General features: G+C 31.2%; 12 protein-coding genes across 12 annotated transcripts; 4 read left to right on the plus strand and 8 right to left on the minus strand.

Moving 5' to 3' along the window:
* Positions 1 to 624: 624 nt before the first annotated feature.
* On the minus strand, positions 625 to 1,858 carry HELRODRAFT_178112 (hypothetical protein; the record flags this gene model as incomplete). Its single annotated transcript, XM_009026255.1, has 3 exons — positions 625 to 767; positions 1,140 to 1,270; positions 1,806 to 1,858. 3 exons carry the CDS (start codon positions 1,856 to 1,858, stop codon positions 625 to 627), a joined length of 327 nt encoding a protein of 108 aa, XP_009024503.1.
* A 2,159-nt stretch (positions 1,859 to 4,017) lies between these two features.
* HELRODRAFT_124437 (hypothetical protein) lies at positions 4,018 to 4,725 on the minus strand (the record flags this gene model as incomplete). The annotated part of the gene is made up of 1 exon (XM_009026256.1): positions 4,018 to 4,725. A coding segment is annotated over one exon (708 nt), but the record flags the coding sequence as incomplete, so codon positions are not given.
* A 2,425-nt stretch (positions 4,726 to 7,150) lies between these two features.
* On the minus strand, positions 7,151 to 13,312 carry HELRODRAFT_193264 (hypothetical protein). Its single transcript, XM_009026257.1, has 8 exons — positions 13,029 to 13,312; positions 12,617 to 12,667; positions 12,094 to 12,264; positions 11,581 to 11,841; positions 11,349 to 11,468; positions 9,779 to 9,976; positions 9,341 to 9,549; positions 7,151 to 9,312 (listed from the first exon to the last, which is right to left on the minus strand). The coding sequence occupies exons 1-7, from the start codon at positions 13,279 to 13,281 to the stop codon at positions 9,398 to 9,400; spliced, it is 1,206 nt and encodes a 401-aa protein (XP_009024505.1). The 5' UTR covers positions 13,282 to 13,312; the 3' UTR covers positions 7,151 to 9,312; positions 9,341 to 9,397.
* A 6,253-nt stretch (positions 13,313 to 19,565) lies between these two features.
* On the minus strand, positions 19,566 to 22,885 carry HELRODRAFT_178116 (hypothetical protein; the record flags this gene model as incomplete). The annotated part of the gene is made up of 8 exons (XM_009026258.1): positions 19,566 to 19,616; positions 19,917 to 19,999; positions 20,442 to 20,490; positions 20,663 to 20,767; positions 21,408 to 21,446; positions 21,931 to 22,097; positions 22,748 to 22,788; positions 22,863 to 22,885. The coding sequence occupies 8 exons, from the start codon at positions 22,883 to 22,885 to the stop codon at positions 19,566 to 19,568; spliced, it is 558 nt and encodes a 185-aa protein (XP_009024506.1).
* A 342-nt stretch (positions 22,886 to 23,227) lies between these two features.
* Positions 23,228 to 24,103, plus strand: HELRODRAFT_178117 (hypothetical protein; the record flags this gene model as incomplete). Its single annotated transcript, XM_009026259.1, has 2 exons — positions 23,228 to 23,279; positions 23,802 to 24,103. The coding sequence occupies 2 exons, from the start codon at positions 23,228 to 23,230 to the stop codon at positions 24,101 to 24,103; spliced, it is 354 nt and encodes a 117-aa protein (XP_009024507.1).
* A 1,219-nt stretch (positions 24,104 to 25,322) lies between these two features.
* HELRODRAFT_178118 (hypothetical protein) lies at positions 25,323 to 26,643 on the plus strand (the record flags this gene model as incomplete). Its single annotated transcript, XM_009026260.1, has 3 exons — positions 25,323 to 25,537; positions 25,967 to 26,196; positions 26,342 to 26,643. 3 exons carry the CDS (start codon positions 25,323 to 25,325, stop codon positions 26,641 to 26,643), a joined length of 747 nt encoding a protein of 248 aa, XP_009024508.1.
* A 2,843-nt stretch (positions 26,644 to 29,486) lies between these two features.
* On the plus strand, positions 29,487 to 31,080 carry HELRODRAFT_178119 (hypothetical protein; the record flags this gene model as incomplete). The annotated part of the gene is made up of 5 exons (XM_009026261.1): positions 29,487 to 29,720; positions 30,158 to 30,290; positions 30,346 to 30,465; positions 30,627 to 30,710; positions 30,902 to 31,080. The coding sequence occupies 5 exons, from the start codon at positions 29,487 to 29,489 to the stop codon at positions 31,078 to 31,080; spliced, it is 750 nt and encodes a 249-aa protein (XP_009024509.1).
* An 8,311-nt stretch (positions 31,081 to 39,391) lies between these two features.
* Positions 39,392 to 41,761, minus strand: HELRODRAFT_178120 (hypothetical protein; the record flags this gene model as incomplete). Its single annotated transcript, XM_009026262.1, has 5 exons — positions 39,392 to 39,550; positions 39,910 to 39,986; positions 41,051 to 41,159; positions 41,296 to 41,375; positions 41,704 to 41,761. The coding sequence occupies 5 exons, from the start codon at positions 41,759 to 41,761 to the stop codon at positions 39,392 to 39,394; spliced, it is 483 nt and encodes a 160-aa protein (XP_009024510.1).
* Positions 41,762 to 43,661: 1,900 nt separating this feature from the next.
* Positions 43,662 to 45,110, minus strand: HELRODRAFT_178121 (hypothetical protein; the record flags this gene model as incomplete). The annotated part of the gene is made up of 2 exons (XM_009026263.1): positions 43,662 to 43,927; positions 45,053 to 45,110. 2 exons carry the CDS (start codon positions 45,108 to 45,110, stop codon positions 43,662 to 43,664), a joined length of 324 nt encoding a protein of 107 aa, XP_009024511.1.
* A 2,334-nt stretch (positions 45,111 to 47,444) lies between these two features.
* Positions 47,445 to 49,525, minus strand: HELRODRAFT_178122 (hypothetical protein; the record flags this gene model as incomplete). Its single annotated transcript, XM_009026264.1, has 4 exons — positions 47,445 to 47,603; positions 48,314 to 48,371; positions 49,135 to 49,204; positions 49,468 to 49,525. 4 exons carry the CDS (start codon positions 49,523 to 49,525, stop codon positions 47,445 to 47,447), a joined length of 345 nt encoding a protein of 114 aa, XP_009024512.1.
* An 8,057-nt stretch (positions 49,526 to 57,582) lies between these two features.
* HELRODRAFT_178123 (hypothetical protein) lies at positions 57,583 to 59,276 on the minus strand (the record flags this gene model as incomplete). Its single annotated transcript, XM_009026265.1, has 4 exons — positions 57,583 to 57,782; positions 57,868 to 58,339; positions 58,603 to 58,999; positions 59,188 to 59,276. The coding sequence occupies 4 exons, from the start codon at positions 59,274 to 59,276 to the stop codon at positions 57,583 to 57,585; spliced, it is 1,158 nt and encodes a 385-aa protein (XP_009024513.1).
* A 2,260-nt stretch (positions 59,277 to 61,536) lies between these two features.
* HELRODRAFT_85543 (hypothetical protein) lies at positions 61,537 to 61,779 on the plus strand (the record flags this gene model as incomplete). Its single annotated transcript, XM_009026221.1, has 1 exon — positions 61,537 to 61,779. A coding segment is annotated over one exon (243 nt), but the record flags the coding sequence as incomplete, so codon positions are not given.
* Between the last annotated feature and the right edge of the window lie 2,404 nt (positions 61,780 to 64,183).

The raw sequence follows: 64,183 nt of genomic DNA on the forward strand, positions 1-64,183 counted from the left end.
TCAGCATATAAACTTGCCCTCTCGAACAAAATATAAAAAGTTCTCTGTCGAATGAAATATAAAAAATAAATTAATTTGACCATTTGTACAATTGCTCGGAATTAACCACTTTGTCATACAGAGCTACACACACCTACGTACACATCCACACGCACGCACACACACACAGACAAATACGTATTATATACGAAAGTGTATCGATGCTGAATTCTACGATGTGGTCACCTGAGTAAGCACGTGATCAGAATACGTCACAGTTCGAGACATGAGCAACAACAACAACAACAATATTTTGCTCATTTAATGTAATTTTATTTTTTGCTCTATGTTTTTTGTTATCTCAACTAACATCAGTATCGTATCTAAATTTTGTAATTTTTTCATAACGTGCTTCTGAGAAAAATTTAATTTTTATAATTAGCGCTATATGAATCGCCGAAGATAATAATAATAATAGTAATAACAACAACAATGATATTAATAACAATAATAATAACATACATTGCATACACATTGATTCATTCTACTGTTTCCAACCTGTACTAAATTAAAACAGCTTCGGTTTTTTATTTGACTTATTCACTTAAAATTTCTGATACAAGAGAAACGAACCTTGTCAAACCCTTAAAGACCTCCATGCAGACAGGCTTGCTCCTGGTTGAGGGAAGCCCTGTAGGTGACCCCATCAATGTCAAACTCCCCTCTAAAAATTCTGTTTGCCACTCTCCCAATTATGGCTCCAAAGTAAGCGGGATTGACCTCGTAATCTTGTAAATTCATTTGCCTTCTTTTCAATAAATTAAGGTTAAAATAATTGCAAAAGTGAAAAAAAAAAAGTAAAATAAAAATTGATCAAGTTAACTAGTAAAAGAGGACCTATCATACTAGAGTATATTTAATAAAAAACAATGAAACAAAATCATGGTTATATAAAAATAGATTGCTCTATAATTTCGTTTATTCATCAAGTTATTTAAAAATTGTCTAGGCACTTAAACATTATGTCTTATGTGAGCAGTATTTAGATCACTTTTAAATTGTGAGATTGAAATGTGATATAAATATTTTCAAGAAGCATAGATATTTTTAAAATATGAATTATTCAAAGAAATTAAAAACATTTCCTTTTAAGAAGTTACCTGCCACATTATCAAATCCTGTCGTCACATCATCAAACTTTCCATTTTTATCAGGAACCTTTATGGATTGTATGATGCCACCTAAGGTCAGAATTGTAATGGAAGTGCCATTCTCATTCTTTAACTCATACCTTCAACATAAAAGAAATAAAATTTTTAAATTGAATTATTAGGTTAAACTGAAATTACAATCAGCAAAATATGTAATTAAATAAAAATGGAAATGTATTTAAATTATTGATGTTAGTGTGCTCTAATACAGTTACTTCATGTAAGGAAATAAAGTTTGGTGATTTGAAAATGCACTAATTAGGTAATCTAGTTTTTAACTAAAATAAGAAAATTAGAAAATGTACCATTTTTTATTATTAATTAATGCCACTACCAAGTTTAATTATTGTTACATTTTATAAAAATAAACAAATATTAATTATAAATGTATTATATTAAATATTATTTATAAATATATATTATAGCATATTTGTTATAAATAAATTTTATAATATAGTATAAGTATATAAATGTATTGTATATTTAATTATTTATATATTATAAAAATAAACTAAAACTAAACTAAAACTAAAGTAAATAGTAAAGTAAAGTAAATGAATCTTGATATCATGTCAAAATAAAAAAAAAATTAAAACATGACATTCAAAATCTAACGCATGGACATCTTGATCATCTTTCGTTTTACCAAATAATGACTTTGTGATCATTTCTTTCCTAATATTTGGTCTCGATATTTAATTCTAACAATTCGATCATCTGATCTGTCAAAATATTATCTCGACCTGACACACATGCAACCTGCAACTTTTACATCTTCCTAACTGAACTTACCTTCAACAATCGACATGCAAAATTGTAAATTAGCAAAAAAGAGACAGTGAATAAAAGAGAGAGGTCCAATAAATGTTTAACATAAGACTTGCGATCCTTACATACATCTGAACATCATATAGCTCTGTAAGATTTTTTTAATGTAATATATACAAACAAAACTATTAAACAAATACATCGATAACTGTATTGTATAGTTTAAACGGGGCGGATTAAGCCTCTACCTACCTACCTATTTCCGCGATGTTCAACAGCGCTCCTCAATGAATTTTGCAAACAGATGGGTTTTGAGATCCGCTCTAAACTTATGGAGAAGTAGTCAGAAAAGTAGGTAGAAAGTTCCAGAAAAAAGGGCCAGAAAAAGCAAGTGCAGATTTAGCAAATGAGTGTTTAACACGAGTTAAGAAGTGGGAACAAGACAACAATCCTAAACCGGGGCGTTTAGGTTCAATTAATATATTTGATAAGTACATAGTAAATAATTTAGATTGACACTTACACATAAATGTGCAAATTTTAAAAATTCTTTCATAATTTATAGGTAGCCAGTGCAAGAGAACAAGAAATGGAGATATATGGGAAAAGAAAGGGGCGCGAGCAACTAGACGAATAGCAGAGTTAAAAGCTTTACTTAAAGAATAGAGTGTAAAATCAAAAAGACAATAGAAGAGCGAGTTACATTAATCAATCCTCGATAAGACTAAGAAAGTAACAAGAAGGAGAAGAGTAGACCGTCAAGAAAAGGCAAAATTTTTTTTTATTCTACATAGATGAAAATATGAACTTCTAGAAACACTATTAATCTGAGAAAAGACATGCTAGAATGAATCAAAGATAAAGCCTAGACTACAAAACTTATGAGAAACATTAAGAGTTTTTGAATCAGGTAAGATAATAAAAAGAATAGTAAAAATCCGCTACTTCATATGCTCTTAAGTGACAGTTAAGTGACAGTTCAGAGAGAAAGAATGAAAGAATGCATCCCTAAAGCCCCCTAACCAGCTATGAAAAGTAATAAAAATAGATTGTACGGAATATTTAGGAATTTTTTCAAAAATGTTAAGACCGCTTTTCCGTCAAAAGTACTTTCCACAGGTCATCAAATTGGTTAATCATTTATTGCTACCACTATAATGTATAAAAAATATTATTGGTTCTTCGTAATGGTATTCAACAAAATGGACGTTGGACAAAATTTGAAGTGCTTTGTGTGAATCAAAAACATTCCATTCAACGCAGAATGATTTTCAATAAAACTTTTCAATTTGAAATAATAATAACATTTTAAAATTATTATTTATGTAGCGCTTAAAATTTGTCAAAAGTGTTGACAAAAAAGTTGAATGTTGATTGTTTTTCACAATAATAAATATTATTCAAAATATATGTAATGTATGTCTCATTAATAAAACATTGTTAAAAAGCATAAATAATAAACTTTGTGATATGTTGATAATTAAGGTTACTAACATTGGTGAGTATAATGAATAAAAATTAATTAAACTTAAAAAAGTATTCGTTAGAAAATTTTCAAAAAATTTTAATTCCTATTGGCCAAGTTAAATTTTTCTTTCACCTCCCTTTCTCCCTTTCATTTAAATGTCCTTCGTTGTTCATCGCGTCATCTTTCGTCATCGACCTGTGATAGAAAATGTAAACTAAAATAAAATTATTGCTACGTTTATATATTTTTTGTTTAATTAATGTCACACTGGTTGTTGACTGATGCAAGTCTACCATCGCTAGCAGGGGGGGTTGGAATGAACTCAGCATATGCTGAATCTTACAAACCTGCAATTACCGCAACCTTATAGTACCTGTTCAGTTTATACTTGAACAGAATGAACAGAATATACCGTTGGAGTATAAGGATCAAGTTGTTTTGAGTTAAAAAAATTATAAATTACTGAAATAAAATTTTATTGAGCAATAATACCTGATCAATTTCGACTTGGCTCAATGTGCAATCATTTTTATCTATGCCTGTCGAACAGTTGAAAGAACCAAATGTTCTGACTAACAAACCAATTAAAAGAATTAAAATAAAATCGATAGCTATATGCCAGGCAAATATTATTGTTGCTAGCATTATTTCGTTATGATCACCGTTTTTCCACCGAACGGCATTTGGATTTGGATACAGTATAAAACCAATCTGCCAAAACCATGTCCCCTGTAGAAGTACAAAAAAACATCTGGACAGTGTAACAATCACATTGTTTTTATAACGGGCTTCAACGAGAACACAAACAACGCAAGCATGTATGATGTACACAAGGAGTGTGTGCACGGCAACATCCAGCTCAGTTCTTCCATGCAGGTGGAACGTGAAAAGTACATCTTCAGCTACAAAAGACAAACAACCCACTGCGTAATCTGTATTTTCTGGCATTGAGAAGCCATGATGCATCAGGGTATCAACCACACCTGAGAGACCGAAGAAGAAATACATTGTGGCGTGTTGTCCATTGTCTGAATATGTAAAATGGCCGTTTTTAAATCCAGATTTAGCCTCTAGCACAAGACCCAGTGACGTAAAAACTACTTTTAATATTCCTTCAATCATAACATTATTGCATTTTTTACACGGTAAGCAGTCTGGTGCAAATGCGACAGTAGATCTGTAAGGCGTGCATCCATTCTTTAAAGACTTGTAGTATCTTCGAAATGTTTGCACTGTCCACCATAATGAAAATAAAATAAAAAATGATCCTGGCAGCGCATGTCCTCCAAATGTTCCCATGCCTACTCAATGGTTACAAACCAAACAAATCTTCTCTTTCTTTTTAATATTTTGTGAGTAATTCGATCTTCATTACTATATTAATATTTTATGTAACTTAATTTTTACGTGTTTAAAATAACAAATCTATAAACTTAATACATCCTAGTACGCTAAAGCTAATTTATTGAGAGCTAACCAACTTGAGGCACTACAAGTGTGATTGCGTGCACGAATTGATAAATTTTGAGTTCTATCATTTCATTAGCTTTCGTGTGCACGATACTTAACTAAACATATGCGTGCACGGTTATTATTACTCGTCAATTTCATGTTCGTACGGCTGAGTTTAATTTTTAAGTAAGTAGATTCAAATTTGATATAAATATAAACTAATATTTTTAACGACACTTTTTCAGACTGTCGGATTGCAAATCCTAACGATTAAATCTAACAATCCTCAATAATAAATAAAACACCACGAGCTAACGATTAAATCTAACAATCCTCAATAGTAAATAAAACACCACGAGCTAACGAAGTGATTTGTGCGGGCTATATAAGAGACTGCAATAACTATTCTGATAGGTATTCGGCCTGCTGATGAGTCCCCGGTAGGGACGAAACACGTGTCCAGCCTATCCAAACGAACACTATTCTTTTCTTCTCCCGCTCACTGCTCTTCCGGGTTCGGTGTTCTCTTACATAAGCGCAATCTCAACAAGACAAAGCTTCGAAAAATGAGACACCTAGGCAAAAAGGGCACAAAAAAGACAATTGAATGTTTAGTAGATTTAAAAATAAGAAATTTATAGCTAATATTTATATTATTATAAGCCATTTAAAAATGTGTGCAAAAATATTTCAACGTTTCGACAAGCTATTGTAAGTATGAAAATATAATCACCCAGAACAAATCTAGTTTTAACAGAAATGATGAAGACAAGTGGCGAAGCTGAAGTAAAAATTATGAATGTATTATGCAAAAGAATGTGGCAAAGAGGTTTTATACCAGATGACTGGTAAAAACTAAAACAGGTGTCCATAAAAAAAACTGTGTTGGGCTAATATAAAAAAGTTTGCCTGTTAAGTCATCCAGGTAGATAAATGTAAATGTGGTTGCCTGTTACACACTGAATTGACGAACTTCGTGTTTTTTAATATATATATATATTATACATATAATATATATATATGTATAATATATATATATATATATATATATAGTAATTTATGAAATATATACATATATATATATATACAATAATTTATGAAATCTACCGAAGTTCCAACGCTAGAAATTCAGTAGATTATATTGTTATAACCGACCTCTTGAACTTGTAGGGTACAGTTATTTCTCTCTACTTGGATTCTTGACTCCTGAATAGACTTATTTCAGATGAACTTTATCAGAAAGAAAACAGTGCCGGCAATCACTTGTGTATTGATGTGATCAATCACTCGTTAAAATCGTTAGAATGCAGCACAATAACTAATCGACAGGCAAATCACGGAATAAAACTAATCATCAATAATTAAGCTTCTCTCTTCCGATGTTTCTTGGTCGTAAAACCTCAGTATTCGCTTCTCGGAAGATTATCGTAACTCAGTGGCAGATGGCGTGTAGTCATAATACGATCTAAATTTACGGACACGGCAGTTGACTATTGACAATGATTTTTTCATTAGATTACATGAACATTTGAGTGAGTAGACTATATAAATTTAAGTGAAGTTTGTAAATCTGGATGGAAATATTGTGGATGGAAATATAGATATGTGTCAATATTTCTAAACTTTTGCTATCAAGGTTTCTATCTCTAAATATTGTTTAATAATTGCCACGTTCTCATGTATAACTATATTTCCTTCCAAATCAACTCAAATGTCTCTTCGTGTTTCTTAAATTGATTTAATTATAATAGCATTATGTCTACCAATAAAATTGAATAATTGCAACTAATGCGTTCGTTCATTTAGACAAAATTTCTGAGGAAAAAGTTGAAGTCTTGTTATAGTGCTTAAACAGTCTGAAAGTAAACACGGCGATCTCGCGAATGTGATAAAGCAGAAAGAAGATCTGAATTAAAATTACCGATTTTATTTCTGTTGAAATGAAAAATAAAATATTAAAACATTATCTTGTTGCATGTTAAAACCGGCCAGTAAAAGTTTCGTGTCGCTTCATGCGTCGCTATCATGTGCGGTGTATGAAGCGACGATCTTCTTTGTGCGTCGTGTGATGCAGATGTTGGTAAAACACAGGGTGTCGGGTGAAAAACCTCAGACTCCAACACTCTGGTAGAACCTTTGCTCGTGGCACAAAAATTTGAATGCAAGCAAGGGACTCTATGTTTGTCGGAACTAGGCAACAGATTGCAAACCAAATAGTTATAGATAACGGCACATTTTAAACACAATTACAAAATTAAAAAAGACAAACCCGTAATGAACCGCCGTATTTTTTGCCAATTTATTTTAATTGCATTTTATGAAATATACATTCAAATAACATTAAATGATAACAGTCAGTCGATACAGAAAAAATGTTAGTACACGCTGTTCAACTCAGACACACAGATATTATTTACTTGAATACTGCACGCACATATTATATATACACATATTTCACCACACCACACACGCACCCACATGTCGTTTTGCTTGGTCAAGAAATAAACAAATTGGAAATATATATAAAAAGACTATACACACACACATATTTAATTATAATTTTTTTTAAATAAATACATGTAATTAATAAATATTTAAAAAGATTATTTTTAATTTATTATTTATATCGTTACAACAACGTAAATACACAAAGTATTTAACTTTCAATTAGAAAAAGTGACTGCGGACGAGTGTAAGAATGGAGGAATGAATATACGTAGATACGAGAACAGCAAACACTTATTTGCAATTTACATATCCACCGACGCATGTTTAAAAAGAAATATCTGAAGAACGTTTTACACAGGCATCTTTCACATGAAGCAAGACACCGTCAGCCTGACATTAAAATTCATTCGAGACTTAAATTTCAACATCTCCACTTAACGATATTGACTTGGACGTTGTAACAGATTACACGGCCATTCTTTTCTGATTCAGTACATGGAACACATCGCACGCAAGCTGTAGAGTCAGATTAAAATAAAATAGAACAAGTTGATGAGATGCAAAAAAAAGGAAAGTTGAAAAAGGTGAAAATTACCAGGGGCAAGCTACCATCCTCCCAATTATTAAATTTTTGTCAAATTCGTGAATTTATAACCATCAGAGTTTTAAATAAAGGAACTATAAAAATTAATGCAAACATACACAAATTATTCACGAAAATAACTATGTATCACACACACGCACATACACACGCACGCACATAACTTTAAACAATTTTTTAAAATCCTTACATCCATTCCTCTTTCTCTTAAATAATCTCGTCCGCTTCTCAGAGATTGAAAAAATTTTGAGAAAATGGAAATAAATAAATAATTAAAACGATAATACGAGTGATGAAAAATGATAAGAATAAAACAATTGTAAACAAGGGATTTCGCACGATCGTTGAAAAATAACAATAAAAAAAATAAATAATAAAAAAATGGATAGCTAACTGAATCCAAGCGGTCCTCTGTCAATTGTCTCATTATGCCAGACATAATATTATTTTGGATATTAGCTTGGATACTAAAATTGGATACAACAATTCATTTCATTTCTAAGAATAACCAACAACAGACACGAAGCATATGCAAATATCCATGAAACCACGCCACACAAACGCATGCATGCGACAGTCGGGGATCACTTTCCATTCGAACCTGGTAACTGCAAAAGCAGCAACAGGCGCCTTAACCATTACACCAGCCCGCCACCCAATGTAGAGGTTAGAAATCAGGTGCCTAACAATTACAACAATCTGTACAAATTCTATATAATAATATAATTAAATTATAATTTAAATAAATATTAATAAAATTAATATTCGTCCTTTATTAATTTTCTTACAAAAAACCAAAACACCAAGGGACATGATAATGCATGAATAAATTGAAATAAGTATTGAAACAAAATACAGACAGATGATAAATTAATTGATATATTAAAAATCCCGGAAACACATGTACTCACTGATCCGTGTGGAAGGAAGATAGACACAGGAATTTTTACACACACACACACACACACACACACACACACACACACACACACACACACACACACTCACACGAGTTATTCATTAGAAATAAACAGAAAATAACATGATATTTAACATAACAAACTATATATTATTCCTGATCTAAATTGTGTCATCATCATCATGACTCTCATCGACATCATCATCATCACCAACACACACATCATCAACACTCCTTCGCCATCACCACATTATCGCCCGCTTCATCATCATCATCATCATTCCCTCCGTAACCATGACCATGGTCACCATCACCACAACTAAAAGTGGGTGACTACATAAAAGTGGTCTGGCCCAGAAAAAATATCCATAAGAAGGAACGATGACGACGACGATTGCTATCTGCATTGTTCAGATATTAGATACATATGACATTTGTACATGGAAACATGAAAATACTAACGTGTACACACACACACACACACACACACACACACACACACACACACACACACACACACACAGCAAATATGGACAGATGAATGAGAGAATTTATCGCCTATAGGGGTGGTATCCCTGGGCAATGGATGCGTGGTTGGAGGCAACTCTGCCGTAAGGGGTGAGGGAAGGGGCTGCGATGATGGTCGCTTGGTTGGGGTCTGTGGCCGCAAAGATTGGCGAGCCGTACTGAGTCCCCGTGTAGCCTGGTCATGAATGTGTTTGTATGTGGAGATGTATCTGGAGATAGTGTTATAGGTGGACGATGAACTTACTCACACAAATTAAAGATATCAATCATCAAAATATATTTTGTTCCTCCGTTATTGCAATAAGGCAAATCATACGTTAATAAATAAACGAAATATCTAATTATTTTCATTTAAACAAAAAATATGCGAAACACCGAATAAATTTGAAACTCAAAGGACGAACCAGAGAGTCCAACGCCACCAGCCCCACCGACCATTCCAGCGCTGGGCACGATGTAGTAGCCCACCTTAGGGGTGGCCTGTGCGGTCGAGGTGGACGGTGTGGAGGAATCCTGCTGATTACTGGAGGTAAGTCTGAGGGGAGGTTCGTCCAACTGTTGGCTATCTTGTACAGAGGCTGACGACGCTCCGCCAACAATGCCTATGGTGATGATGATGATAGGATGATCGTCACGATTATGCGCTGAAGATGATGGTGATGTGAAGGTGTTCGTCATTGTCGACCCGAATGTGAAGGTCTTTTTAAATTATCGTAAATTAATGATGCCACCTGAAAATTGAAACAGAACCAAAATTTTGTCACGGTAATGTAAACATGCGATTTAAATATTTCTTAATAAAAATTTATTGAAATAAGACGTATTTGACGCTGATGAATATTAATTTTCTTCTCGTAGTTATCATTCGCGAGTATTAACTATATTAATATTCAAATAACTTTTTTTTCTAAAGTACGAAGAATGCGAACTAGTTGGTTGATAACGAAGTTTCGTTTTATTCACTCAACAAACATGAAGAGAAGAAAAATATAAAAAAGTTTCTAAAGTGAATTAATTGTTGATTTCTATAATAGGTGCCGGTGTTGGTAGGGCTAGAGGATTGTTCGTCAGAGGCATAACCTGCACTGAACTTACGGAATCTTGTGAAAAATGGAAGTAAAAAACCGTTAAATTTCTATCGGATGCCGAAGAATTACAGCCGAACATCAAAATCTTCCTTGATAAAAATCTCCTCCAACTTATGTAACAACTAGATACGACTTTTCTTCTGAAGGGTCCGGCATGAATGGTGAACTGACGGAACATGGGCGTCAGTGTGAGTGGCAGTCTGGGGAAATAAGGCTTCTTGAATACAAAAGCCTAATTATATGGTAAATTTTGGTTCATTATTGGATTCATTGAATAAAAAATTGGTAATCTGTGACTGAAGTTCTAAAAATTAACTGTTTGCCCATGTCTATGTTGACCAAGAGTCACTAACGATGTTGAGATTTGGCAGCTAACGATGTTTCAAATATTTCTGTATTTTCACAAACAGACAATTGAAGAGAATGAAAGTGCTGAAAATGATAGTTCGAAGCAAACAGACACTTCCTGGAATTTCCTAGAACCACTGAAACTAACTCAAAATAACAACCAACGACAACTTCAAATACTCTTCATTAACCAATAGCGACCAGGAGTCTGCACAAAACTTTCATTTTCATTTTTATGGTTGGGGTCGCTGCCAACAAAAAAATTTTCCCCCCAAAAAATGACACACCAATAAAAGAAATGGTACTTTTTTTTATTTTCATTTCAAATATTAAAAATTGCATTGTAACAGAAACAATAAAAAGTGTTTTTGGAATAAATTGTTCTGAAAAAAAAGCTGGTGTGATGATAAAAGTCAACTGATTAGTTTACTGAAAAACCAAATAGTAAAGAAACTAATCAATCAACCAACTAATCAATCAATCAACCAACTAATCAACCAATTAATCAATCATTAAACGACCTAAAGAAACATCTCACCGATAGCAGCTCCAGTGTAAGGATTGATGACGGAATATGACGGGGCGGCGATGATGTTACTCGATTTCTCACCATCACTCAACTGGCCACTGTTCTTAGAGAATGCTGAAATCTTATTGGCTGCATGGAAGTAAATTATTTGCTGCATCAGATAGATCAGGCAAGTTACAAATGCGAATATTTAAGAAATTCACGTCCAAATATTGCCGGTAAAGTAATTAAAAAATCTAACAATGAATAGCTTGTTGTAGGCCAACGCCACCACCAAAATCATATGCTTGATTGGCAGCTTGCACCAAAGAAGCCCCGCCTCCAGGATACTGCATCAGATACTGCTGCCCTCCTGCTCCGCCCTGAACCAGAATTCCTCCACCGGTGCCTGCTCCTCCCGTCAGTATGTAACCCCCACTACCCCCATTGGCAACTGCAGGGAGTGAAGAGTTGCAGTGGACGAAGTAGCTGCCTCCACCAGGAGCTGCCACCAGCACACCACCTGCTCAACAGGGGAGTGTAGTTTAAGTTGAGTAAATTATTAAAAGAATAAATGAGGGAATGCATGGGGTGGTGGATAAATGGCATCGTTATTGTTAACGAATGAAATGATGAATCATAAAATCAGATGAGCTACAAAATTATTTATTTATTATTATTCATTATTTCATTGCATTTCTTGTGAGTTCATCTTTTCTTTTACTGACAACATACGTAGAAAAAGGCAAATCACAAAAAAAAAAAACAAACTGACCAGTCTGACCAGGAGCAGCACCTGCCATGACCAAACCACCGACCCCATTAACCCCAGCACCGGCACCACCGTGCACTAGCAATCCACCTGCTCCCCCAGCAGACCCCCCTTGAACTATGTAGCCACCGGCTCCGCCAAGTGTCCCGGTGGCAGGTGAGGGTGAGGCGCCACCTTACCAAATTAAAGTGGTCGAAAATTAAATATTCATGTATAGATTATTAATTTGTATGGGGTTCATAATTAAAACAGCATTAAAATATTAATTATTAATTATATACGTATTAATTATTCACGCAATAATTATTCATGCATCAATTATTTACGTATTAAATTAATTTTTTTAGCCAGTTTTAAATAATTAAGTATATTCTCATTATGTATTATCAAATATAACATGTTTGTAATATGATTCAAATTGCATTTGATATTTGAAATTCTGGTCATTTGTCTGAGAGACTGGATAATTAGATGATCAAGGCAAATGAGATGAATGAATGTAAAAGATACGACAGCAGCAACCAACCAAGCATGATGTATTGTTGTGATCCAACTGGCTGGGATATATACTTTAAGCCTATAAATAAATTTAAAAGAAGGTAAGATGTTATAATGTTATTATAAGGAATAAAATTATTTCATTGTTTGAAAATCATGTAACCCTTGTCAGAAAATATAAAAATAATGATCATCAACGGTCGCCATCATCATCAAAATATGGTTATCATATCTAGAATAACATTTACATATTTTTTCTCTTTCAACTTATAGACAGAAGCACATGCATGAAAGAGTTGTACACACACAACACATAAAATACATATACACACAAGACACAGACACATATACACACGAATAAGACACATACACATACATCACAGACAAATAATACATGCACACATTCATGTATATAACAGCGCACAGACGGTAACGCTAACCTGACAAACCGGCGGACCCCGGCAATCCAACTTCGGAGGGCATACCGACACTTGCCATGTTGGCATGACCAGGAATCAGTCCCCTGTAAGCACTTGCAAGTTCAGTGGGAGTGACCAAACCACCTGCAGAATTATAAACGAGACCCGGATGCTGTGTGGCAGCAGGGACCAGCCCTATCACTCCATCGGGACCCTGGGCGAGCATCATAAGACCCTGAGTACCATCAATAGTGTTCATCAGTTGAGGGGGCATTTGGGTCTCGCGAGCCTCAGCTCTTTTGCATTCAACCTGGTCATTAGGTAGCGCGGTTATTTCAAGTTGAATAGGTTGAATAGGTTTGTGTGATGGTCGACAGATTACGTTAATTTGAGCTGTATAATTGTTACGAGCTACTGATAACAATCGATTAGCAGATTGGATGGCACGTCGTCTCAAATGATTGAATGCGTGTTTAAATTTGAAAAGATGATGAAACTTTTGTGAAGATAATATCAAATTGCCATCAGGTGAAAGTTTGAACGCATGTACACGTATTCACACACACACGCACACACACACACATCCGCAAGCACACCTCGATATAAAAGGAAGATCAAATGAATGAAGGTATCATGAATACAAGTATGTATGTATGTATGTACACGTAAAGATACGTGTGTGTGTGTGCATGCAAGTATGATGTACATCATCTAAGCCTTTAATTTGTGAAAAATAAATAAATTCTTGTGTGGCTGGTATGGTTATGACAATATCAAAAAGATTATACTAACAGCAACGATGATGATAATGATTGTAGCGGTGATGATAATGATGGCAGCAGCGGTGATGATGATTACAGTGGTGACGATGATGATGGCATAAATTATTATAATGATGGTGACGTCGATGATGTTAGTGCCTATCATTATGATGAAAAAAATCATTCAGTGTCGTTATCTTTGGAAATAGTAATAGCAAGGGCAAACAGAAACAAAGTAGAATGGTAAAATTGAAACCGAGCAGATATATTAGCAATGTACAAACAACAGAATGAACATCGTTATTTACTATTTAACAATCCAGAAACAAATGAAAGAATGAATATAGCCTGTTTAATTAATTAATTAATTAGTTGAGTAACTAATTAATTAATTAATTAGTCCAGTAACTAATTAATCAGAACCTTTCTACAAATCAAAATACGAAACATTTTTTTTACTCCAACAAATAAATAAAATAAAAATTGTGAATAAATAAAATAAAATAAGCAGTATATGGAAAGATAAATGAATAACAAACAAAACAAATCTTAAGTCAGAATATTTAAAAAAAAAAAAAAAACACAAACGAACGAGCTAGCTATGGACTAAATAAATAAAATGCATATACCCACATGTGGTCTGATTAATATGGCAAATAAAATAAATTAATCAGCCTCGATCTATTAAACAAACAGTATTAGAAACAGCTGTATTTTCAAATGATGCTAACATAGTAGTAGTAATAATAATAATAATAACAACAACAACAATTTATAATTACTCAGATATTAATCGTAATTATTTGTGTAAAATAATTATTTAAAAAATACTATGAAATCATAGGATGGAAAATTATGTGAAAGAGTTGTTTGTTATTAAAAATAGAAACCGAAAGTGAAACTAAATCATTCACTATCAAAGTGGAGAGAGTTAAAAAAAAGCATCATCAAAAAGAAAAAAAACATAGCCAACGTTATTAAGAGCCACACCAATGTAATTAACGTATGTGCATAAATTATTACAGGCCCAAAATAATTTATGCAACACCATCATCACTAAATTGCTAATATCGTTACTAAATTATGATAATTATTAGATGGAAAATGTAATTGCATATGCAAATGTTAGTGACAGTAGATAAAATAAAAATAACATTAAGGTGTACTAGACAGTACATGCACACATATGTATAAGAATGACCCAACATCTTTCATTTAACGTCTCCAGATCTAAATATTTTTGTATTTATAGAAAAAAGCTTTATGAAATTAAATTCTAATAGATATAAACAAATAAATAAATCAATCAATCAACAAGAAGAAGGAAAGAATAAAAAGTGATAATAAGAAAAGAATGACGGTGAGGCAAATTTTAATAAGATATGAAATCATTAACAAACTGTTAAAATCTTCCGCTAAATGCCAAAGGTATCTAACAAGGAATCAAACATACAAAACACAAAGAAAAATTTGTAGTACACAAACAAACAAACAACAACAACAACAAAAACAACAACAACAACAATAATAATATACAATAAAATAATAATAATAACATGAAATAATATAATATTTATCAAAATTATAGGTATGAACAACTTTTAGCATACGCAATTTCTATTTCTGAACAACACAAAAACTGAGAAACAACAAATAAATAAAAAATGAAAAAAACAAAAAAGAAAAAATATAAGATTTATTAGCAACTACTGAATTCAGCTGACAAGAATAATAAATTTAAGGCAATTATTTTTGTTTTCAAGTACATTCACATAAGGCTGAGGCTCTATGTTTATATCCGTCTGAGATTAGATTACGACAACTAATTAACAAAAATTTAACCACCCATAAATGAAAAATTAATCAGAATTTCGAAAAGTTACATAAAAAAAACTCTGTAACACTAAACTGGTTAATATAACATTAGATCTTCTCAAATAGGTTAGAATGATTGTGTCATGCAAAAGCTATCATCTAAGAGTGATTATTTTTACATAAATATAACACACAAATGCACAACACACGCACACGCACACATAATATAATTGTTAAGCTATGATGGAATTAAAGACAGGAAAAAAAAAATCCAGTCTGCTTAACATCAACTTTTATCAATGAGCCAAAAAGCAACGTTCCAAAGTCAAACAGTCAGTTAGTTCGAACAATCTTGGCGAATTAAATTGAAAAAGATGAATATCATTAATTATAATATTGACAACGATAATAATAATACAAATAAAAATATGAAAAAATGACTTAGCGACCCTATGACAAAGCCAACCTAACAACCATCCCATGTTTGTTTGACAACTAATTAGCTAACCAAACGAACGAACGAACAAGCAAACAGACAAACACGCAAATGAACAAACACACAAATAAACAAACAAACAAACACTAGATGAGTGCACTTATATTGATTTAAGATAACTAAAAATGAAAACAAACACAGGCTCAACCAATGTATATTGGCATACAGTGTGTATACAAGAACATCAAGATAGCTAGAACAAAAAGAAATAACAACAATAGTAATAATAATAATAATGGTTTATAATAATATAAAATAAAACAATCATCATAAAAAATTATAACAAAATATAAAAGTCTTAGGGACTGGATCAAACACAGTAAGCACTGAATGGAATGGATGGAAAATAGATTGATATTCTTTTAGACATTTAGTTGTTGTTGTTTGTTAGTTAGCTAGCTAGATCACCCAATCTAACGCAACAAATTTGCGGCAACGACGAACATCACATGAAATTAGTCAACAGTTTCTAGTCTAGGAGAGCTAAAATACAAGACACATTGGGAGGTAATAATTGTGAAAAAAATCACTGCATAACAATAATTTAACTAGACAGATAAAAACCAAACCAACAGATGACCGAACAGGTGAACATAAGCTATGAAAAACTTTTAAAAAATTAACGTGACCAGACTTTCATCATCTATTTGATCAAGCATTTCAATGATTTGTGGTTAATATCATTGATATAAAAAAAACAACAACAACAATAATAGTAATAATAATAACACGAATAATAACAATAACTGAATAAAAAGACAAAGGAGAAATATCATATAAAAGAAGTGTGATCTCGATCTATAGCTCTGGGGCCTATGATAAGCAGCATACAAGATATCTAAGCAAGTATCAATTACTGCAATGTGCCTGCTAGTGCCTTTTAACGTTTAATGAACATTCCATGTTAAATCAAATCTGATACAACATTATTCATACAATTGATTATTATTAACGTTGTAAGAGATAGATAATAAAATCTCTATACCGATCGATAAAATAAATGTTATAAATAAATAAGTCATATCTATAATCATTGTTATGAAATAACAACATGAGTGGCCTGTGTTCCGAAAACTAACATTCAGAAAGCAACTAGTCAACCAATTAGCCAGCCAACCAACCATCCAACCAACCAACTGTCTGAACAACCATCCAACCAATTTATTAGCCACTCTGTTAACTAATCAGCTACCTAACTAGCAAGCCTGAAAGAGAGCAAACCAGTCAAACAAACCCATCAATCAATCACCCAACCAGCCACCCAACCAACCAGCCTGCGTACTGGCTAAATAAACAATCAGCCAGCAACTAAATAACCAACCAATTAACCCACTAACACTAGCCAGTTAGTCAGCCAACCAGCTGTCTAGCCATCCAGGCAAATAAATCACCAATCAACCAACCAATCAACCAATCAATCAATCAATCAATCAATTGATGAAAAAATTATAAAAGGCCACTTATGTTTTTCAGCGTCTAATTAACAGCCAAATTATAACAAATTATAACTACAATTTTTAGTTTATTAATATTTTGCCGGGAAATATTTTGACTTATTTTGAAAAAAAACTATATAACTATATATAAAAAAAGAAAATGTTGAAAAATATGAACAAATGACTGAGCCAGCGTATTAATAAATAAATAAACAAATAAATAAATAATAAAATCAATTGATCGATCAATTAAACAGTTAATTAATGAATTAATTAGTTAATCCAACAAGTTGCAAACTACAAGAGTATAAAATGAAAACGAAAAAAATGAGATACTCTAATAATATATGAATCTTTGAAAGTCTATAACTTGCACATAATAACATATTATTAATAAACCAATCTAATACTCCAAGAAAAACTTCACACACACACACAAGCTCATGGCATGGCAACCTTGACTTTTTATAACCTCATTTTGTATCTTTCTGACTCAGTCACACGTTTGAATAGACGTGTGACTGAGTCAGAAAGATACAAAATAAGATAAAGATACCACCAAAAGTTGCCATTCCTTCTCAGACACAAAACAACAAAATATAAAAATAACAGAGAGAGAGAGAGAGAGAGAGAGAGAGAGAGAGAGAGAGAGAGAGAGAGAGAGAGAGAGAGAGAGAGAGAGAGAGGAGAGAAAGAGGAGATAGGGAGAGGAGAGAGAGAGAGAGAGAGAGAGAGAGAGAGAGAGAGAGGAGAGATAGGGAGAGGGAGAGAGAGGAGAGAGAGATAGATAGAAAGGGAGACACAGACAGACGCACAGCCAGACAGGAAACTAACAGAAAAACATAGAAACAAATACACAACCATAAAATTAATTTATAACCACCCATATTTGTGTAAAAAAATGAGATAAGATAAAAAAGCATAAACTCTGACATATAGACAGACCTTTGTTTTAACTATTTTTTGCCTAAAAAAATATTTTTTGAGTTACAGTTAATGAGGAAAATATTGTCCTTGTTTAATATGCAACAAAAGTTAAATTAAAACGAAATTATTATCTTTTCAATTTAAGTTTAATACAAGTTATTATTATTATTATAATAATTATTATATTTTTACAATAAAAATAATTATCATAATTGTCATCATCAGCCTCCTCCTCCTCCTCATCATCCTAATCATCCCAACCTGAGACGAGCAAGGTTTTTAAATATGCATCAGTGAGTCCAATTAATATTAATAAGTCAAAATTAGTAACTTAAAATAATAATAATAAAAAAAGATATGTTATGAACGTAGTGTATATTTTTATGTAATGTAATTATAGTAGCAAATTTTTCTCTTAAAACTGCCTGGCTGTAGTTCATTTATAATCTTACATTAACTTCTATGTTGTTTTAGCAGACTTCATACTGTTCACTTCATATTCTATACTTCCTCATCCATTGTAATATATATTTATATATATATAAGCGTATAGATATGCATGGGTGAGTTTGTCAACCAGGTACGGTTGGCCAGTAAGAGTACATAAAGTACACTCACTCTTCATCTTATTACTCAAGCACTATCCTTTCAGGACATTGGCGACCATCGACCATCACAAAACCTGATCTTTAACACTTTGTAGTAGTTGAAAAGTGGTGATATTCAACAAATGACACAAGGACTTCACGAATGTAGTTTGTTGCTGACTGCGATCTCTTCTACCTGCAATCTTTCCAGTAGTTGTTAGATTTTCCATCCATCCCTTCCTTCCGCATGATGTGACCAAAAAACTTTTACTGCCTTTATCAAATTACCTGTAGTAATTTCCTCTTTTCATAACCGGACTGTTTTAATACATCCTCATTCAAGGTATGAGAGGTCCAACTAATTTTCATAATTCCTCCCAAAAACTACATCTCAGTAGCGTTAATCCTTTTTTCCATTTCTTTAGAAATTGTCCAGGACTCAGAGTCGTAAGTTAGGACATGAAAAATGTAACACCCTAGCAGTTTTAATTTTGTTGATATAACTGAAACACTCTCCCACCATAACCAAAGGTGCATTAGCGTGAACACCTGACTCGTTCTAAGTTAGACGCACTTTGTTGCTTCAGCTACGGTTGCATATACATGTGGAGAAAAGCTATTTTCCACTGTTTATATACAAACATACATAAAACATCTAAAAGAAAATTAAGTCCCTCTGTTCTTTTAAGTGAATTTTTTTAAAAAAAAAAAAAAAACAAAGAAATAGATTGCAGTAGATAATCCTAAAATTTGGCCATTGTAAAAACACTAATCAATTATACAATACTGATTCTAATTATTCTTACAATAATAATAGTAGTAATTAATGTATATATAATTATTTACAAAATATTAATCATAATATAAAAGGCATGATGACGACTCACCTGTTTGCCATTTAGCAAGACAAACCTCTCCTTGACAATCTTATCGACGCTATCTTCACTCTCGAATGTCAAAAATCCAAAGCCTGTAACCGCAATGAGAAAAAAATGTTAATTGATTAATTTATTTATTTATTAAAATATTTAAATAACTATCTATCAAATTTCCTGCTTTTGTTTTTTATTTTTTCTATTAATATAAATAAATTATTACAAATAGTTTTAATTGATTAATTAATTAATTAATTATTACAAATATTAATAAATCATCCATGCACGCAATAACAAATGTTCCGCTTTTATTTCTATTAAAATTAATTAAAGAGTAGCGTGATTGAATAAACTAATTAAATTAATTAACTAATTGATTAAATATATATTCACCTATATGTGTTATCACCAATTTTCGACTGTTACTAATATAATTAAATTCAACCCTATCTTGTTAATTAATTAAACTGACATCTTTTTATAATTTAAACATTATATGAGGAAATTAATTTTAGTTAATTAAAAAAGAATAAACACCTCTCGGCTTCTGCTTTTGTTGGTCGTAAACGATGACAACTTCATTGATCTGTTGGGAGGAAAATTACCGAATAAATTACAAAAGGTTAAAATGATTGAATAATAGAATAAGTAAATCAATCAATCAATCAATCAATCAATCAATCAATCAATCAATCATTCTATCAATCAATCAAAGAACGAGTATACAAATAAATGATTGAATGAATGAATGGATTAACCTTCCCATAACTACCAAAGCCCTCCCTGAGTTGGGCCTCATCGATGTTGGCTGGCAGGCCCCCGACAAATAATTTCTTTTTGCAATTTTCTGCGCCCTTAGCTCCCTAGTTGAACATGCCAAGAAAGAAATAATTACTTGAATCTTTTTTAATTTTTTTTTGCCAGATGATATAAAAGTTAAGGCATATTGTCGTGCTGTCCTACTAAAGGATTGTGAATTCATTTGAATGATTTCATTTTTCATGATTAGAAATATTGCAGGAGTCAATAAGAGTTTAATTCAAGCGAAATAAATTGAAAAAACTTTTCTTCATCGTGTATAAAAATTCAAATGTAGAGTAAATACATTTAAAAGAATTATGTTCCGCCAAGTATAAAAACAGATAGATGGGCTAAACGTGCGTGCATGTCTAGCTCTCTTTTTTGGACTAGTTTGATAGTTAATTAATCAAATAACAACCCCCAAAACAACAAATAATAACTTCAATAGCAGTAAAATAATGCAAAAATAATTCATTCAAAAGTTTAAATTATTCTGTCTTCGAACAGTGTTCTTTAAGAACAGTGTTCATTCAGTAAGCTATGAACACAAAACTAATCTCACCTATAGGCATATAAAGTACAACATTTGCATGATATAATAATTAATTAAATAATTGACTAACTAACTAAATAAATAAATGAATGAATAACAAAACTTTAGAAAACTTGAATGGCAAAAAGAACAGAAAATATATCACCAACTTTTGGTACTTTTTTACGATTGCATCCATTTGGGTCAATCTAATTGTGCGAAAAAATTCATATTATTATGAAATTTAAATATAAATAAACAAAATATACATACACACACACACACACACACTTACATGCACGCACAAGCCCACAAAAACATATTTATTTGAGTGTGTTTGTGTGTGTGTGTGTGTTTGTACGTGTAACAAACAAAGCTGTGGCAGACAATATTTTTATGAAACTTGTTAAAATTAGGTGGTGAACAGTTGGAAAAAACCAAGCCATGTTTCCAATTGCAACTATGCATACATACAAAACACAATTGAATATGTAAACGAAGAACAAGCTCTCTAGTTAACAATAAAAGAAATGCTAATTAATTAATAAAATAATAAAAAATCTCAAAAGAAAAACAATGATTTACAATTGTAATTCTTTTTTTTTATTTAAGTCTAAAATCATATTGGTGGTAAATGAATAACTGAAATTGATGGTGAATGAATAACTGTAATGTAGATTTCAATGTTCGTACCTGTTTGCCGTCCAGGATGTGAGGACCAGCTGCCTGAACTGTGTCCACACAGGCAGGGTCCTTGAACGTGACGAATCCAAATCCCCTTGACTTGCCCGTCGCTGGGTTCGTTATTACCACACAATCCTGGACCTCACCAAATTTGCTGAAATATGTCATGAGAGAAGCTGTGAAGTAATATTATGAAATTATATAATTAAAATTTGCTAAAAAAAATATCAAGACAAAAATATTCCTAAGGGCTGAAATGATTATTACATTATTTATTATTATATTATATATAAAATAAGGAAGTCAAATTATAAATATGCTTAGCAAAATTGAAGATCAGCTTTGGGTCTTCTAAGTCTTTAGTAATATTCCATTTCGCTAAAGACAAAATAGCCCTCTCATCAATATTATTAGAAAATAGATTAAATTTAGAAGTTTTTAAATACTATACACTACAGTATTATATTAATTATAATTATACAAAGTATAAATTTTAGTTTAGCCCAGCTATATGTAATCGTAATGTAATGCTAATTGCCAAACCAAATTATTGTCATAAAATAATTAGTCACTATTTAGTGTAATAATCAGTATATTCAACATTGGATAATCATTTTAAAAAGAAGATTGAATATTTACTAAATATTTAAAAAAAGTTTTACTTTTTTTAGTTTTTTGTACTTTAATTTTATAACATTTATTTTTATTTATAAATCTATAGTTTTATTTTATACAACAAATCATCTTCTAACATAAATAATAAAGTCAATACAGAAGACAAAACAAAAAAACACTACTAGCAATAATAATTAAAAAAAAATTCAACCTTGTGTGGTTTCCCAGCTAAGTCCCCCAACAAATAGCTTTCTGAAAGTCGTCAAAATGTAAACAAAGTAATTTATAATTCTAAAAAATATTTAAACAAAAATTATCTAACGAACCCTTTTTCTTCCGTTTGAGCCATTAGTGACACAAATTAGTCGCTGAATTTTAAACTAGCAAAAATTTTATGATTATATCGCCCGACAATTTAGTGGAGAACAAAGAACTAAGCAAAAATAAACAAAGAATCTTCTAAATATGAAATAATTTTGTTCATCTGATGAACCATTTATAATGTAGCTAAATTTTTTGAAAAAATATTACAGTTTAATCCACTAATAAGAAATCAAACCTTATCGCTACAAAGATTTAATAAGATTTTTATGGAGTTTAAAGGAAAGGTAAATTCCTTCCTTCATAGTCTGACGGTGATGCACCCAAACTGCTTATCACGTACATCACGTGTTGATATACATTTATAAACATGCACTTTGTATTTTGTCGTTTGATACTTCTTAGAATTAACAAAAAGAAAAGTTTTTAATGTTAACCTTCGATACTTTTTACGTTCAAACCACTTAAATATTACAAACATTTATTCTGTGAAATGTAAATGAAATAATGTTTTAAATGCAAATACAAATAAATACAACAGAAATACAAACATATACACAAACAAATAAAATACAAAATAAATACAAAACATATACACAAACAACTAAAATACACAAAAAACAAAACATATACACAAACAGAATAAATACAAATAATACGCAATATATACACAACAATATGAAATACAAATTCATAAGAAAATACAAAACAAAACATAAACATACGATACAAGACATACAAAACAAAAAATAAAAAAACCGATACATAAACATTTCGTTGTTGATTTCGTGTTGTCCTGGCTTAAGTTATTTCTACTATTAAATAAGAAGTTAAATTAAAAGTTATTTTTTCGGCAAGTCATTTCAGAAGCTTACGAGATAGAGATGATGTATGAAGCTGAACCTTCATCTTGGTCTTTGCCAACCATGAATAATATACCGAAGAAATTAAAGAACAAACTCACGCTGCGTTGAAGCGTGCCCAACAAAGTGTGGACTGGAGCTGCGAGGGTATCAAATCGAACTGGCACGAGGATGCTATGAAAGGCAGGAACTATACCATCGTCGCCCCAACTGGAACGGGAAAACCCCACGTTGCTATGCACATTATACAGGATTATCTACAACAGGATAATGATGGCGGAGACCCGAGGAGGAAGAAGTGTTTTGTATTTCTGGTGCCGACTGTGGCGCTAGTAGAGCAGCAGAAGCGGCTGTTTGTGAACACCGAACCAAGAAAAGAATAGTATTCGTTTGGATAGTCTGGACACGTGCTTCTTATCGCAGTTTCTTATAAAGCCCGCACAAATCATCTCGTTAGTTCGTGGTGTTTCATTTATTAGTCTTTTTTAGTCGCTAGGGTTTTCAATCCGACAACAGACAACACGATACAACAGATAGAAAACAAATGCAAAACATTTACCAAAACATATAATATTATTACTGTAAAAAATTATCACTCTCATTATTTTCACTAGTATTTGCTAAAAACTGTTACTAGCTTGTTAGAATGAACAAAAAACTGTTTGAATTATTTAATACGCTAGTGTTCACAGAATTGACGGCGGTATAATGGTAAGTAATAAATGAACGAAATATTGTGAAAATCAATAAAATAAAAATAAATGGATACACATTAACAATATGTATCGCAATGTATCTATGATACTATCTATGATATGAAGTGACGAGCGTACGGTGATGACGTGTTAAATGTTGTCCGTGTCGCCATGACAGTTGCTGACGTCACGCTAATAATTTCGTCACGTGCCACTATTTAGGCTATTTAAATGTAGTTTCGAAGTAGAATAATATAGAATTATTTCTATATTTGGTTGATGGTTGGACGGTCAAAACTTTAAAACTTGATAAAAAGATATTTGAAAATTGTTTGATATATTTTTGTTAAAATAGGTAAAATTATTATAGCAAAGCGTTTTGAAGTATTGATATCATTAAAAAAATGTATATGACTTTTAAGAACAAACCGTTTCGAAGTCACAGACGTAAATGTGCTGAGATGATTTTCGTGTTTAAATTTTTTCTTTATGTGCTGATTTTTTTGTGTTGGACTCAGAGAATGATTATAGGTTGGCTGGTTGGTTGGTTGGTTGGTTCTTGGTTGGTTGGCTGGCTGGTTGGCTGGCTGGTTGTTTAGCTGGTTGGTTGGCTGGCTAGTTACTAGGTTGGTTGGCTTATCGGCTAGCTGGTGTTGGTTGGTTGGCTGGCTAGTTAGTTGGTTGGTTGGCTGGTTAGTTGGTTGGTTGCTTAGGATATAAAATAATATATCCGTCATCTCACGTTTCAGTATCATATCATAGATAGTATCATAGACACTAGTATCAATGCCATATTTTTATAATATATATATATATTATGTTACTTTAACTGTTTTAGCATTTACGTTTCAGGTAAGGAATTTCCAAATGAAAAATAGCTTAAAGATAATTTTCATTAATAAAAAAAATGATAATTGTTATTTTATATTTTAAAAAATTGATTGGAAAAATTATCTTAGCTCAAGACAAAGATGCTAACGGATGGATATCTTATGGAGAATTTAGTTACTACTTTTCAACAGTGTCTCTGAACTTCAATGATGCTTTCAATCACTGCTTGGGTCTGGAAAGTTTGTTGGCCAGCATTGGGTCACAGGGAGAAAATGACTTCCTCCAAAACAAGTTTGTATATTTTTACAAATTAATAAGATTACATTTAATTAATTGAGAACATTTTAAACATTTTTCACAAATAACTTGTTAGGGACTTGTTACTGAGAACGTCAATAAAAAAACGCATTCATGGTTAATAATTTTGATCTTTGGCTTAAGAATCACCATCAACGATTAATGGTTGATTGATTTCCAGACGTTTTTGAACTGCCTAAATATTTAATGTCATCTATTTCAGTAAATAGGAATTCTTTTCGTTGATGACACATACAAACTTCGATTTTATTAGCTCTTTGCCAAAAACAAAAAGAAATTAGATTAATAATTATGAAAATATATTTTCAAAAATTACTGCATTTATTTTATTTTTCAAATTTTTCATTTCATTTTCGTAAACCTACGACAATTTGAAAATTAAACATTAATACGCCACTGAAGCTCAAAAACTGAGTACTGGATAGGCATGTACAGACCGCAGTGCTGGTTTGATCAATCAAAGAACAGCTACTGGCTCGATGGAACTGAATTCAAATTTGTTAATTGGGCTATGGGAGATCCGAATGAAAATACGTGCTGCGTAAGAATGGTGCCGGCCACTGGAAAATGGAAAGATAGATTATGCAGCATTAGTTATAATTTTGTTTGCAAAAAGCCATTATCAGTTAACCGTGAGTTTCAATTTTTAACTTTTCAATGGCGTGTTAATAATTCATTTGAACATTTTTACAAGTACAATTAATTTTTTACAGAATTAAAACATCATTCGTTCATATACTTAAATAAATATCCACAACTCCAACGCAACTTCTTCAGCTAACCAACAGAGGCGAGCCATCAGACGTGTGATTGACAGTTACATAGTAGGCGATAGTTTGGAAGTAGTGCCTAACAAGAGATGTTTGATGCAGCTTTGCATGTTGATGTGTATACGAAACTGGATGTGTGCTGGATTCAACATGAGACCAGAGCTTCAAAATGGATGTACTTGTGAACTAAAAGACGCCAGAAGCTGGTTGACCTTTGACTCCGTGCAGAAAGTTGGTGCAAGTTATTGGAGTTACCCTATTCGGGGGTATGATTATGTAGACGGAAATGAGGTAATATTTGAAATGTGACCTGAATTATTTTAATTTTAATAGATGAACAACTGAGGGAGCAAATTGAATATTTAATAAACTATCGAACGAATGATTGGTCAAGCAAGTCCTTTATTTTTCAAGACCAAAAGACCAATAGGCTTTTCTATCTTTGACAAATTTTTTGAATACAACTTTTCCACCACGGTCGATTTTGTTATGTCATCCATCCATTTCTCGAATAATTTTCCAAATTGTTTTTTCTTTTATCGATTTTTATTAGTACAAATATAATTAATCTGCTACCCACTGTTTTTCAAATATGCCTACAATTTACAAGTAACAATTTTCTTGCTTCTACCTTTTCCTAAGTGTATTTCTGTTTTTCAAGCATGTTTCCATTTTTTACCTTTTAGTGGTTCCAATGGAGATTTATGGAATATGAAGTTAATACAATGTGTGTTTGTGTGTATGCGTGTGATTGTTCGTGTGTTCGTATGTGTGTGTCGGATTAATTCCAAAAGAGAGAATGAATTACCAATTTAAATTGTGAGTTTATATAGCGCTCAATTTCAATAACTTTTAAATGTCATTTCTTTCTACTATTTTTTCTTTTTTAAACATTTTCTATTTTTATATATTTTGTTTATCTGTAAATACTTTTATTATCCCAATTTAAATATATCTTTGTTAATATTAAAATGTTTATTCTTCTGTTTTATATGCTTAGAGAAAAAATTTTTTTTAACTTGTTCTTTATTATTTGACTATAAATCTAAGTAAACTGATATTTCATCATTATTTGATTAAATCTCCCGATTTGTTTACATTTAGCGTGATGGCGGCATGTTTTCTCGATGGTTTTGTAATTTGGGTGGTTCCTTGTTTTATGCTTCTAAACAAGTTTTTTTCTCTTTAAAAATCAGGATCTGACAGACGCAGAAACTGTTACAGCATGCAAGGCAGTAGTACAAAATTAAACAAATAAGTAAATAAATAAATAAAAAAAACGGAGAAAGAAAAATGTTTTAACAGGAAAAATTAAATAAAATAGAATAAAATAAAATAATTTGACAATAAAATGAACTAATGGCATAAAAATTAGACTTAGATGATGACTTAGTGAACTAGTGAGGTGATCGATAAATAAAAAAAACTAGTTGTGGGAATGATAAAGTTTTATCGAGTGTTATTATTGTTATAACCGACCCCTTGAACTTGTAGGGTATGGTTATATCTCTTTAAATTGAAGATTGAAATAACTAATTAAATGACCGTTAAGTGTTCACATTAAACAAAGAATTAACAAGAGGCACAGGATATATATACTTGAGCACTCGACCACATATATACAACGTATCAATTCGAACACCGAAGATGGTATAAGAATACCAAAAAAGCTCTTTGTTCTATCATGCTTAATAGTTCTATCATGCTTAAAATAATTATAAAAATTTTTGTTTTGAACTTTAGAAACTTGACAATAATTTACTATCTGCCGTTAACAAAATTGAAATAATAAACAGGAAGCTTACTAACGCGGAACATGCTGTGATTTTTATGTAAATATACATGTATGCAATAATTTATGAAATCTGACAAAGTTCTAGCGTTGGATAGTTTTTGATTACATTTCTCCACATTTCTAACCATGTTCTTGTCGTCATTTTTTATTTTATTGAATAAAATAGTTAGAATAATGTACAGTTTTCCAATTCATTTTCGAGTGTATAACCCAGTACTTACTGCAGTTTATATAGGGAATTTGTATAATCTAAGCCTTTGTTTCTGTGATTTGCACTTATTGTCATCAATGACTGTGTTAATTTTACTGTCTTCTTTAGTAATAGACATGTTCGTAGTAGCGCTTTTAATTCATCTTTTTGAATTGGTAGGGGTGAATGACTGAAATTGTGTATTCTATCTACTATTATGCTAATTGTGTTGTAACAGTCTTTACAATTTTCAGGCTTTAATTTCATTAAAAATTGAAAAACTTTTTTTCTAAACTTGAAAATAAGAAACACAAAATTAAATGCTCAAGTAAACAAACTATTTGAAAACAATTCTGAACTGATTTCTAATGGCGTTAACAAATAATCACCTATTGATATAAGCAATAAAAGTCACATAGTGAAAGTTTACAAAGGAGTTTCTGTTGGTAAGCAGGGAAACCAAAGAAATCAACTTCTTTTCAAGATGAAATAATTTTTTATTTAAAGTAGTTATAACTAATCAGCTGTAAATCACAGAAATGTTAAGTTTAATAAGGCACGCAGATACCTGCTTCAAAAGCATGAAAAATTTCATTTCACACATTTCTCTGCTCAAGTTTTCAAAATTTCATGCATCAAATTGTTTTAGTCTTAAACGTATTCAACGTGTTCAAACAAAAATATAACACACTGAGCGTTGGGTACAACACGTTTGCGGTTGTAGAATTTATATAATGGAGATAATTACATTGCATTGTTAGGGTTGACGGGTGAGGTATGCGTGTCTCATGAGCACTCCTATTCAATTATTCCTCTGTTTAGTCACACCTTTATTTATTTGTTTCAATTGCTTGTTTGTTTGTCCAACTTGTTCGTTCGTTTGTTCATTCATTCTAAAGTTGTTCATTAGTTCATTCATTTGTTCATTCAATTGTTCGTCCATTAGTTCACTAATTTATTTGTTCATTTGTTTGTTCGTTGATAGCTGACTATTTTATCCGAAATATTTTTCATTTTTTCATAAAAGGTTACATAAAAAAATCAAGACTCACTGAAACAAAAAATACATTTAAATGAAGTATGTTTTTTGCTGGAGTTTTACTGCGAGAAAGTTATTTGTTAACCTCTGAAATTTTCTACTAGTATAATTTTTTAATAATTTCAAATATGTGCTACTTTTTGAGTTTATTGAAAGATCTATTTCTAATCAAAGTGTTCATTTCACTTGCTGTTGGTGACCTGAGTGAGCAAGTTGGACAGACGACCTTCAAGAAGTTCATACCTGCCTACAGTTACTTGGTGGGCCAGTTGAAGACGACGCTGGTATGCTTCGACATTGAAATGTCCATCATTGAGAAGTTCAAGGCCAGAGATCGTCGAGAGTGCATCATCAAATGCCTGGTTGGTTCAGCTAAATTCTTTTTTACTTTCTGAAACAATTTGTTTTTTATTTTAATTTTTTTTCTAATATTTGCTAGTCAGCAAGCCCGGTTCACCCATTCTAAATTTGATCGTTCCACTCGACATGGGCACCTAAAATAAATTTGCAATTTATTTAAAGACTTTACGATTTTTATATAAATGTATTGACATTATTGTTTATTAGAAGGTTTTATAATTAATTTGTGTCCATTATCAACAACTTTGTAACTTTTTAAAAATTGCTTTATTTGAAAATTTCTAAATTGTTTAATAAATTTTCGCTATTTGACTTCGTCGTGCTGTGCTATGCTATGCTACCAATATGAAATATAATACTTAAATGATAAGTTCTTTCTTTTTTTTTATTTTTATAAGCCCAATAAACTGTGTCTCAAAACATTTTTATTTGCCTAAAGTCAGTAACAAATGGCGAATTAAGAGGAGTGAATTATATTCAATCGACCGCATCATGTTCATGTGTTCCGAAAGCAAACATCCGTTACAATGTTACTGCTGTTGATCTGATTGCTAGTAATGTTGGTTGCAAGGGTTACGTTCACCATGGCGAATTTTATAATCATTTTAAAATATTATTAAAATACAGGAAAAGTTTGTAATGTATTAGATTGTTTCACTACAGATTGTCCTGCCAACTTTGACTACTGGTATAGTACCACAAGTGCTACAAGATGCAGTACACACTTCAGAGCTGGAGTGCTGGGAGGTCATTATGTAACAGCATCTCGTCATCTCATCCCATCACTATTGATGATCTCCTGGAAAACACCATCTCGCTTCAATACGTCAACTCTACTAGTTGGTTTTTGGTTTCCTTTTTTTTTATTAGAAATGGGTGCGACCATTTACTTCAATTCCTTTGTATAGATGCAGATATTGAGAAATGTCCTGTGGCCGCCATACCAAACTCTTTTGGATTTTTTACAAGCGGATTTCAAATTTTCAAGAAGGGTAATAGATCGTTTTTCTAGCTACCTTATTCAGGTTGAATTATTCTATTTACTAACTTAGTGATTGTTATACTTGGTTTTGAAAATTCTATTCTCCTCAATTTCCTCATTTTGATTTCCGATCCAAACGTTGCCTACTTAAAATTAGTTGGTATATTTAAGCATTAAATTACACATGTATTCATGAACAAGGAGTTTCCAAGTTTGTGCAGATGGAGGCATCAGTCTGGCACTCAGGAGAACCAAACTCTAATAACGACGGTAAAGGCTACTGCATCCAAAGCATCTTCTATACATTTCATTTAATATCCTTGGTTGGGATGATCAGTATTGCGACTATTCTGAGTGCGTCCTCTGTGAGTTCGATATGAGCACCTAAAAGTTACAGTATTAAATAAAATTTAATAAATTTGGAATGATTGAAATTTGACAAATGCTCTAAATGTAGTGCTGTTGGAAGTTTGCCTTGAAAGATTTGAACTTGGATAGGTGGATTATAAACATTTGTTCGCCTCTCTTCTACCGCATATAATTTTTTTGCTACATATCTAGTTGTTTATTGAAAATTTAACAATTACTTTAGTGAATAAAAGGCTGAATTAAGTTATATTAATAAGATAAACATTTAGAATTTGACTCTATTAGTATAATTAGCAGTAAAGTAGCAATCTTAGCAAGATTAGTAGTGTCAATTTTATGTTGTTTTTAAAAGAAGAACGAATGCATGTGGATACATATTCGTACCGCATAGGTTAGATGTTGGCTAAAAAGGAAATAATAAACCGTTATGCAATGTTTATGAAAAGAGTTTGTGATTAGAAACAAATGTATTTTAAAAATTAAAGTTAAAAATCAATAACAAATAAACTATAGAATCTAAAATAAGTTATACGAGCTGGAATATAGATTGTCAAACTAATTATTTATAATTATTATTGTTAACATTTGAAAAAAATTAAGCAAATTTTAAATCGTTGTTTTCGTATCTTACGTGTTAACCAGAATGGTGAAAAAACATTGAAGAATAATAATTAACATATCGATGACTGGACATATTCCATTCCTCGTGTACCAAATTTTCAAATTTAAAATATTGAATTAACTCAACATAATATGACAAAGATTTTTATAGTGATCCAAAAAGACTGAGTCTGACATTTCATTTAATATCCTATTTTTGCCAAGTTTGCTTTAAAGTTATTGTTTCTGCACTTATTATTTTATTTCCCAGTTTGTTCCACTCGTTGACAAATCTGTAGCCAAAAAATGTTTGCTTTTTCCATACCGAGCTTATTTTTAAATTTATGCCTCCTTGTTTTGCTATTTATCCTAAGCTCAAACATTTTTCTAATTCCAATTTCTCCTTCATGGTGATAATTTTGTATGCTTTATTCAAAACTCATCTTGTTCTTTTTTTCTAATGTTGTCAAACCACAAACATTTAATCTGTCTTCACATGACATACCGCAGCAAAACTTTATAATTTTCGTTGCTTTTCTTTGCTATATTTTTTAGCATATGTCCGCCCTTTGGTGAATCGGGATTCCAAAGCTGAACACAGTACTCCAATTTTGGTCAGACCAATGTTTTTTATAAGTTTAATATGACGCTCATATTTCTGCTTTTTACTGTTCTCTTTATCATACCCAGAACCCTGTTTGCACTTTTAGCTGTTTCGATGCATTGCAGCCCCACCGCCCTACCTTACCATTTTGATGAAAAGGACCTCTAGGTCCTTTTGCTCTTCTACATTTTCAGTGGTGTGTTTCCAAGTTTGAGTACATTTGCCTTGTTGTTTGCTCCCATATGTTTGACTGCACACTTGTTGGTGTTGAATACCATCTGTCAATCCTCAGCTCATTTGCACATTTTTTGCAAATCGCATGCTAAAATTTCAATATCTTTATTGTTGCTAACAACAGCAAATAAATTAGTGTCAGCTGCAAATTTTGAAATTTTAGACCTTATTCTTATATCAATATTAGTAATGCATATTACAAATAGCAAAAATTCAAATACGGATCCTTGATGAAACTCATTTGTAACATTTCTCCAGTTTGAAAAATTTTTACCAATACCAACTTTTTGCCGTCTATCCAGCAACCAATTAGAAACCCACTTGGGTGTGTTTCCTGTAACTTCACTTGCCACTAATTTTATTTTTTTTAATAACAACATTTCATTAATTTGTTTCCATAAAGTTTATATTACATGTTACATGCATTTTTTATCTAATTTTATTTTATTCTTAGTGAAATACTTTAACTGAAACTTAACCAGCACCCTTTAAGCTCAAGTTGCATTGTATTTAAAAAAAATGACAGGTAAGAGTTTGTATGCCCTCTTGTGTTAACTCTTATTTGCTAAAAAATAAAAATTTCATCAACATTTCAATTTGTTCTCTCATTAAAGTCATATTGCTCTAGACAAAAATGTTTCAAAAATATTAGAAACTTAAATCTTTGAACAATTTAAATAAAAAAGCGATATATATATAAATTATAATTTATATAAATATAAAAGAAATAAATAGTTAAATAAATTAACTCCTATATAAAAATGCACCCTGCAACACTGGTCAGAAAATTTAAAATTAACATTTTATTATTATTTTCAATTTCCTTTAAAAAATTGTTATTTATTATCCATATTTTTCACGGCAGTTAATTTCCAGCCACGTCAGTCTGAAACTTACCAGAATCTATCAATGAAATATGAAATATTCAACAATTTAATTTATTTATTTTTGAGTTTTAAAACAGGAGAGCCTAATAGGTATATCAATCCTGAAATAAACTATTTGAACTTAACTTGGTCTGGCTGCAATGTGGAAGCATTTGCGCCATTTTATTACACTTTACCTTTTTTATATTCTCTATAATGTCAAACGCAGAGCTGCTTACATGTTATGCCATACTTTTTACCAAGCCTTCATGTCACAAAGGCTGTACACGATCCACTTCACACAACGCACATATACATTATGTATGCACGTGCAAGCACCGAATCATACGCGTACCAAGGTATTTGAATTTTGGACAGAACCATGCTATCGCGTAATGGCAGCATGAGACGAGGCAAGTTTATCGTATCTCGCTGACCATTACCTTGACCAATTGTGACGTATATGTGAAGACATTACCGCCCTTGCTATTATTGAAGTTAGTAGCGGAAAGAAAACGAATAAGAAATAATATCATCAAGTTTTTGAAGGTGTTATCCAGGGCTCACAATTGAAATCTAGATGTGTCTTCTGGTTACTATTAAATTCATTTCATAGTAAGAGAAAGGTTTAAATTAAAAGATCACACTGCTATATTATTGCTAATAATATTTTGAAAAGTAATTGAATTAACAGTTTTGTATATTAATATGTTCGAAGTGCTTTCTAGTTTAACGTTAAAACAAATTTAACCTGATATGCAATATCTCCATAATTTTGGCCGTGGTTTGCGAATGTAGCAATGATAACCAATGTTGCAGGTGACACCCTGCGCAGGTAAAATATTAAAAGTAGAAACTCTATGATATTAATAAAAAAAAGCAACAAAAATTAATTAACGAATAAACAAGAAGTTAAAAGAAGAAATTATTGAACGAGTTTTATTTTTTATTTTATTATTATTTTTTTAAATTCAACAACGTCTAACTGTCTGCAAACGAAATAACTGGAAATTATTGTGACGAGACAGTGGAAATGACGTATGTCGATAAAAAGTTAACCTACATAGCAGTCACAAGCTTTCCACAAGTAGTCCAATCCAGACCTAACTTCGTCGCAAAGATTTGATTTCGAACTGTCTACACGTTCAACTGCATCGGTTTACATTTCAAAAGATCGTTAATTTTATGCAATATATTATTATATTTATTATTATTAAAAATTAATATTATGATTATCAATAAGAACGATTTTTATAAGTAATATATTTCCTCAGTGATGATAAATGAATAAACGCAATAAAACAATGAAAAATTTCCTTGAAACTGAGTAATGTAAAAACGGTTGAAATTTCAAGTACACTGGTATTTTTATGCTCATGAGATGAGATAAACTTTTGAATTTGTATGACACAGGCGTGTGGTGTTAAGGGGGATTGACAACGTTTACTGGAGGCTAAAACATTTAAACATGATCAAGTTTTTTCTTTGTTTGGCCCAAACTACGCTGGCGACCTCCTTTTCAATTTTCGTTCCTTTAACCACAAATGCGTGATGAAAATATAAAAATGAAATATTAATGAAAATGAGGTAATTATAAATTTACGGCAGACGAGAAACATCAAGGCAAAAATCAACAGAATCTTCTTCATCGTAGTTCTCGTTATTCTAAAGATTTTTTACAAAAATTTATTAAAATTTTTAAATTAATTTAACGACGTATGTAATTTATTCGTAATCGCCAGTTAGTTATCATGATATTATTATTACCACATTTGTATATCATACATCAAATCATGCATTCCTCAATACATGTGCTATCGTTTATAATTCTTACGTTATCAGTGTCATACAAACTGCAACACGGTGCATCTCGTCTACGCTGCTACTTACTTATTATTTTTTTAAATTTAATGACGTACATTAATCTGCTTTTTTTTTACGAATTTATTCGATAAGATGTCATTAATCCAGAACTGTCAATTTTTATTGACCGCCTTCTTCATTTGGCAGTTTAAAAATAAAAAAATACACACATGAAATCACACACACTTCACACACACACACTACACACACACACACCTCACACACACACATACATACATATATTTATGTGTATGTATGTATGTATATATATATATATATATATATATAACCATTATTGTATATAATAATCTTAATATGGATGATATTGATTAATATTATTATAATATAAAGGTATAACTGAATATAACTTAATAGAGGCGCTATTTATAATCATTCGAACAATACAATTATATGGGAGGAGATACAACGATGAACTTATGCGAATTATACAAGGATTCCATGCAAACATTTGAACATTCTGAACCGTTTATATTTTGACATTCATTGGTTCTCTGGCAATATTATAAATAAACTTTACTGTATAGCATAATTTATGGCATCAGTACTTGAAGTTTTTATGAACAAATCTTTAAATAAAAAAATTAAATTTTGGAACTTCGATCCCAGCTTGACGACCTCGATATTCTCCAATCTTACTTTTCATTTTTCAAGTACCTAAGCCCGGAGTAACAAAACAAAAAAAATATGTAGAATACCGAAGTTACCATTCCATCCTTGGAAGTAATGGCTTCAATTTTCACACTTAAGTTTTAGCCCCTTTTTCAACATGTTTATTCGTGAACGGTAGGTTTTACGTGTAGGTTGTATGTATGTGTGGTGCATGTTGTGTTAATAATATGCGCAGGTGTTCACGGCTGTTTTAGATCGTACGTTAAACTGCTTAAATGAAAATAAAGATTAGCGCTTAGCATAATTAGATCAAAAATTTTTTTAATGATATGTCAATATTTTTTCGAATTTTTTAAAATTTTTCTTATAATGATGATGCATTTCCGTCCGTTCAATATCTGGCAGGCGCAATAATAATATATAGCAAACCGTTTACAAAAAATTTCATATCACTTATTAACGCCTGTTATTTTGAGTTAAATTATTAAAACACTTTTTTAATTGTAAGTAACTTATATTTAAAATTATTGTTTGGAAAATTTCAGCTGTTCATTTGTATATTTGCAAGGATCATGGCAGGTACCCACGTGTTGTTGGTTGTCTTTGTGATACTCGTCACAGGTGAGTAAAGCGCCACCATGTTGTTTATTTCCTTTTCATAATTTAGTATTTTTTGGACTCACTCACTTGTTTAAATGAGCGAGTGTCTGAGCCGGAAGATATAAAATAAAAAATGGAAAAACACCATAGTCGCCATTCCTCAATTCAATAAATTTCTAATTTTTTTAATTCATCCAAAGAATCTGAAAACTTACTTAATATCATTAAATTCAATCATTTATCACGAGTCTTAAGACTTACCTAATAATGTCATTCAATTGAATCATTCATCACGAGTCTTAAGACTTACCTAATGTCATAAACTTACTTGCAAACGTGCACAGTGAACTTGTGTGAAGCAGTATACCAACACCATCACGACTGCCGGTCTGAGAGGACTGAGACGAGCACCACGGGACTATGCCAATGTGGGGTCAGTAGTTTAATACCCCGGTTCATTCATCGTTATAATTGTAATTTGAAATTTGAAATAATTTTTGTTATATTAAACTTTTAGTTAAACGTTGGTTGGACTTTAGGTTTTAATTAATTTTTTAAACGTTTTTGTTTACTAGTTAAATGACATATTTTTAGCATTTTAAATCAGATATATTTATTCCCTGGTATTTTGATTAATGTCCCATACGTAAAGGCCGCAAGGAACGGCTCTGCAACGTGCAAAAGGGATTCAGTGAGATGATGCTTTCAAAACCGTTTAAAAAAAACGTCAATATTCAAATGAGAAAAATTAATTAGTGAGAAGTGTGGGATTCGATTCCTGGCCTTGGACAGTTATAACATTTGTCTAGTTGTTAAGCCAGCCCTGCGGACTTCATTGCTAGTGATATCCGGGTTTCCAACATTCGAATTGGCACAGAAGTTTAATCTATATATTAATAAATTCTTATAAAAAATATGTTGGAAAACTGTTCGCTACGACAGCCAACGCAAAACATCCTGTCGCGATTGTTCGTAGCATTTTGTCTTTGCATTATTAATTTTAAAAATTTTTATATAATATTTTTATTAAAATAATTTAATTCGTACATTACAACATATTATTTTAAACTATAAAAATTACATGATGTTAAAATTATTAATAACGAAACAGTATCGTAAGTAGCAGGAAATTTGCAGTAGAATAGGGAGTTAGTTGGGCTGCCCTCGGCTCTCCTGCTTTTTATAGATCAAACTTGGCAGCTTTTTTTGGCTGTCACGCAATTTTCAATAAATTTCGCAATTGAAACTGGTGATATTATGCAAAACTTACCTTTATTTTATTGTAATAAGACAAAGGTTGAAATAGTTTTTCACTCAGTGATTTTGAAAGTTTATGTATTTGAGATTTTGTTCATTGTATCCTCAACCCAGTCAAACTTTGCATTGTGGGGACTTCATTCTTATAGCTCTCCCCTGTCTACGCCTCTATTTTATGAAAAATATAAAAATTTATTTTTAAATAATAATGAAACTGTCTAACATTTTAATTGTAGTTAATGTAAATATTTTTTTCTAACAAATTTTTTAGAAAAATTATGAAAACCGTAATGTTCATTAAATTTATAGTCGGCTAGCTTTGTTTAAGATTCAGCCCGGTCAAACTGAAGATTAAGAAGACAACAATCGAAAACCCAAAAGTTAATTAGTTATGAAATAAACTTTCATTATCAATAATTTTGACGCGATTTTATTTTCAAAATAACAAATCGTAATGACGTTATATAAAATGTTGTTTTATAAAATATATTACCATAGGATTGAATAAAAATTTCATATTGTTTATCAGTTTATTATACTTCAAATAAAGCAGTAATATTAAAATAGTATATAATATATTATAATATAATATAAACATTATTTATTTTCAATATTGTACACAGTTGACGAACAGTGCCGGATTAGTTTTCAACATTTAATATAAAATTTTTCCAATAATTTATTCCAAATTGTTTGATAAATTATATAAAACAAAATTCTACTTCATCACATCTAAATGTGTTTGTTTCAGACATTTAAAATAAAAAAATAATAAAAATGCAATGATGTTTCAGCTTAATAGCTTGAGGATTAACTAATCCGTCTAGCAAAAATAGTAATGTTTTTAGTTTACGGTTTTATGAAATTCATTTTCTCCGTGTAGAAACGATCAGTTTGTGTGGGTGACGACCGTCTTTTTGCTTATCACGTTTTATATTGTACGTTAAATCGCTTAAATACAAATAATTAGATAAAAAAAATGTTTGAAATTTGATAGGGGATGATAGCCAAAATTTTCGCTAGTGGGGCCAAAAAATTTAGGCAGGTGAACTTGTTGTTTACTTTTAACGCCAAATTGGTCGATTTTGTTTGTTTGTTTTCCTGTTTAAATACTAAATTTTGCTGATTTTAAAAAACACTCTTCACACCGATAGGAGCATGCGCGTGCCTGTTTGTATGCCTGCGTGTCTTAGTTTGAAAAAGATACTTTTCAACTCCCGTTTGTTCAACCTCGGTTTTATTAATTTATTTTTCATTATTCGCATGAAAAAGTATTGAAAAAAAATTATCTTGTAGTAGTGATATAGGGATAGGCGGATGTAGAAAAAGACAAATAGATGATGTAGAGTAAAAAAAGTGGAAAAGTGAATGAACCAGAAGCTGCTTATTTTAATTTAAAATCAATTAATTTTGTTAGGCTTTATAGATATTATTTATTTAGTTCGTATTAAAAAATGACAAAATTACAAAATAATAAAATGATTATTAATGAAGATCAAATAATAATCATACAACTAATTTTAATGTTAATACTAATATTCAGCGAGTCAAATTAGTTCCCTCAACAAACCAATTGAGAAACATTACAACAAGAGTTGACACTATAACATGGTGGAAAACCGAAACGTCACAACAACAAAATGTCATAATATGGTAGAAACGTTAAAGCTAAAGATCATATTTACCATAAGTGTAATAATCCCAGCTGCCTGTACTCACCCAATTTCCGTACTGATTTTTATAGTAGCAAGCTATGTAATGGCCGTACAAATCGGAATATTCTCCTCCACAGTGTTCCCCTGTCTCGCACGTGAGTTTGTCTGTGAACTAAAATTGATAGGAATGAACTTCAACTTAAGGAAATAGTTCAAAAATATTATTCAGTTTGATCAATTTTGTTTTACGAGTTTTCATCGTTCATTTCATATGTTCCCTCATTTTATCGTTTGTCTTTTCTTAGCCTGTAATTTCAATTTCTGCGTGCGTCAGTCAGGGTTTGATTTAGATAAAAATTTTAAATTATTATTTAGGGTTAAAACAAAAAAAATTGCTAAATATTTTTTTAAATATTTTGTATAAATGAATAAATTAAACAAACATTTTTTTAGAAATTACAGTCATAAGCAAATAATAATAAACAAATCGGACAAAGAATTAAAAAAAATATTAAAAAAATTTGTACCAACTTTACATCTACAATTAGAACATGAGTCATTATTGCAGTCATGCTCGCATGGCTTATCTTCTATATATCCGGCAAACACTATTGGAGTAAAAAACAACATTTCGATATTGCATTTATAATCATTTTGACGTTGACATTTAAATCATGCATTCAATTATTATTAACTAATGCAACAAGTAGAGAAAAGTTAATTTTAAGCAGTAAAAAATCCATTTTTCTGTTTTAGTTCTCAAGTTATTATAACTCTACAAATTGAAGAGCAAAAAACTTTCTCAGAAGCAAAAATAACCTATTCTGGATCTTACGAAACTCTTCCAGCATGTACTCAATTATGTTTAAAGGCTGCAAGCTTTGTTCATATTATTCAAAAATTGGACAACATAACATATCATTAGTGGTGATGGATCAGAGTTTGATAGAGACCTCGGTTGTCTTTTGCAGTCACCTGCATCGAATGCAATGAAATTCACAGAAAAACGTACAGTGTTCAACTTTGTCCGTTTTTGTGTTCTATTAAGTTGAGTGTTAGTCAAAACTTACATTGCAGCGTTTTATGATAAAAAATGATAATATTTAATAGTGAAAAAATAATAATACATAAAATGTCAGTCGCACAGCTTCAAGTTTAGTGTTGTTTTTTAAAACCCTAAGCCTAAGAGATTTAATAGTCGGTAGTTCGAAACTGCAGCTGCATGACAAGAACTGCCGCTAGAAAAGTTGGTTTAGCAGTGGGAATGTTAAAAAATGGGACGTAGAAAAAAGGGTGATTTTTAAAAGTTATCATAATTACTCAGATTATCTACATTATTTTGTGGGGCATTAATGTTTAGTAACTTGACCAAAACCTGCAGTGGCAAACAGGTTAAATGCGACACTGCTATTGCTGACCACCTCTTGGCAGGCAATAACGTCAAGTGAAAGTCACAAAACCCACAGATCGTAAAATGACCAAATGCGTGAAAAACCATTTGAAACTTTATTTATATAGAATTCATAAGTATTCTCGACTCGGAAAAATTTTGATGAAAAATTTTTCTAGAGTAAATTAAAAAAAAGATTATATTTACTGCTAATAATGAAAAAAATGAAATAATTTTTACAATAATTCCACGATCCAATGTAAACGAAATTCTCATAGGTACTATTAATCTGCTCGTTTCTGGTTCCAGTGTAGCACGACCAATAAAAATAGCCTCGCCGACTTTTTTCAAGAGTACAAAATTCACCCTTGCGACATGTCAGGTCAGTGTGCTGTATAATTTTGAAAAAATAATATATATATAAACATATAATTTTTTTTTCACTCACACACTCACTCACTCACATTCATTCATCAGAGAAAAATGTCATCTTCAGCAAATAACTCAAATAATAATAGATAACTGACCTCATCACACTTGCAAGGATAGCAGCCATATTCCCTGCTAGGACAGTTTTCTGAGCAAGGTGATGGCCTTCTGTAAATCACTGTCGAGTTTTCATTTTAAATTTAAAAATTTTATTCTTTCTCGACAAAAAACATGTAACAAAGTGACAAAAAATAGGATTGTAAATCACAATTGTAAAAAAATCAGATTTCAATTATTATTAGACCGAAAATTTATCAAAGATTAATAACAAAAAAGCAATAATAATGAATCAAATAAATATTAAATATATTAATATTAATCATTTTATTTAGTATTTAATATTTATGTTATTCATTATTATCATAAAAAAATGAACAAATCATTGATATAATTTTTTTATGAAAAAAATTTTTATTAAAGAAAGTTTTGTATTAAAAATATCTAACACTTAGCCTCTAGAGGAACCACACTGATCAGCACAAGGACGGCGACGAGATGATCCATCGTTAAGATGAAGTTGAATCGAGTACTTTATATTTTAAAAACTTATTTTAAAAATAGAATTAATTCTTTAATTATAGAGTATTTGTATTAAAAGAATGGTAGTTGGAAAAATGCAAATTGAGAATCAAAGTTGTTTATATCGTAGTATATATAGAAAGAAGTTAAACACTTAAACACAACACACATACACAGCACACACACACACACACACACACACACCACACACACACACACACACACACCACACACACACACACCATAGTCGATGTTGATGTTTTTTTAATTTGAATTCATAATTTGAATAGTCAATTTTTGTCGCAACTCTGTGCAATAATTAGAATTTTTGAAAACAAAGTTTGAAATTTTTTGTCAGGATGATGTTGGTGATGATAGTGATGCAAATTGTTATGATGATGATGATGACGACGACGACGACGACGTTGATGATGATGATCTTTATAAACCGGGTTCTGCAATGTTGTCTGCCTTTTTTACGAGCCTATATTAGTGTCAGAAAAAGCAACAAAACTAAGTTTTCATATTTATTTTCACATGCATGCACTCACTCAAAAAGCACAGCCCCCTAAACCCAATGTAAACAAATTAACGCAATGTAAATGGAAATGAAAAATTTGAATTAAATAAAACAGTATCTCCTTTTTTACACCTTTCTCCTGTCATAAAAATTTAATAAAATTCGATTTTAAATTCTTTTCGAACATAGCAAGTAGTGTTGTTTTATCACAGAAAAAAATCATTTGTAAAAATGTTGTTCCAAATCCTTAACCCTCAACAAACAACACGAGAATGCAACAAATTTATTCCCGTTTTGCTAATTGACACGTCAAGTGTTGTTGACTGTTTTAAAATTTACGTAAACTTTAGAGGAAGCATTTTGGAAAATTGCATCAAAAAATGGCTGTAAAATATTTGCCGATCTGATCAAATATTAAATTATTATTATTTGACATGTATTGGTGAGTTGTTTGAATAGCGTTATAACCCTTACTGCTTTCTCTAACAGAATTTTAATCGATAGAAGAGTCGAAAAGAGTCGAAGGATACGCGCCAGCCCACACAACGCTACATTTATTTATGTAAGATGTGCAGATAACATTATACAGGAAATTCAAACATTTTTAGGGAGGAAAAATTTTATTTCATTAATTATGCCTATAGATTAAGTTAATTTGTTGGAAATGTGCTGAATATGCGCTTTAAAAATAAGTTTCATATATACATACACACATACATGCATGTATACATACATACAATCTATCATACATACATACATACATACATACATACATACATACATACATACATACATACATACATACATACATACATACATACATACATACATACATACATACATACATACATACATACATACATACATACATGCTTGTTGCAGCAGTTCCTGCGTGTCTGTGTGCTTGAAAATATCCAACTGAATGCCGACATGTGCAATTAACGAAAAATCTAAGTGTTGTCAGGATGGCCATTGATTTTCTTTTGGGTTTAACGGTCCACCAAAAATATTTGTGTAAGTGCGGTGCGGAGACTAACGAACTTAGTCACCCCGGTCTGGTAATGGTCGTCAGTTGCGCCATTCCGCATTAAATGATTACATCTGCCGGCTTTTCTCCAAGGTTGAGATAGATCCTGGCCCAACTCATCGGTGGGTACCCGACTGGATTATGAGACAGTCAGGATGGCCATTGATTTTTGTTTGGGTTTAACGTTCCCCCAAATTATCTGTGCAAGTGCGGTGCGGAGGCTAACGAACTCGGTCAGCACGGCCTGGTCCGTCGTTTGGGTGGCGGTTGTCAGTTGCGCCATTCCGCATTAAATGATTACATCTGCCGGCTTTTTTCCAAGGCTTCAATACCCGTTCTTAAAGAGCCCTCGGGAATTTCCGCGCTGGATGGAAAACGCCCGGATGGCTGCACATTGATTCCTTGGAGAGCCGGTAGGTGCCTGGCGTGGGACGTAACCGTTCCGGGCACATTAGCGAACGGTACGTGCACTTAACCAGCAGGGAAAGTGATTTGGCCGCAACCAGAGCATCGGATGAGAAGATTAAAAAATATGAAGGTGCCCTGCCCTCGATGGATTTTTTACCCGTTTGCATCGAGGTTCTTGGCCCGATGGACAACAGCACTTCCAAATTTTTTTTAAATATTTTCAAAATGATAAGTGTCAGGTCCGGCGACAGCAGAGAGCTATTTTTCGCCATGAATCATATCTCTTGTTTGCTGCAAAAGTTCTTGCGCGTCTGTGTTACCGAAAATGTTCAATTAAATGCCGACGTGAGCGAATAACGAGATACCAATTGTTAACCGATTTTATTCAGATGTTTGACTGTTTAGTGTCACTCATCGCTGATTTGGTTTTAACATACGTACATACATACATATAAGTTGTACCTTTATCTTTAGATTAATAATTAACGTTTAGTAATCAAATAAATCATAAAACAAGCTCATCAAACTCATTAACAAAAACTTTTGTAAAATAGCAGGCACTAATAAAGTAATTTTTATTTGATCGCTAGGAATTATTTAGTTTTACGCTTTTCATTGTTGCCGTTATGTTTGAGTTTGTTGTGCCATTATTAGTGAACAGTTAAGATAATTAACTGCGTTCAAATTTTTGTAGCTGTGTACACAATTATTGTGAAAAACGCGACCATGAAAAAAAAAGGTATTCGTACATATTGATACAATTTAGCGCCACTTGTAGTCATTCGTCTTCTGATTAATTAATTATTGTTTCAGTGATAAAAGTACGATTTTTTTGCATGACATTATCGGCTATATATTCCGATACATGTATTTTAAATATATGATCAGATCGAACGGCAACTGTAAATCGATTTTTTAAAGTTTTAAATTATATAAACTTGAACACCATAATTTTTGAGTGAAGTATCAATTTCAATAATTATTTTTATTCAACTTGAACATTTTTAAATTTGCCGCCCCCGGCCTTTTGTGCTTGTGCATTAATCCTCCACTGCATGAGTGCAGCGTTTGACTGTGTCGATCATCAAATTCTATTGAACAGATTCATTCACGACTTTGGCATTGCTGGAACTGTTATCAAGTGGTTCGACTCCTATTTGACTAAAAGGACTCAACAGGTATTTTTCAAAGAGCATCTGTCTAGTGTAAAAACAAAGTCATCCGGAGTGCCACAAGGTTCAATACTTGGACCCATTTTGTTCATACTGTATACAGCTGATGTATTTAATGTAATTGATACTTTTGGTTTTTCTTATCTAACCCTCAGCCTTTAGAAGAACCACACTGATTAGCACAAGGATGGCGACGAGATGGTTCATCGTTAAGATAAAGTTATATCAAGTACTTAATATTCGTATATTTTATTTCAAGAAGAGAATTAAGTTTTTAAATATGGAATATTTGTATTAAAAAATGGTAAGAAAAAAAATTGCAAATTGAGAATCAAAGTTGTTCTAACAACTTTATATCCGTATATATAGAAAGAAGTTAAACACACACACCACACACACACAAAGGCACACAAAAAGTACACTTTTGCCGACGACATTCAAATAATAGTCAGCAGTCAACCAGATCAGTTCGAAAGTGCAGTTGAAAGACTAATAAAATGTTTGGCTGAAGTTGACACATGGATGTCAAAAAAATGTCTAAAACTTAATAAAAATAAATCACTGTTTTTAACGGTGGACACCTGGCAGCAGCTATCAAAAGTCAAAATTGATTCAATAATGATTGAAGATAATAAGGAGGCTACTAATTTGGGATGTATTTTTGACACCAAATTGAAACTTTGTGACTACATAAAATCACAATCTAAATCATGTTCAGCACAACTTCAACAAATATACCGAATAAGAAAATATCTGGATCAAACTGTAACACAATCATTAGTACATGCGTTTGTCCACTCGAGATTGGATTATTGCAACAGTCTGTTTTATGGGTTGCCAGAAAGGTCCATCGCTGACCTCCAGTCTATTCAGAACAGAGCTGCAAAGGTGATTGTTAGAGGCAGAAAATACAATCATGTGACCCCAATTCTGAATAGCCTCCATTGGCTAACAGTGAAGAAACGAATTTTTTACAAAATATGCGTCATTATGTACGTGGCCATAAACGGACAACTCACAGAATATCCCAGAATACCTGGCTGATAGATTCATAAAGAAACCGCTGTCTTCGACTGGCAGACGCATGCGATCAGATGACGTCAATTTGTTGAATGTACCAACTACGCAGCTGCAGACATCGTCTAGAGACATTGCAGTGTCGGGACCAATCGTCTGGAATAGTCTGCCAATGTCGATGAGAATGTCGAAGATGGGCATTGTTGATTTCAAGATGAATTTGAAAACTTATCTTTTTGCGATGAACGATTGTAATTGATTGTATCATATCGTCTATTGATAGGATGTACGTTATTTCACTGTTCATATATTATTTGTTTTTTTTTTTCGATAGTGCTTGTGAGAGATATTTATTTTGATGGGCGCTTTATAAGTGTTTTATAATAATAATAATAATAATGGAAACTTTTTTATTTCAATCAAAGTCAATCTAATGAATGGAAAAAAATAGAATAATTAAAATATGTACTAATGTAATAACATTCAATAAAACCACAATGCTCATTATCTATGACAAGTGCAAAACGGTAAAATATTCAAATTGGTTACGGATTGTTTCTATCGCAATAAATGGCATACGTCGATTTAATAACTGTATAAGTTAATTTGTTAATAAATGTAATCGGCCATGAATTTTTAATTAGAGACAAGTTTAAAACATTTAAAAAGCCAATCGGGGTGATTTCAAATGTTTTCAAAACAATTAAACTGTTTTTAAAGTCAGCCTTTAAACACAATTTCAAGTTATTTTCGTATTTCGATTGTTTGTAATTTTTTGATTTTATCAGATTTGTTTCATGGCACACCGTTAATTCGATGACTTCAATCTTGTGGTCGCGCAAAATGGCGATGTCTGGACGAAGAGTGTCGAACAGTTGCGATATTGGCAGGACTCCCTCCGAGACGATATCAGCGAATATCCGGCAGTCCGGCTGTCGACATGTCTTTAACCAACTGACGATCTCGGATAAAATTTTATTATGACGTTCAGTATATCTTGCTAACGCGACAACAGATCCACAGTTGGACACAACGTGTTTGTTAGTTTGTTGAGCGCCGCAAAGAGGATATAGGGAATCGTGTGTCTTTCCCCATCTGAGCAGATTGGCGTTGGTCGGCAATTGCTGTATAAGATATTTCCTGGCAAATTTGTAGAGAGTTTCTGAAACCAAATCTAATTGTTTTGACCAGTGTGTTGTTCGCGATTATAATAATAATAATAATAATAATAATAATAATAATAATAATAATAATAATACTTACATAGATACATACATACGTACATATTCTGGTAGTTAATAACAAACATCAAGAATTGTTGCTAGTGTATTGTACGTTAATGCAATGATCAACCAACATCCATTCGTATCATCTAGGTAACAATTGTGGAAGACTAGAAGCAATAACAAGTAATACGAGTAAAATTAGTTAATTCAACAAACAAATTGAGAAACATTACAACAAAAGTGGAGAACCGTAAAGTCATTACAGCACAACGTCGTAATATGGTAAAGAACGTTAAAGCTAAGTATAATATGTGACATTATTGACGTAATCCCAACTGCCTGTACGCACCCATTTGCCGTACTGGTTTTTAATGTAGCAAGCTATGTAATGGCCGTACCAATCGGAATAATCTCCTCCACAGTGTTCACCTGTTCTGCACGTCAGTGTGTCTGTGAACTAAAATTGATAAGAATGAACTTTAACTTGAGGAAATAGTTCAAAAATATTATTCAGTTTGATCAATTTTGTTTTACGAGTTTTCATCGTTCATTTCATATGTTCCCTCATTTTATCGTTTGTTTTTTTCTTAGCCTGTTGTTTCAATTTTTGCGTACGTCAGTCAGGGTTTGATTTAGATAAAAAAAAATTAATTTATTACTTAGTGTTAAAACGGAAAATTTGCACAATATTTTCAAATAGTTCAACTAATAGAAATAAATAAAATATAGAAACATTTTTTAGGAATTGCAGCCATAAGCAAATAATAACTAACAAATCGGTTAAAGAAATTAAAAAAATATTGGAAAAAAGATGTACTAACTTTACATTTACAATTAGAACATGTTTCATCATTGCAGCCAGGCTTGCATGGTTTTTCTTCTATATATGCGGCAAGCGTATATGGAGTAAATAACAACATTTAAAATACCGCAAGTTTTGTTCACGTTATTCAAAAATTAGACAGCATAACATATCAGTGGTAGTGATGGATCCCAGTTTGATAGAGATCACCGTTAATAAAATATAATGCTAATTAATAGTGAAAAATTAATAATACAACAATTTATATGATGTCAGTCACAGAGCTTCTCAAGTTTTCTAATTTTTAAGATCCTAAGCCTAAGAGATTTTATATTTGGTAGTCCTGGCGACTGGTCGTTCCAAACCTGTGCAGCTGCATGACGAGTACCTCGGCTCAAAAAAGTTGGTTTAGCAGTGGGAATACTAAAAGATGGGACGTAGAAGAAGGGTGATTTTTAAAAGTTATCACAATTACTCAGATTATTTACATTATTTTGTGGGGCATTAATGTTTAGTAACTTGGCCAAAACCTGCAGTGGCAAACAGGTTAAATGCGACACTGCTATTGCTGACCACCTGTTGGAAGTCATCTAGTGAAAGTCACAAAACCCACAGATCGTAAAATGACCAAAATTGTGAAAACCATTTGAAATTTCATTTATATAGAATTATTAAGTATTCTTAACTCGGAAAAATATTCATGAAAAATTTATCTATAATAAACAAAAAAAAGATTTATTATTATTAATATTTACTACTAATAATAATAAAATGGAATTATTTTTACCATAATTCCACCAATCAGTGTAAGCGAAGTTTTCATAAATACTACTATTCCTCTTATTTCTGGTTCCAGTGTAGCAAGCACGACCAATAAAAATATTTTCGCCAATTTTTTTCAAAAGTACAAAATTCATCATTGCGGCATGTCAGGTCTGTGTGCTGTATAATTCAAAAATAAATATATAAAAATATATTATTTATTAATTATTCATTTATTGATTCAATCATTAATTTACTCACTCACTCACACACTCACTCACTCACTCACTCACTCACTCACTCACTCATTCACTCACTCACTCACTCACTCACTCACTCACTCACTCACTCACTCACACACAATCATTCATCAGAGAAAAATGTCAACTTCAGCAAATAACTCAAATAATAATAGATAACTGACCTCATCACACTTGCAAGGATAGCAGCCATATTCCCTGCTAGGACAGTTTTGTGAGCAAGGTGATGGCCTTCTGTAAATCACCGTCGAGTTTTTATTTTAAATTTAAAAGTTTTATTTTTTCTCGACGATAAACATGTCACAAAAAATAGGATTGCATTTATTATTATTAAACAGATAATTTATCAAATGTTAATAACAAAAAAGGCCATAATTATCAACCAACTAAACAATAATTAACAAATAAAATAAACAAACCATTGATAAAATTTCAAAAATTAAACAAAAAAATGAAAAATGTTTGTTAAAGAAAGTTTTGTATTACAAATGTCTAACCCTCAGCATCTAAAGGAACCACACTGATCAGCACAAGGATGGCGACGAGATGGTTCATCGTTAAGATGAAGTTATATCAAGTACTTAATATTTGTATAATTTATTTCAAGAATAAAATTAATTCTTTAATTATGGAATATTTGTATTAAAAAATGGTAAGAAAAAAATTGCAAATTGAGAATTTTATATCAACTTTATATCCGTATTTAAAAAAAAAGTTAAACACACACAACATACCACACACACAGACACACACATACACACAACACATAACACACATAGACACAAAAACAGGGATGAAAAAACATAACAATGATGAAAATTAGTGATAAGCAAAAATGAAATGTGGGCGTGAAAGTGTTTGTATGTGTGTGTATGTTTTATTATGTGTGTGTTGTTGTGTTGTGCGTAGAGTTAACAAGCACACACACACACACACACACACACACACACACACACACGCACACACACACACATACACGTCGTTGTTGTTGTTGATGTTGATGATGATGTTTTTTCTACTTTGAATTCATAATTTGAATAGTCAATTTTTGTCGCAACTCTGTGCAATAATTAGAATTTTTGAAAACAAATGCAAATTGTTATGATGATGACGACGATGACGATGATGTTGTTTGATTAAGATGATGATGATGTTTATAAACCAGATTCTGCACAGTTGTCTGCATTTTTTAATGAGCCTATATTAGTGTCAGAAAAAGCAACAGAACTTAGTTTTCGTATGTTTATTGACCGTTGATTTCAACTTTGACATTGAAAGGGCTAACGAAAATCACAGGTGACATTTACAGGTCGCGTAACAAATTAAGTCAAGATTCAATGTTATTATTATACTAATCCTTATGCTATGTCTACTTAATATATGGTAATGTTTTGTGGGGATCTAAGTGCAGTTATTTGATAAATAAGTTGACAATAGCCTAAAAATATTTTTAAGAGTGTGCTTTTTGATGAAGCTTTTAAACCACACTGATTGTTTATATAAGTTACATAGGATTTTCAGTATCGAGCAAATAAATATTTATCTAACATTGACGATCATTTATAAAATATTGAACGATGAAAATTATAAATCAATCAAATCCCTCGTAAATGTTTTATCTAGCACATGACAACAAGGTGCTGTTAGTGTATCGAATAGTAGAGCTGAGTTAGGTAACAGAAATTGGGCTGTGAGAAAAAGTAAGGTATGGAATTTTATGGGTTTATATAAAAGGTGTTTTGTTAATTATAAAAATTTCAAAATTTTGAAAGACAGATTTTTCATTACTTAATATCATTTTTATTTTTGTTTTATTTGCCAGTATTTTGAAAAATTTTCTTTCAATAGCTTAATATTATATTACTGTCTTTTTGAGTAACCATTATTATACAATTTATTTTTCACACGATGTAATGTTGAATAAAGAGGTTTATATAAACAATTTTTGTTATCGTTATTTTTTGTCGCGGATTTTGTTATCATAAACTGTTTATTAGTCGAAATTTTAATTCTGTTCCAATCTTGATTAGCTCATTAATGTTATATGTTGCACAGTTTTAGTTAAGGTGGTCTGCACATACATTAATTATTTTGATCTGCTGTGCTTTTGTCAAATATATACCGAAGAAAAATTCACTCTGATCTTGGTTATATTAAAATTGGATTATCAATAAACTCAAAATTTACGTCTTTCTTCAACGACAAATTAGGCAAGGTGAGAGACAGCTTTGATATCAAAGTTCAATCTAACTCTTATAATTGCAAATCAAATTTCAAAAATTTATTGGCTTCGTTTTCAGATGATTTTTGCTACATATATCCATGCATACATACGATACGATACGATCTTATATTTACTCAAAAAAATGATGCTAGAATTACCGTAAAAAAGCTCATAGAGAGCTCATCTAGCCCAGTCACCTGAACCCAAATGTAAACAAATTACCGTATGTCAAACAGAAGTGAGAAATTTGAATTAAATAAAGCTGTATCACGTTTTTTACACATTTCTTCGTTCATTAAAACTTAACGAAAACGATTTTAAATTTCTTTTGAACATAGCAAGTGGTAGTGTTTTATTGCATGAAAAATCATTTTTTAAAATGTCATTCCAAATCCTTGGTCCTCTACAGGCAACATGAGCATGCAACAAATTTAATCTCAATTTGCTGGTCATCGGATAATTGACACGTCTAGGGCTGTTGGCTATTTTAGTCTAAGTCTAGAAAGTTATTAGTAGAGCAGAGCAAGCTTCGTATTGGTTGTGGCTTAATAGAAAAAAAGAAGAGTTGGCTATATTAGCAAGCCAGGGCTACAGTGATTTCGTAAAGAAATATAAAGCTGAATTTTGTATAAATAGCAAAACAACACAGCTGAAAAATCAATAGTCATCGAGAAGCATTTGAGAGATCAACGAACGTGGCCCGGTCCCCCGAGAATGTAAAGAGGTTGTTCAGGGCTGATACATTTGTGAACGGGGATTTCTAAGCGAAGTTCTCACATACATATATATACATACACTCATACTATTAAAATTAGGCTGGGAATTTATTACTGTAAATAAATCACAGTGCAGATTCAAATTTTTGAAACATTATGAAACTAGTAATCATATTTTTTGAATGTTGTAAAGAGTCACACCAACTAATAACGTTCAGCTCGATACGGTAGGGTACGTCTGCCTTAGTACAACATGCGTACGTTCCGGCGTTTTCATTTTAACGTTATATATCGCTAGGAACTTGTTCTCATCCAGTCTGACTCTGTTTAATTATTATTATTACTAGTTAGCAAGCAATAATTTTAAAACCAATTTCGCAATTTCGATATTTTTTTTTTCTATACTTTAATCGCATATCATTGCGTATTATCTAAAATGATAATTTAGAAAGAAGGTTATTGTTTCAACTCAAAATGTTCACAAAATTATAACAACTTATTGACAAATATCAATTATCTAATTATTTTATTATTGTTAAATATTTAATTATTTTTTTATCCTTAAAAATGTGTTAGTGAGTTGGCAAAACAATTTTTACTTGGCATTTAGATGGCGTGATAGTGTAAAGGGTAATGGCGCCTGGCCTGCAGGGGCGGATCTAACGCTTAGCAGACTGAGCAGCTGTTTGGGGTCCCGGACGGCCAATAGGCCCTATGTGAATAGTATTTTTTTTAAAATATAATTTAAATAAATTTTCAAATAAAATAGATTTGCAAATTGTTATGATGATGAGGATGATGAAGCAGATGATAATGCATATAACGATGATGGTGATGTCAATTTGTTTATCTAAATGATGTAAAAATGAAACATCCATTTTTTTTTTAAATTATTTTTCATAAATGCACATTAACAACGACATTAACAACGTGGTTTTTTGCTCAAACAATATGCAAATTAATAAAATGAAACAATAATTTATATAAATTATTATCACGAAATAGTATTAATGTTTAAAACGTAAATAACAAATAAAATAAAATTTCAAATCTACGACATCAATGATGAAATCTTATATTACAATAACAACCATTATAATTAACGCCTAGCCGAATCAATATTCATAGAACAAAATCATCTAATAAAAAATATTCAAGAATTCTTCCTGCCAATAAATATGGAAATAGAGGAAAACACGTAAAAGTGTTATGTTAAACGATGTTGAAGATTGTAAAACTAAGTATCCACTTTAAACAAATAAGTAATCAACGAAGTAGAGTAGAAGCACAGTAAATATATATTTGAGCATCTGGGCATAAACACGACATATCAGTTTTAACGAAAAGTTAAATTAGAAGTTAACTAACGCCGAACGTGCTGTGATTTTTATCAATAATTTAACATTTAACATTTTATTTCACCAAATCAAAGAAAACAAAATCAATGAAATGAAATAATCTGGAAACCAAAAAAGATTGTTCTCGTAACGGTCACCAGTTACATATTAAAGAACAACGTATTCATATCATATCTAACAACGACTCTTTATTATTATTATTATTATTCACAAGCACAAAAGTAGACATGAACTTGTATCAGTGCCTCAATTATAAAAGCATATTTAAACAGACCAAAAATATAACTGTGAAAATCATTCACTGACAATTTAAACAGAAAGGAAAAGAAAGAAAATCTAAAACTAAAAAATATCAGTATCTTTCAAAGTTCACCATATATATATTAATATATATATTATATATTAATATTATATATATATACAATATTTTATAAATTCTACCGAATGTTTGGCGTTAATATGTTTGTAGTTCGTTTTTTCGATTTTTCTCACTAAAGTTTTTTGGTGAACGTTTAGTTTATTAAAATTCAAAATAAACTTATTATTCGAATTCATGCTGCAAATAAGGCCATATTTCGATTCCGAATGAATCATCAGTGCTCCTTGCTGTATATATACAGAGGCGTCATTTGGGGGGAGGCAGGGGGGCAATTGCCCCCCCCCCTAGAAATCAAAATTTTAAATTTTTGCTGTACGAAATTATTATGACAAAATTGCAAACACTATAAAATAATTATATAAAATTATATAATTTATTATAATTATATATACAAAATATTGTGCTTTTTGAATTTTTAAATGTCAAGCGCTATACAATTTATTTCATTTGTTCCTACAATAATTCATGTTCTGTTTTAAATTATAAAAGTGTTAATTTTAAATTCTTTGTAAAAAGGATATATATAGGATATATAATTTCGTAATTTTAAAACTATAAAAATTTTGAAATTTTAAAAACTTTAAAAATGTATAATTTATTATAATGTTGCACTGACGAGACTAGGTAGTGGAAATAGTACTATATGCATACATGTAGATAATGACATCTTTTGTAAATAGGAATTTTGTTAATAGCATTAACAAGTTAAGTTTAGTAGATCGGAGAATTATTCGAAGAATCGAGAAACTATCATATAGATTGAGTACTGTAAGAAACGCTGTGATCTTTATTAATAATATATATATATATATTATTAATATATATATATATATATATATATATATATATATTAATATTATATTTTATATAATTTATATATATTATTAATATATATATATATATATATATATATATATGTATATGTATATATATATATATATATATGTTACATGCTAAGTCATAGACCACATAAGTTCGCCCCCCCCCAACCAAAATCTGAAATGACGCCCCTGTATATATAGGGAAATATTGACTTTGTCAAGATGAACTTTGACGTTGTAAAAATTAACTTTGGTGTTGTAAAGTTGAACTTTGATGCGAATTAGGTGTTAGGTTTCAAAGAAGATGACCAGCCGGTAATAGATTTTTAAGTTAAAAAAAATAATTTTGTTAAAATTCAAAATGTTACATTTCTACATAAAATAATTTCTATGCTTCTTCCTAGCCTTTCTTTGTTATCTCGCTTCCTGCTGAGAAGTTCGCATTCCGTTTTTACTTAGCATTCGTGTTCTTGGTCGATAAAAAAGTTCTTGTTATTGTATTATTTTTATTTTGTTTGTTATATAATATTAGTTTTATGGAAAAATCTGAAGTTCAAGAGTTAGTTTGGAAAAACAGCGAAAGGTTAAAGTTTGTTAAAAATTGTGGAAAAAGCAAAGTATGGGAACATTTTCTAATTGTTAATATCCATGATGCTGTATCTGTATTTTGGGCACAAAAATCAACTATATGGCCAAAGCTTAATCATGCTGCCAAATCTTTGATGTGTATACCCGCCTCCAGTACTTCTTCAGAGAGGGCATTTTCTTTTGCTGGTAAGACAATTGATAATGATAGAAGATGTCAACTCTCTCCAGATAATATTGACAGACTACTTTTTTTTACATGGATTACATGGCTGAATTTGGATTTTGCAGGTTTTTTAAATTTAGTTACGTTTTATTTCATAAATTAATTTATATATTTAGTGGTTTTTTAATAGTTTTGCAATAAAATAGTATGTGCATTTATGGTAAGTAGTTGTCTTCTGATATTTAAAATGTTTGAAAATGAACTGGGATGAAAATCATTTGAATGGGGATGGAAATGATTTGAACGGGGGATGGAACGGGGATGGAAATCATTTGGATGGGGATGGAACGGGGTTGGAACTGATTCCATGGGGACGGAACGGGGATGGTTTGAATTTCTGTCCCCGTGCAGGTCTCTATTACATTATTAACATACCTAGTTTACGACGTGAACTTTTTTTACGATCGTTTGAATAATTATAAAAATAGTTTAGTAATATTTTTCTTTCTCTCTCTCTTTCTCTCCATATATATATATATATATATATATATATATTTATATATATATATATAAAAGATTACAGGCTTTAAAATTGAATAATATTCTTTCGATTTTATTTTAACTTGCACATCTTAGTTCACAAAGAAATGGACTCTTTGAAAGGAGTATCAGAAACCATGACGTTCAGACAACTGGCTAAGATACGTTAGTGCTGACTTGTGAATAAGTTTATGCCAATTAACATTTGCTTAGATTATATTTGTAATAATTAATAATTGTTCAAAGTGATTTAGTAAGATTAAACGTTTTTTTGAATGTGTTCATCAACGCACTAGTGATTATTAATTATAACAAATTATGAATATCTATAATTATATTTTTTTAAGTTACAAAACAAACAATTTACAAGAATAATCAATAAACTGTAGTATAATAGATACTTATATCTATGCATATACACATTTTTCGAATATTAAAGAGATGCTAGACAGCCTAAATAGTTAATTGCCATATGAAAAAATTATTTCAACATTAAATTTAATTAGTGACTAAAGTTTATTATAGATTGAACCAATTAATTCAATTAAAATCTGGAACACGGATGGAATACCAAATGGCCGATGATAAATGTCAACAGTTATAATCAGAATTGTTGAGTTGCTGGCATACTGTAATAAGTAATTTTCTTCATAAATAAATTTCAGTCATCCGATCATATATGAGATTTAAAGATTTTGAATTGGAATTTTTTTATAAGATCAATAAAATTGCACAAAACAATAGTGCAATGTTAGCAATAAAACTATTAACAAGACAAAATTGAAAAAATATAACATTTTTTATGACATATTTACTCACGCATGTGGCATGCTGATTGTAATTTCTTCTGAATTTTTTTTTCAAAATTCTTTCTATATGGCAAAAGTTATTTGATAAATATACTAAGTGGAAATATAATAACTCAACTTCCCTTGTTTTATCTCTCATTCTCTTTCTTTCTCTTTTAACCTCAGCAATCAATCAGACTGTAATATCATATTCGCTGAAAATGCAGAGAGGAAGGAAGCATTTCTGCTCATCCCAACCGAAGTATTATATAATAAAGGTACCAAAAACAAAGAGAAAATTTATAAAACGAATAGGAATAAAGTTTTGTAAACAAATGTGTTTTGTTAAACCATACATTATCTTTTACTGATGTTTGTGTTGTTCAAGACCAAACTTCGTTATTTTCTAAAATCTACTTTTTTATTTCACGATTTACGTGTTATCATCTATGTGTTTCATCTTTCTGTTTCTGTTTTGACGCTCTTGTACATTTTTGAAGCAATGCCTAAAATCAGTTAAACCGCTTCCAAAGTGTGGCTTAAAAATGTGGTTTAATTCTTTGCTAAGTTTAGGCCTAAGCCTTTCCAAAGTAGTTTTAAAACTCTGCGCAAAACTATGATTTTCGATTTGGGCAATTTCCATGCATTTTCAATGAAGTATTTGACATGGATGCAGAATCCAAAAAAAGTTGACTGACGGTTGTGGTCAGGTTTGGAATTATCGTCTCCTTTTTAAGTATATAGTGTAACGAATGTATTCTGGAACATCACATCTATGAGATTCTATATGTTTATTTGTCATTTAATTTATATATTAAAATGTATTCGAGATTGCGAATCAAAAAAAGTCTATATTTTAACGTTATTAAATTGCAAAAACATGAACATTTCCATAAGCATCAAATACTTAAAAATTGAAATGAGTAAAATTAATCATCTAGCAGACTGTAGCGAGAGAAAAAAAAACATTAAAATCAGATATTGCGTTTCAAATGCAGCTTGTCACATTATGTTTCACTTGAATACTTTTGACGTTTAAAAACTGGTTTGTTCTTTTTGTTCTTTTTCATCGTCGTCATCGTGATCGTTATCATCATCAATCATATTGGCTACCAATTTTATGTCACTTTCATCATTATCATCAATTATATTGGCCTCCAATTTTATGTCACTTTCATCATCATTAATCATATTGGCTACCAATTTCATGTCATTTTCATCTTGAGCATTTTGTACTGAGTTTTCACACTCGTCATCATCATAATAATCGTGATCATCATCGTCAACATCATCCTCGGAATCGTCATCATCACTAATCACATTGGCTGCCAGTTTTGTCACTTTCATCATCATCTTCAATTATATTGGCTGCCAATTTCATGTCACTTTCAGCATCATTAATCGTATTGGCTACCAATTTTATGTCACTTTCATATTGAGCATCATCATCGTGATCATAATTAATCATATTGGCCACAAATTTTATGTCACTTTCATCATCATTAATCATATTGGCTACAAATTTTATGTCACTTTCTTGAGCATTTTGTACTGAGATTTCTTCATTATCATCTTGATCATAATCATCGTGATCATAATCATCGTGATCATAATCATCGTGATCATAATCATCGTGATCATAACCATCGTGATCATCATCAATCACATTGGTTACCAATTTTATGTCACTTTCATCTTGAGCTTTTTGTTCTGTGTGTGGCTTATTTCCATCAGTTGCTAAGTTTATGGAACATGACTCACTATTATCATTTTCTAAAATCAAATTATTTTTCTTCACGGTGTTATCATTTCATAAATATACCATAAATATACCATTTATTTTCACAAAATAAGAAGTAAATATAAATTTTTCTCAAAGTAGTGTTAAATTTTTATATAACTATTTACAGATATGTACATAATTTACAATAGAAGCAAACGACCGCGCGTCGCTCATTTTCTAAAAAACTTCTCGAAATTGCTGAAATATTTCTTTAATTTATTTCCACTACCATACTTGTTGCAAGCATCATCACCGCCAGCACAAATATGTACCTTTGAGCTTTTAACATCATCAGTTTCAACATCACATGATGTTTGATTGTGTTCCAATCCCTTCAACAACTTATTCTCCTGGTTTGAATAATTTTTATTTGATTCCAAAAAGCTTTCATCTTCATTTTGTTGCAACAAATCATCTTCTTGTTCGTAACTATAAAGTCCTAACATCCTGAAAGGAGTTTGTGTTTCACGATTCCAGAGATTTTTTGATCGGCGATGGCAAGGAGGAAGAGAGCTGTTTTGGATCCCGTTTTTATCACCTTGTTCTGATTTGGAAAGTTTCTTTTTATTTTGTGTTTCTTTATTTTTTTCATTATTATTTCTACCGCTTGTCACCACGTTCTCGTTAAAAAGTTCTTCTTCTTTTTTCAGACTGTTTTTCCAATTTTTTCTGTATTGTTATTTGTCGCATCAATCTTTCCTGTTGTTGTTCAAATGTTTCTTTTCGATAAACTCGAACGTCTGGATGATGCTTTCTTGAAATGCAAGTAATTTTCCGAACGTCTTCTTGACTTTCTTTCAAAAGTGACTGTCTGATAGATCGAGTCATCCTTTTTCGTGAAGTCCTAGTAGTTGTACTCGTTGCCAAGATTTTTGACAGTGGTGTCTTTTGCTTCAAATCTGTATTGAGCATAGATGTCATTATCTTCAACGTATCTCGTGGCCATATTTTTCAATGATGTTTTTTCAATTAATGTTTAAAAAATTATTGATACGATACTGATCAGAAGTTGCAAATATGTATATAGAACTTGGAGCTGGTTATGCCATATTGAAAAAAACACCCTATTTATACATGCCCAGTAACAGGTAACCTATAAATTTTTTCACTTATTGATAAATCAAAGCATTCATTCATCAAAACAAAGTTAATGATTGTAAAGTTGATTCAATAAAATCAAAAGTTGAAAGGTCGATTTACTAGAGCCTTTGACAAATGATTAATTTAAAAATGGTCGTTAATAATAAATTAATTTGAACAGTCCTAAAGTGTTCGCTTCATAGATTCACTTATCGTAAAGTGGGTCCACTTAAAGTTGATACCTAACAAACAAATAAATCAAACCATTCAATTTATCCTTTGTTAAATTAAGGTAATTTATTTTAAAGTTGATCTAATAAAAAATATAAATAAGAGATATCCTTAATTTTCATTTGGTTGTTTATTGATATAATAGTTTCATCCGCTGATAGTGAACTTTATTAATTATTAAATCTAATCTGCGTTGATCATCCGTTTGTTAGGATGAAGTAGATTAAAATAAAGTTGGTCCAATGAAAAGAGAGAGTTGGCATATTTATTTTTATTAGGACGAATCATAATAAAACTAACTAATTAATTAATCTTTTTAATTAGTTAGTCCTTTGTTAAAAAATGACTTATCATAAAGTTTTAATAATTAAAATATTAGATGGCATATTTTAAAGAAATCTGAATAACGTAAAGTTGACTGATCTGTTTTTAATTGGACGTAAATAATCTATAAATCAAAGCAATCATTATTTTTTCATTTGTTAAAAGATCTTGTTGACCATTCCTCGATCCTTACACGTCAGGTCGCAAAGTTTCATGTCGCGATATTTGACATCGATTCAATGGTCCATTATTTCTAGAGTGAAAAGACAAGGTAATGATTTCTAATTAAAATTATTTTGCTATGATTTGGATTTTTTTCCCATATTTCAAATTGTCATAATCATTACTCATAAAAACACAAAGGTTAACGTGTTTTTGAGCAGTTACTATTTGGTGCTGCACTGAGAAGAAGCACGCACACACATGCATACGCAAAACATGCTATTTAAATTAATGTTAAAATGAACAATTATTTCAATCAGACATTTTGTTTTCTTCATTTAAAGTAGATATTAAAATAAATGTTGTTTGGGGTATAGAAGCAGGAGTCTGTACTAACCATATGGAGTTTTGGTTGAATAATATGTGACTGCATAAGTTTTTTCTTAACAAAGTTGAATACGCGCATACAACCCAGTATAAAATATTAAAAATAAAATGTGCTTTATAAAATGGTTTCATAAATTACTTACACAATAGTTAGCTTTTGAAGCTAACAACCATAATTAATCGATGATTACATTATTACCATACCTAGTTTACGACGTGAACTTTTTTACGATCGTTGGAATAATAATAAATATAGTATCATAATATTTTTCTTTTTCTCTTTATATATATATATAATAGATTACAGGCTTTAAAATTGAATTCTATTCTTTCGATTTTATTTTAACTTGTACATCTTAGTTTACAAAGAAATGGACTCTTTAAAAAGAATATTAGAAACCATGCCGTTCGCACAACTGGCTAAGATACGTTAGTGCTAGACTTGTGAATAAGTTTATGCTAATTAACATTTGTAATAATTAATAATTGTTCAAAGTGATTTATAAGATTAAACGTTTTTTAGAATGTGTTCATTAACGCACTAGTGATTATTAATTATAACAAATTATAAATATCTATAATTTAAATAAAATATCAGGCAGGGACATGTTTGGCCCGAAACAGATGACCCCATGGGACTCGAACCTGATGAACAGAAACAAACTGACCTCATGGAATTATATGAATTTTCCTCCATGCAAGAGAGAAAAATAAGCCTAAGCTCACCGCCATCATCTAGTCAATACGGCAGAAATTCCAGTAACTCACCCAGACATCAAGGATTGCCACCAAACTCTCAAATGGATTTGATGACCTCACCGTCGTATTCTTTATCACCAATTTCACCGAAATATTACCCAACCTCACACTGTCGGGTTCACCATTATCACCACCGGCTTACTCCCCTGCATCGCAGTATTGTTCTCCAATATCATCAACTTATTTCCCGACATCACCATCATACTCATCAACATTACTAAGTTATTTGCCAACATTGCAAACATTTTCACCAAGCTCCAACCCATCTAGCCCTGTTTACAGCCCATATAGTCCTCGTTACATTCCATCTACTTTTGGTTACAAACCATCTAATCCTGGTTACAAACCATTTAACTCTAATTACAGCCCATCCAGGTCTGGCTCTAAATCATTTAGTCCTGGTTACAATCCATCTAGCCCTGGTTACAATCCATCTAGCCCTGGTTACAGTCCATCTAAATTTGGTTACAATCCATCTAGCCCACGTTACCTTTCACCTTGCGTAAGTTACAGCTTATCTAATTTTGGTTACAAACCACCCAGTTCTGTTTACAATTCATCAAATCCTAGTTAAAATTCGTCTAGTCCTGGTACAGCTCATCCAGCCCTGGTTACAGTTCATCTAAATTTGGTTACAATCAATCTAGCCCTCGTTACAGGCTATCTAGCTCTAGTTACAGAAATACTAAAAAATAAAACTAAAAAAAATAAACCATTTTATGTCACCTTCATCATCATCCTCATCATTAATCATATTGGCTACAAATTTTATGTCACTTTCATCTTGAGTATTTTGTTCTGGGTTTTTATCATTGTCATCATGATCATAATCATCCTGATCATCATCATCAAACATATTGGTTACAAATTTTATGTCACTTTCATCTTGAGCATTTTGTACTGATTTTTCGTCATCGTCATCGTGATCATAATCATCGTGATCATAATTGGTAGCCAAACTGATTAATGATGATAATGATTACGATGATTATTATCACGATGATTATGATCACGATGATTATGATCTAGATGACGAAAACTCAGTACAAAATGCTGAAGATGAAAAATGACATAAAATTGGTATCCAATGTTATTAATGATGACGATGATCACGATGATTATTATCAATATGGTTATGATCAAGATGATGATGATGATGATGATGAGGATGAAGCTTATCATGGATATAAAACCTGACGCATCACACACTGACCAAATGTCTGAAATTATCAGATATGTAAAAATTCATAATAGAAAAGTTGAAGTTTATAAATGTTGCTAAGAATGCTCTATGTCTATGGGGTGTCGGTGTCATGAGAGGGATGACACCATGAGTTACCGCACCGGGTGACACAAACCCTAGTGACGCCACTGCCCACTTCTCTTATACACTGAGCTGGTCATTGTATGCAACCAATGATAAAATATTTTCGGCTACTTGGCCTGCTTTGATAGGTTTCGTTGTAAAATTTCTAATTGATAATTTATTTTTCACTAAAAAATCTTAAATAACTAGTTTGCAACAGGTTCTTCTATGAGGTCTACAAAACGTTATACAAAATGAAAAATATTTTAATTTTACTACTAATTGTATTGTTGTGTTGTCCGATGAAAAAATTAACCCATTAAAATTTTTTTTTTGAAATTTAATTGAATGATAATAATAACTTAAGTTTTTATATAAAATATGAAAACTTAAATATATTATAAAAGTTGTTTCATAAAATAGTTTTTTTAACGTTATACAGAGAGTTCTCGAAATTGTGCATTTTTTGAATATTCGAGCATTTTGTAAAGTGTAGCTAAGTTTTCTAAGTGTCACTTTCATCTTGAGCATTTTGTACCGAGTTTTCATCATCTAGATCATAATCATCGTGATAATAATCATCGTGATAATAATCCTCGTCATCATTAATCAGTTTGGCTTTTTAGTCACTTTCACTTTGAGCCTTTTGTACTCTGTGTGGCTTATCTTCATCAGTTGCTAAAATAATCTTTTCTCTTCTGACTTTGTAATCATTTTCATTGTTTTAGTTATTTAATAGTTGAGTGTGTGTGTGTTGACGGTCGGTTGTAGTCAGGTTCTCGTCTCATTTTTAAGTATTTTGTGTAACGAATGTATAAGGGAGCGTTACATATAAGAGCCTCTATATGTTTATTTGTTCTTTAATTTATCTATTTAAGATAAATTTTCTAGACTGCGAATCTATAAATAATTCTAAATTTTAAAGTTCTTAAATAGCAAAAACACGAAGCATGAGATACTAAAAAATAAAACTAAAAAAAATAAACCATCTAGTAGACTGTTGCGAAAGAAAACTAGAAAAAAAATTAAAATCAGTTATTGCTGGTTAAACTGGTTTGTTCCTCTTGCTCTTTTTCATCGTCGTCATCGTGATCATCATCACTGATATTTGCTACCAATTTTATGTCATTTTCATCATCATCTTTATCATTATTAATCATATTGGCTACAAATTTTATATCACTTTCACTTTGAGCCTTTTGTACTCTGTGTGGCTTATCTTCATCAGTTGCTAAAATAATCTTTTCTCTTCTGACTTTGTAATCATTTTCATTGTTTTCTTTCACTGGAGTTTGTGTGGAACTTGTCTCACTATCATCATTTTCTAAAAATAAAATAATTCTTTTTACTACGTTATTATCATCTTCGTCATCTTCATGTTTCCTCTTTTTGTTATCAGCAAAGTTGAGACACTCTTGTACATTTTTGAAGCTATGCCTAAATTCAGTCAATCTATTGATCAACTGTAGCTTTGAAGCTTCGTTCAATTCTTTTCTACTAGGCCTAAGTCTGTCTAAAACATTTCTAAAATTTTTTGCAAAACTGTGAACTCCGTTAATATGGCCATATTCAGACATTTTCACTTTTTATTAATAAAAATTTTC

The sequence above is a fragment of the Helobdella robusta genome, assembly GCF_000326865.2.
Source record: "Helobdella robusta unplaced genomic scaffold HELROscaffold_46, whole genome shotgun sequence".
Lineage (NCBI taxonomy): Eukaryota > Metazoa > Annelida > Clitellata > Rhynchobdellida > Glossiphoniidae > Helobdella > Helobdella robusta.

Bases quoted from the DNA above. Each gene is read 5' to 3' on its own strand.
- HELRODRAFT_193264 (XM_009026257.1), bottom strand. From the start codon at position 13,281: ATGCCCCCTCAACTGATGAACACTATTGATGGTACTCAGGGTCTTATG. The intron at 12,265-12,616 runs GTTGGTTGCTGC...TAATTTGGTAAG, and splicing joins ACAACAATACATCATGCTTG to GTGGCGCCTCACCCTCACCT. The intron at 9,977-11,348 runs GTGAGATGTTTC...TCATCACCATAG, and splicing joins TTACACTGGAGCTGCTATCG to GCATTGTTGGCGGAGCGTCG.